Below are 72089 nucleotides of genomic sequence, written 5' to 3' on the forward strand. Positions count from 1 at the left end.
CTCCATGAAAATACCAAATTAAACCATGGCTAATTAAATAACCATGATTTTCGAATATCCTCCTTATTCTCCCTCAATTTACACGCCAATCATCCCTCCCCAAATCTCTCAAATCTTTATTTGATTTATTCTCCATATCTTCATGCAATTAATTGGAGATTTCATCTTAACTCTATATATAAAACAAAACCTAACCCTAGCCCCCACCAAAAAAATCGCCCCCTCCCTTGAAGTACACGCTCATTCCCTCTTCTCCACTCTCCCACACTTGTTCATCCATTCTACTCAAGATCCCCTCAATTTCCCAAGAGATTATTGAAAAACCAAGGTTTTATTCGCTTTCTACCGATTGTTTCGTCCAAGAAAGGTAAATTCAAACCGATATTCTTCACTCCTCTCCTCCTAAACCTTCTTTGACTCCGTCATGCATGTAGAGAGTGTAGGGAATGCGGATCTAAGGGTTTAATCGGTGGGAATGTGTAATCGTATGTGTGAATGCATTTTGATTTCAATTGGTTGATGATTTAATGAATCCTCGGTGAATGATATGTGATTTCATGAAAATATGTGTCTAAGGACCCTTTTGAGCATGCTTGTATGTTAAAACCATTAAAAGGTTGATGTTGAATAAGTGGGGGTAAACCCTAAGTCGGATTTCCTAAAAGCATGAGAAACTGTGATTTCGAACAGTAGGTTCCGACTCGTTTTTGACCAATCAAATGAACTCCGATTTGACCGATTTTTTTCCTGAGTAAACTTCATGATGTCTTCTATGTTGTGTGTAAATTTCAACCCATTTGGATAAAACATGGATTTTTGGTGAATTTTCAAAGTTGACTGCGCATTTCTGGCAGAAACTGTTTTCTCGACCAGTAGGTTACGTTTTCTATTTGACCGACCTAAAAAGGTTATTTTGACATGAAATTTAAACTGGAAGTTATTTGATGAGTCTACTGCTTTTCGTAAAGTTTTAGCCCCAACGGAAGTCGGATGCTTTTTAAATGATTTTTATAAAATGGTTGCGCAGTGCTGCCAGATTTCTACCTTTGCAAAATAACTATGTTTTGAATGGCATACATGAATTATATATGTGACGAGATGATGTGATATGCAAAGATGTTATGCTATGATGTGATTTCCATTTGTTGTTGGGAAAAGGGAAAAATTAAGGACTTGCATAATACTAAGTCCATGTTAGTGACTAATTGGGAATACCTTATCCAAAGGTGAAAATTCATGCGTAAAGCGTGATATCAAAGGAAAAGCGAAACTTGAAATCTAAAGGATCGAGGTGGGTTTCTTTTCAAACCTCTTATTTTTCCGAAAATATTACGTGGTGTTATAAGGGTGGTTTAAAGCGATTATCATGCCGTGATTTGTTTTAACATGCCTATCTGATGTGGCTGTTGCCAATATTATATAAATCGAATTCGGGTCCTCGTAGGGCCGCAAACCCTACTTGGATAAGTGTACACCTATGGTAGACTGTGTGCTAGCGTACGGGCTGGCCGGCCTAGTGACCTGGTTTGCGGCTGCATTCCTTGTCATGTATTGGCAGATATGGTTGATGACGATGGGGAAAAATGACTGCGCAGTCGCTATTTTGAACAATGGAAAATATTTTGGTGCCTCGGGCCTTTTTAAAAGCTCAAACCCCGATGGTTACCTACGTATGGCATGATAATATGTACTCTTATTAAAATGTTTTCGGGCATGAGCCACTGAGTATTTTTAAAAGTACTCAGCCCTGCATATGTTTTCTCTATGTGCAGGTTGAGCAGCGACGAGCGGTTGATGGTGTTGAGCAGGAATTAATAATAAACTATGGTCGTTTTGAAACTCCGAGTGTCGTCGTGTCTTCACACATGACGTCACTCTTCTCTTGGATGCTTCCGCTGTGATGTTTTCTTTACATACTTTTATTTAAATTAAAACTGTTTTATGTGGGATATTTGAAAACTCGTTACTTTTGAATAAATGCTAAACCCTTAGTCCTTTATTTATTAAACGTAATTACTCTTGGTCGTTTTATTTATTAAACCTAAATTTTGGTCACACTTTTATTGAAAACCCTAGCCTTGTTTGAATGTCCTTTAAAACCCCCTTTAAGTCGCGATCGCCCGCTTTTATAAATCCTAGGGGGCGGTCGTGACAGCTGACGTGAGGCGCCGGCGACGGTGAGACTCCCAGCGAAAACGCCAAGCTCCTGGAGGAAGGGAGAGAGAGATCGGCGTCGAGAACCCTTCGGAGATGAGAGGCGACACTTCCTCCATCATCCGCGAATTCGCCGGTGGAAGGCGTGAACGGAAGAGGAGGCGGAGCCGGCGATGCGGCGAGAACGCCGACGATTTGGTGGCAGCAGCAAGTCAGCGGCATGAGATCGCCGGAGGAGACGGAGCAACGCTGCTTCTCCGATTCCCAATTTAGGGATTGTGAAAGATAAAGATTGGAATGAAACCGTGCATGAAGCCAAACTGGAAAAGGGTGTGAGCCGAGAAAGGAAGAATGCAGATAGAAGTCACGTATGCATGGTGATAAAGAAGAGATATTGCCGAGTCATCACCCAGCTGGCATCTAGTCAGCACGTAGTTAGTTAGAAAGTTAGTTAGGAAATTAGTTGAAGAGTTAGTTAGTTGCTTCAACAAATATCTAGCGCTTAGTATAAATAAGCAGAGGTTGTGTAGTTTGTGATTGATTGAAGTTTAATGAAAGAATACTTCTTCTATCTCAATCCGTTTCTATACATTTTTCTTTTCATGAAATTTCACAGGGATTTTGAAATTTTGGAAAAAAATTTAAATTGGAGAAATAGAGGAAGAGAGAGAGATAGCTGGAGGAGACCCAGCGCCGCTGCTTCTCCGATTCCCAATTTAGGGATTTTGAAATTTTGGGAAAAAAATTAAATTGGAGAAATTGAGGAAGAGAGAGAGATAGCCGGCGCCGGTGGAGTTTCGGCGGAGCCGGTCGACTTCGCCGCCGGAGGAAGTGAGGGAGGAGGAAGTAGGCACCGCTGCTTCTCTATTTTTTTATTAGGGTTCATTTCTTCAATTGATAAGGAAATGTAATTTGGAAAAGAGGGAACATATTTTTAGGTCTACGAATTTTGCCAAAGTATCATTCTAGATTCGTGAACATTGAAAATATCATTTTAAGTCCGTCAATTATAAGTTAATATCATTTGAAGTATTTTGAACTTTTTTCTGACGAAAATCCCCTTAAGGCCTTCAAAGGGCAATTTTGACAATTCCTTCACCGCTGTATCTTTCCGTCACTTCCTAGAACCACCGGAAAAATGAGCACCCACCATTCTTTCCTTTCTTCTCGCAAACAAAATATAACATTCTGTGTGAATGCCTCCTTGAATCTGCAGCGATTTTAAGGGTTGCCAGTTCACGGCACAAACAATTAACATATATAAAGCGTAACCAGTGACATCTATTTGTAGAAGTGGTCGACATGTAGAAATTTTAGAAGATATTCCGAATTAGAGAGAACGAGGGGAGGAGAAGGAATGAGGGAAAATGTGAGAAAGAAAGAGACATGGATGAATTATTTGAGTAAATAGAGGAAATACCTCCCTCTCTTCTCTCATTGGTATTACAAAGTGCATAAGTATGTCAAAACACTTAAAAGGCTGATCTTATTGTGGCAGCGTCAGACCACCCATCAAACTAAATTGACATAATTGCCCCTCAAGGTATTGAGGGTGTTTTTGGCAAAAAAATCTTGAAAATATTAAAAAGTACTTAGAATGATATTAACTTGTAGTTGACGGACCTAAAATGATATTTTCAAAGTTCATGGATCTAAAATGATAATTTGGCAAAGTTCGTGGACTTAAAAAGATGTTTCCTTTTTGGAAAAGAAGGAGTACCGATGGGGAGTATGAAATTGTTGTTGTTCCCAATTAAGATTAAAAGGGTATGGGCCTTAGTGGTTTAAAAAAACATTAAATGGAACGGGCTGGTGTATAAAGATTTGTATGAGCCATTCTATTTTAAATTAGTGATTTGGCCTATAAATAGAGGCTTCTAATAGTTGGGCCAACGGAATTATTTATACGTGGGCTGGGCCGAGAATTATTTATTCTTGGTTTGGAATTAAATAGTGGACTAAGTTTGGGCCTACTAATTAATTTACTTTGAGCTAGAATTAATTATGAAGATGAGCTTGGAGCTCGAAAGTTGATGAATTAAATCCCGAATAAATTACTAAGTTCCCGAAGATGAAAAATATTGAGTTGGAGCTCAATTAATTAAGTTTCCCGAATAATTTATCAAGATTCTCGAAGATTGGAAACATTAAAGTTGGAGACGCGAAGGGCCGACCGGGTTCGCCCCGCGACGCCATGGGCGGCCTTAAGAAAAATCCGAAGAAAATGATTTTAAGAAAAAGGGGATTTTCTAAGAATCCATAATTTATTTAAAATAAGTGCCCAAATAATTGCGCAAGAGAAAATAGAATTTCTCCAAAGTTAGTAAAGTAAATAAATAAATTGTGCAGAATAGTGAAGCCCGAGTTAGGATTAAGAAAAATTCTATAAGCCGAGACTAAGACGTAGGTGCTATCCAATAGGATGCATGCATTCTTTCTCAAGGAAAATAGTTCAAGTTCTAATTAGCGTGCTACGCTATTTATTTTAAAAGGATAAATTGCTCAAGGGCAAGTGAGACCAAAGCGAGTAATTGAGTTGAGGAATAAGCACATCAGGTGGACTTTCTTTTAATATCCAGCACATTAGTGTGGATATAAAACAAATACTTGTAAAATTATGAAATATTATCTTTTCTCAAAATGGAGTTGTGATTATTTTCAAGTTGTTGTCATGCCATAAAATGTTTTCTTTTTTGAGGCCTATCTGTTAGGGCTACATGCCTGCGGGTTTTGGCGACGCCAAAACTATGTAACGAATTCGGTTCCAAATGGGACTGCAAATCCTGTTCGGAATAATGTGCACGAGAGCCGTGAGCCATCCAAGAGGAGTTGGCCGGCCATGGTGTCCGCTGAAGGTGGCCACCTTCACGGTACACGATTCTCAGATATGGTATGAATTTGAAGGACTTAGACTGCAGTCGGACTTTTAAGATCACAAAAGAATTTAGTATGCTCGGGCCTTTTGAGAAAAACCCCTATGTGATACTGTTGATGGATGACAACTATATAATGTATGTTTTGCTTTTTGGCACGTGTCCACTGAGTACTCATGTACTTAGCCCTGCATGTATTTATAAATGTGCAGGTTGAACGTCAAGAGGAAGGAGTATTGATCGGAGTCGATGTTATTAAATAATCAAGTGGATCTTCCAACGATTCGTGTCTTCATACACGAAGTTGTTTAGTAAGGACTTATTCCACTGTGCTTTTGTGAAGTGAGAGTTGTAGAATCTCACTATCGAACTCTGATTTATTTGATGAGATGTTTATTCTATTTTCAAGACCATGTAATTGAATACTTGGCTCCTATTTTATGATATCAGTCGACTTGGCCTTTGTGCAAATTCTCAAGATCTTCCCCTTTTCTTTCCCCCGCTTCTTTAAATCCTTCTTATTAGTCGCGGTTTACCCACTTTCGTAATCCTTAGAAAAATGCGGTCGTGACATTTCGGATAAGAGTTTGCAAGATATCGTCCGAAATCACTGAATTAAGCACAATTTTGCCATTTGGTGAGAAAACTGTTTTTTTTATTGATTTTAGATAGGTACTACCGGTTGTTCCTAAGGATAATCGCCAAAACATTGTTAATGCTTCTATTAATTCTTCAAATATTTGGAAAAGTTATGAAAAGTAGCAAAGTTTTGAGTTTTATGAAAAATATGAGACTTTTTGTACTGCATCAGATGAGGAAGCCTCGAAGTTGAAAGAATTTTCAAAATGGATATGATATATTTGAGATGGAGTTGTCAGAGATTGCAATGAGGGTCATGCCAATAGAAACATTTCGAGTGACCTTTTATTGAGGTTGATGGCACTTATCCAAATTACGTGAACTATGGAGAGTTAAGTTCTTATTTGCATGATCGAACTTTTTGGCTCCTACATTAGACATGGTGGACTTGGTCAAGGGCTATAAGTTAACTTTGAATCAATCAGAGTAGTTCAGATAGCATATCGAAATCTGACTCGAACTTTAGTGCTTTGTCTTGGGTTCATGGTTTTCAATTTTTAAATCAGTTAAAATGTCTGGGTACTCCCAACCATGAACTATTATTGAAAATTGGTACCAATGTAATGCTATTGAGAAATATATATCCTTATAATGGACTGTATAATTGTACCCGTTTGATTATTTCATGATTGGATTATCATATTTTGAAAGGAGAAGTTTTGAGTGCGCATAATGTGGGTCATAAAGTGTTGATACCTTGGATGTCGTTAGTATCCTCTAATGCAAGATTGTCATTCAAGCCTCAACGTCAATAATTTCTTTTGATTGTGTCATAAGCAATGACCATCAACAAAAGTCAAGGGCAATCTCTTGCTCAAGTTTGATTATTTTTTTTAAAACTTCTCACGGGAAACTTTATGTTGTACTTCCAAGAGTTACAAGTCGTGAAAGTTTGAAGATTTTGGTTTGTGTTGATGATGATGTTGGTTTTGAATGTACGGTTAATATTTTGTATAAAAATGTATTTCAAATTTGTAAAAAAATAAAGTGGAGAATATTCTGCAACGGTTGTTGTAGATTGTAGTAGATTGGATCGCACAAGCTTCTGTGAACGAACCCGCACATTATATGAGGTTACATTCTAAAAACTGAAACTTTTTTTTTCTTTTAAAAATCAAGAGGATTTTAATATTTTGCTTATTTTGTTAGACACCTTAGGAGTGGATGTGGAAGAATAAGCATTCAGGTTTCTACAATTTTCATACGTTGAGCCCTTTTTTTGGCTTGTGATAATGATGATGTTGGTTGTGATGATGATAATGGTAGTGATTCTACCATTAATATTATGTTATTTTAACATAAAATCTGCATTTTAAAAATACTGACATGTAAATGAGTCATGCATAGTAGAGTGTAAAACTAGTTGTAATAATATTGAAAGAGTTTATTTCGGGGGAATTTCCAACAAGAATTGCTATTAATTTTAATGTTTTTCTATTTTGTTACATTAATTTTTTTAGGTGTACATACAACACATTATACATTCATATTTCTCCATTTATACAATGGTGTTTCTTCCTTTAATATTTTTTTATTAGGTGTACATACAACACATTATACATTCATATTTCTCCATTTATACAATGGTGTTTCTTCCTTTAATATTTTTTTATATATTAGTTAATAGAGAGGTGATCAATTGCTAACTAGTTAACAATCTAAAATTAAGATCAATTTTTAACAATTAGATTAAGAGATCTAGTGATTGATATAATTCCAAGTGGATTATATTTTATATTTAAATAATTATCAAATAAAATTAAAGAGTATTAATGTTAATTCTCTCTTATTAAAATTATCCTAAAACTTTAAATTTACGTAACTCTCTCAATTTAAATTATTTTTCACAAAAAATATATCAAATTAAAGGTAATTTTATAAGGATTCTAACGAGATCTCAATTATATATGTTTCGACGACGTTCGGATGATGAAATTTGATGATTTTTATTTCAGTTTTCGTATACGTTGATAAGTAATTTTTTTATTAACAAATACATAAAAAATTCGCAATATAATGCATATAAAATCTCAATATAATGCATGTGAAATCTCAATAAAACTGTGTTGATATTTTATCTACTATTTATTGAGATTCGTAAGATTTAATCTCATCAACTCATTTTAAAATCCAAGGGTGAAGATTTGATCTTGATTTTAAATTATGATTGTATAAGCAATATAAGAGGACCCTTACTAATATTACTATCAATAAAAATAAGAGGTACGTGCAATGCATGTACAATCAATGAATTTATAATATTATATACTCCATAAGGTATAGATATTGTCCGAATTTTGAATAATCTATCTTTTTAAATTAAAATAAGCAATAATGTTATATGTAATTCCCAACTTTGTAAGAATGTTAGTAATCTATACTAATCTAAAGTGCCAGTTTGATGAAATGACATTTTTATCCTTTTTGGCGGGAAATTGTAAAGCTATTTTGTTTGTCATTTTGGTCATTTTGAGAAATGACAACCATTGGATAGAAAAAAGGCAGCCCTATAGAGCAATAGTGGCTTCTCAAATAGTCCAACCAAATGCAAACTTCTTGAAGAAGATTTGAAACACTTTTAAACACCAAACCTTGAAATCAAAGATTAAATCTTTAGAAAATAAAACAAAGAAAAAAGTGGAAAAATAAAATATGCTCACCATACCTATCGGAAAAATGACGTACGGCGGGGGAGGGGTGTCGGCAGTGGCGGCGGCCGACGGTGCGAGGTGCGGAGGAGGCCGAGGCCGCCGCCTGTGCATGCACAATGGCGGCGTCGACAAAGCCGAGGAGAGAAAGAAGGAGTGGGAGAGGAAGGAGGTGATGGAGTGGAAGCTGGGCGGCGGGGGTAGATCGGAGGCAGAGGCGGATCCGCGGCGGTGGCGGATCTGCAGCGGCAGCGGCGGTACGGTGAAGGGGGAGAGAAACCGACCGAGAGAGAGAGAGTGCAGACTGCTGCTGTCCGGATACGTCCGGACTGTCGGGAGGAGGACGGCGCAGCAGCTGCCTATGCATACACAGTGGCGGAGGCGGCAGACCGGGAGAGAGAGGGAGGGGGCGGCGGCGCGAGGATGGAGAGAAGAGGGAAGATAGAAAGAGAGGGAGAAGGGAGGGAGAGAGAGACGAGAGAGGGAAGGGAACGCTGCCGGAGACGGCGGCGGGACGGCGGAGACAAGGCAGGGGGGAAGGGAGAGTCATTTTTTTTTGTGAACGAGGGAGGAAGAAGAAGACCTAGGGTATTTGAATGTGGGTTTCTTTATTTGGACTCATGATTCAATTATTTGGGCTATGCAAATATAAATTCGAGCCCAACTACTTCTAAATAAATTGGGGCTGCAGTGCATGGTGAATGTGAGGCCCGATTTCGAATTTAATTATTTCTGGGCTTAAATCAAAATGGTTAAGTTAGATAAAATGATTTGTTATGATCCACGTTGCTATATTTTTGTAGAATAATCTATCAATCATAATCTAAAGTGCCAGTTGAATGAAAAGACTTAATTTGCCCTTTTTGGCGGGAAATTGTGAAGCTATTTTGTTTGCCCTTTTGGTCATTTTGAGTTAGTAGGCTATTAGTACTTCTTATAAAACTATGTAATCAATTTATAGTATCTTTCTTGATTAAATACTGTTTTTAATTTGCATTTTTTATTTATTGGACTTTGTATAATATATATTTTTAAATACTTTTTTTAATAAATAATTAAGTCTATATATATAGTTAGAATTGAGTTGACTTTGATTTACTTATATTTCTATCTTTTAGACTTTCCAAAATTTTGAAATATGTATACATTAAATTTAAATTTGGGTAAACCAAATTAATTATAAAAAGTGAAGTTAAATTAATGTTATTATTAAACAATGAACAATATTGCATCACAAGAACATTTTTATTAATACGAACACATGCTATGTGTTAGTTTCGTGATGTTAGATCGTATACGTGATGTTACTTCTACTCAAGAGGGAATATAAAATTTTGAAGTCTTTTTTACTAAGTAATTAAATTCATAGTATATAGTTAGAATTGAGTTAACTTTGATTACTCATATTTCTCCTTTTAGATTTTTCAAAATATTGGAATATGTAACTATATTATCACATATTGAAATAAAATTTGGCTAAACCAAATAATAATTAATAAAATACCAAATAATAATGATAAAAAAGTGAAACTAAATTAATATCAATATCAAACCAAGAACAATATTGCATCACACTTAACATTTTTATTAATACGAACGCATACTATACGCTATTTTCTTTATATTAGATCGTAAATTTGGTGTTACTTCAACTCAAGAGGGACGATAAAATTTTCAAGTATTTTTTAATTTTTCTTAGTTTATTTTTTCATGTTTAGATATATTTTCCTATATTGAATTTAAATTTGGCAAAAACGAATATATTAATTGTGAAAAAACATTTATTTTTGTATTTGTTTGCTCATGTTGGCCTATTTCTTAAAAGTCAATTTTTTAGTCATTGACAATTATGTGTTGCAATTTCAAGAGTAACGAGTCCATGAATGATTAAAGGTTTTAGTCTATACTGAGGGGTAATTACACCATACATACAAAATGTTTCACTAATGTTTAAACTTGTAAAAAAGTTTTAAACTAGCATATATCAGACAAAAAGTTTGATTATTGTTTTTAAATTTCAATATTTTGAGTTATTCAGTTGGATTAGTATGAAATATAAATTATACTTTTATAGTATTCCCTCTGTTCTAACTAAGTTGAGTCAAAACTTTTGGGCACGACGGTTAAGAAATTGTGTTAAAAAGTAGAAAGAAAAATAAAGTAAGAAAGATAAAGAGAAAGTAAAGTAGATGATGGAATTAAATAAAAGTGACTGGATGTTTTTTTAGTCAAAAAAAGGAAACGACTCAACTTAGTAGGGACATCCCAAAAAGAAAACTTAGTTGGGACGGAGGGAGTAGCATATTGTGATTGAGACGAGTTAGTGAAATGTGAAGTTCACTTACTAAAATAAAAGAGTAAAATGAGATCATTATATATGGATGAAGCGAAAAGGAAATAAAATTATAATTCTTCGCTGACAAAGGAAGTATGTATATATTGTGCAGCCCTTACCACAAATTTTTTCTGAGTCGTAGTGGTCTCAAGATTTTAGTTTGTGGAGATGAAGATGATAATAGAAGCGATGCTACTGTTAATGTTGTTTACAAAGAAGTTTTTCAAAACTTATGAACTATTGGTTAGTTTGTTGTTGTTTTCTAATTTTTCTCTTTAATCTCTACTCAAATAATAGGTTTTTTTATTTGTGTATCATATTCTAACTAACTCATACTCTTTGATCATTAGTCATACATCTCTTATTTGTCATTTATTTTACTCCACTTATATCATAAATTAAAATTGTATAAAATTGATTGCCGAATATGAAATATTTCATTTATAGTTGATGAGTAAATTCTTCATTTATTATAAATGTTTTATTTATAATCACATTTATGTTTTTGTAAACTTTATATTATTTTTAATTCTTAGTTTCTATATTTCATTAAATTTATATTCATTATTTAAAAATTATATGCCCCGTGCATAGCACGGGTGTAAATACTAGTAGATTATGAATGAGTACTATATTCAAAGTATTGTGTATTTAATACGCGTACTTAATTAAAATTGTGTTTAATACTCGTAATTATTTCCAAATTAATGGCAGTGTAAAAGCTAGCTGATGATAGAGGTCTGTTATTTTTGTGGCTGAGGCTGACTTATGAACCACCACCTAACTACTACTCAAATTTAATTCCTCAACTACTTGAAAAGGATGCCACTTAAGCTACACACGGGGCATGAAAAATTTTACATATATACATTTATTTAGGATTAGCAAATTTCACACTTTTCATTAATCAGAATTTTGTGAGTTCATTTTGTTAAAATTGAGTTTATGTTCTTTATCTTAATGTTAATGCTTAGCATCTTCAATATTTATTTTTCCTACTTTTAATGTATGAATGTAAATTATTTCTAGTAAATTTTTTTCTAATTTAATTTTTATGCTTTTTGAATGTATGAATATAATTCAAATTTATAATAAAAATGTATGCCACGTTAGTATGTAAAAATATCAACTAATTGGATAATTTTAGCTTTCGTGTAAAGGGTATAATAGTCTTTTTCCTTGTTATCCTGGTCTAGGCTAAATCAAGATGATTTATCGTGGTTTGAGTTATCATATCTTTCTTACCAAACAAAACCTAAAGAGTCGATTTGCATATAATGGGACTAGTACAAAATGTTATTCTTTTCTATATTTATGCAAGTAGAATTCAGATCTCAAAAGCATTTCATAATTTCACATGTAATGAAGTATTTTAAATTAGCACATGAGTGCCATAATGATTTGAACTTATGTACATTTCATTCATATCATATGTATGCATACCTAGTTTCCTTCATGAACAAAACTAATTAGAAATCTCACATAGCTCCATTTAATGCTTGGGACACAGAAAAGGTACTCCTTCCCCATCTCCATCTTGATGTGTGCTCTTCATAACTCTCTCTCTAAACACAACATGTATATATACAATGATAAACTTAACCCTGTGGTTCAGAATCACAATTGTGATTACTAAAAATGAGTAGTTTTAAAGGAGAAGCTTCCTTGAGAATTATGAACATGCTTCTCTTGGCGCTAACTTCCTGTCTCATCCGTTTCGACTCGCAAACAAAAGTTCTATTCTACACATACAAAAAGACTGCCACATTCCACGTTTTGGATGCTTTATAGTAAGATCATTTTCTCTTTTCTCATTATATGCATAATAATTTGATGTTCTTGTTTTATTTTGCGTAGTGTTTTGGTGTGGATAGATGTTGCTGCAGCTGTCTACAATTTGCTCCAGCTTATCACAAGTTATAAGGTGCAAAGATTTGCCACAAACATATATGTGTCTTGGGGAATTTTCTTATTAGACCAGGTAAGTAGTTAATTATTATCAATTGATTTTGAGCTGTTTTAGAAGGGTTCTTTTATGCATTCGTCTCGTCCCATTATAAGTGACTCATATCTCAAAAAGAATCCTTCTATAATAGCTTGAGATGTGCAACCTCTGCTGAAAATATTTTATGCGTCCACCACTGCATACCTCATTAGAGATCAATACTGACGAGTTTAGACTTAGGATTTCAAATCTTAATAAATTTGAGTTATTGGATATATGATCATGTCAGAAATAAGGATACATTAATTCATACGTTTCGATATCGTTGCTTTACAAGCTATATTTTGAAGACCGAAAGTTGTTTTTTCTTATTTTTGTTCGACGAAATGGTAAAGTTCTAACACGAGAAAATATTGATTTTCTTTTCCTATTTTAATTTTTTTGAAAAAAGAGAATGACAGTGAAAAAATGACAAGTATCCTCTTCCCTCTTCTGATTTTCTCAACTGTACATTATTCATAACATACATGATGCGTCAACCAGAGCCATACGTTTCTAGGTACAGTTGGAAGGTTTAGGGAAATAAATGCTACACATTACTTACAATTAATTAATTTTCTTTTAGTTAAATAAACGCAACTTGGTGTATTAAATTGTTGTTTAAGTTAGGAGATATTGACGGCTAAAAAGCACCCAACAAACCTTTATCACAACCAACTGCAACTACAATCATTTCATGTTCACAATAATGGAGATGCATTAATTTTATAAAAATTGTTTTAAGTGAATTAATGAAAAACAAAATTAAATAAAGAGACGAAGAAAGAATAAAGTAATAGACGTGAGATTTGTTATTTTTTGTCAGAAAAAGGAAATGACGTACGACTTAACTATAGAAGGACGGGGGAGTATTTAATGAGTGTAATATGCAGGCTGCAGCATACACAGTGTTTGGCGCGACGGCAGCGGCAGTCCAAGGGTCGACAATTGCGATAACCGGCGAGAAGAGCTTCCAATGGATGAAGCTGTGCAACAGGTTCACCAGATTCTGTTTTCAAATAGGAGGAGCATTGATATGTGGATATGCAGCAGCACTTTTAATGGCCATAACTGCTTCCATCTCGGCTTACTCGCTTTTTCGATTTTATTCACCCAAACGCTTCCTTGTGCTCAAGCCCTAATGATCCATGTTAATTATCTTCTCACAAAGAACAAATTATTACCATTGCACCTTTGGTTCAGCTTTCTAAAACTTGTTTCTGTTTAATTCCCTTGTGCTAAACAAACCTCCAACTATAAAACCAATGTATCATTATGTTGTACGTTACGATCTACGGCTTACGAATAATATGTCGCCAAGACAAAATTTACTGTAATATACTATTTCGATAGTCTTTCATTCTTATCTTTGACTTTATACTATTTTCACTCAGGATCAACTAGTATTATCTTCGTGGTCTACATTTGCTAATTATTTGACATAACCCATTGATTGACATGTTGGAAATATAATATGTGAGTCTCAACAATATTGGAAATGATCAGTTTAGAGTTTCAAGGAATATAACATTAATGTTGTTATAGTTCTAATTGTTTATTTTTTAGGTACATTACTTCTCTAGTCCTATAAATAGGGATGTACTATGTATCACAAAGAACAATTCAAGCCTAATACAATGTGGTCGATAAAGATTTTAGAGTCTTTTATTTTCCGTATTTTACTTTTATTCTACAAAGCAAAGGAATTTCTAAATACTCCATCCGTCCATAAAAAATAGCTCCAATTGTAGACGTCACGAGTTTTAATGAGAAATAGATAAAATAAAATAGAGGAAGAGAAAAAATGGGTAAAGTATGAGAGAGAAGACAAAAAATGATAAAAGTATGGGAGAGAAACTTTCCATTTTAAGAAATGATACTAGTTTAGGCGGACATTCCAAAATGGCAAAATGAAACTATTTTCCTGTGGAGGGAGTACACACATTGGGCCTAAACTATGATCCAGTGCAACACATGGTGATGAAGCCCACTTCTGAAGAGCCCAAATCAGAAATTTCTGTTGCCATGATTTCTAACATGATATGCAGTCGTCCACCATCCAGAGAAAGAGGAAAATCAGTTTTGCCGAATCTCAACAAATAAGCAAATTTTGACAAAGCTTATATATGTATATCCACCCTCACCCCAACACGTTCATACATCACTTTTTTCTACAGCAAAACAAGAAACTGAGAGATAGGAGCAAAAATGGTAATCAAATCTTCAACACTATCTGTCGGCAGGTGAGCATTTCGAAATTTAAGAAAATAGAGAAAGAGAAGAGAGGTTAGGGACTTAGCTTAGTTGTCCAAGAGTGGAACGACTCAGGGAGAAGAAGTCAAGCTTCACTTATTCTATGGACTCATTTTTGGGCCGGGTTCAACTAAGTCTTGGGCCTATAAGAGTCATTAGGTATTGGGCTTGAAAATACTAGTTATGAGTTGGGCTGAAGTTTTAATTAAGTTTGGGTCAGCAGTTTGAATAATAAACTTGTTTGGGCTGGAAGGAATTAAATGGAAAGGGAGAAGAAATGTTTTGGGCCGAAAATGCTTCATTAAGAGTCAAGCTTCACTTATTCTATGCACTAATTTTTGGGCCGGGTTCAACTAAGTCTTGGGCCCATTAGAGTCATTAGGTATTGGTTGGATTGCTTGTATTAAAATGTTGGGCCAAGATAATTAACGTGAGTGTTGGGGCCGACGAAGATAGGGAGCTCGGGCGGCCGCGGAAAACAATCAATAGAGGGATGAAGATGACACTCTAAAGTCTCGGAAAATTTCAGAATTTTCTAACTCAGATCGAAGGGTAAGATTTAACATCACGTATGATGCATGCATTGTTTTAATAAAATTATTTTCCTATGTCTAATTTTTGCATGTTATGTTCTTTCAATAATGATGATTTCTTTTGCACGCTATTTGAGAATGGAATGGAAAGACAAAGTTGAGGATTTAAGCAGACGTGGTGAACTTTCTTTTTAAATAATGACTATGTCGTGGGTAATTTTGATGTAAAAATGATGTGGAATATTTTTATCATGCCATGTTTTTGCGTTTCTATGGGACCTATCTGAAGTGGCTTTGTCATGCACGTTTAATCGAATTTGGGTCTAACTAGGGAGTGAGTCCCTATACAGGCTAGTGTACACCCCGTAGATCGAGCGTCGTCTCTTCGAGTTGGCTGGTCTATTGACTTGGAATGTGGCCACATTCCCTGTCATGTATATCAGATATGGTATGGTAATTTTTATAAAATATTTTCGGCATGAGCCCACTGAGTGTATCAAGTACTCAACCCTACTTATGCTCAACAATCTCCATCGTCAATTGCAAAATCTTCATCGCCAGAGTTGATTTCTTTATCATAATTATCGATTTCACGATCTGCTACATCAATTTTCATCGCAGGAGCTGATTTCTCCATTGTCAATTGTCGATTTCATGGTATGCTAATTCGTTATTTTATCGCAAAAGTTGATTTTTATATCTCATGAACTGAATTACGAGACGATCGAAGATGATGAACTTTAAGACAAAATTGGTTCACTTTAATTTTATTAGAGTTCACTCGTAGAAATGCATATGAAGCATATTTTAGGGTTAGTATATTATGAAACATGTTTTGAGTGCTTAAGCATGTAAATACAATATACTTTCACTCTAAATACAATATAATACTTCACTATAAAACTCATACGACACTCTTTGTTAGACAGCTGCAAGACTGCCCCCTCCCCCCAACTTCACAAGGCAAGCCGAGAATGACCCGCTACTACACCACCACCTTCGACACCGAGCAAATGGTGTGGTTAATCACGCTCTGGTCAAGAAGCTATGACTCATCGTCCAAAGACGGTTTTCGATCTCCTTAGAAATCAATAATAAAGAGGTACGAGCCTATATAACAGATCCTATTTAAGTAAGGTCGTAATACTCATACGACACTTTAACACAATATACTTCACTAAAAATTCTATACAATTCACTATAAACACAATACGTTTCACTATAAACACAATATACACCTTCCGTTATGATTTGTTCAATTTCTCTATAAATTTCGACGGTGGAAGGTGCTCTGCCTCCTTAATCCACTGCTCTACCCTTCCTTCATGCCATTCTACTACTCGGATAATCTTTCTTTAATTTATTGAGCGTAGATATTATTACATATATCTAATCCCCCTTTTGGTTGAGCATGTCTTCGACTATATTCTTCCCTGCTTGGAACTGTGATCGATTTATTTTTATCCTTGTAAGATCTAGAAATCTCTAAGTGACTTACATGGATTGATGCATTTTATCTTGCAAGAATGTTTTGACCTAGACCCTGCTTTGGTTTGTCGTCGTATTTCATATGCAAGTTGTTTAGTTTAGGGTATTTTATTTTTATTTAATTTGAATGTTGATCACGTTCTTAGTTTATGATTGAGTTCTGTATCAAGTTTATGGTTTTAGTCATGGAATTTTCATTCCCCTATTTTTGTTATTGCACATTTATCATAAAACACGTCAAAAATACTAAAATGTACTGTATAAACTAAACAATTGCATTACGTATTTTGCATGTATAACATGCAAAATGAACCAAATCTATGCTTTAAAAGCATACAAAATTCGTGTTTATCATCGTTGCACCATGTGGAAAGAAAGAAGAAAAATAAGGCCAAAGAAAGAAAAGTTCAAATTTTTGCTATAAGTTAGAGGCAAGAGATATTCAAATGATGGGAGCAAAGATAACCAAGTTGGTTTTATTAACAATCCCGAAGACAATGGGGATGACTCCTAGTCTCCCACTGAGCATGAAGGAACGACGAGCTAATAGCGTTAAAATTAGTTATTGTTAGGAAGGAACCAATAGTCTGGCATTCTTAAAAACATGCATCTCAGTGTAAATTAGCAACACCTAAGTGGAACAATATATACAGATTATGTGATTTTCATTGCAAACAGATTATGCTGACTGTGTTGTTTGTCCTGCAAAACACACGTCTTGTTGGATGCGTGACAAGCCATTACCAGAATATGCAAACCATTCACTTTAAAAGAATAATTTTACCAACTGAAATTTCCGATGGTAATTCCTATTTTTCCTTCGGTAAATCGTGTTACCATCAGTAACTTTTTTAGCTGCGGCTTATGGACATTCCGTCGGTAATTATCGAGAGATTGCCATCATTTGGTAATTTTGTTTGTAATCCAACTTTTTTCGTGTGTGGTTGGTTTCACTGAAAATCACGATAATAACATGAATCGTCACAAGTGATCGGTGTAATTAGAATATATTTATGGCAAACAAGAATATCGTTTCCATGAAGATTAATGGTCTAATCTTGATTATTGCAATTTGAATCTTTTGTAGTACATAAATTACTACCAAATAATGATGGATGATTATTACTCCCTCCGGTCCCATTTCACTTTTTTGCCTGGTTCCATTAAAAGCCTCATTTCACTTTTACTATTTTTGGCAAATGAACCCCACATTCCACTATCTCACTCCACACACATTTTATTATGAAATCAATATATAAAAATAGGGTTCACATTACTAACTTTTTTTTACCACTTTAATGGTACACAGTCAAACTATTATTAAAATCCGCATTGGTAAAAAATGAGACCTCTATTATGGACCCGACGGAGTACTATCTAATAAAATGGAAACAAATATTAACGTGAACTATGAACACTATGATTGAGTTAAATAAAGAATATAATTCTATGATATATATTAAATTCATTGACTCTTAAATAAATTCAATTATTAATTAAACATTTATTTATGACCCAAGTTTTATTAGGGCGGTCACATATACCATTTAGGGTGGACTACATAAATGTTACCTGATTTTTCACTTTCGCATATAAGTGGTACCTGATATTTATTTTATATCGTTTTTGGTACCTCATAACAAAAATAACCCTAGGTACTAAACATGTGATATTTTGATTATGAAGGATATGTTTGGAAATTTCAATTAAATAATATACCAAACATGTGATTTTTTTTCTACCTTTCTTATTTCTTTTTTTATTTTTTAGTTTCTTCTTTTTTTTTCTTCTTTTTCATCTTTCTTTTTAGTATTTTATCTTCCTTTCTTCTTTCTTTTTAGTGTTTTATACATACATCTAATTGCATTCATAATACTCCATCCGTCCCGGATTAGGAGTCACTTATTGTTATGACTCGGGTTTTAAGAAAGAGTTGAAGTGTGTAATAAATGAAGTGAGATGGTGAAGTGTGTAATAAATGAAGTGACATGATAGAGTGTGTAGTAAATGAAGTGTGTTGGTTGAAGGTGGGTCCCTTTTGACCTTTTGAATTTAATTAAATGTTTGATTTTTATTTTGGTTTATTTTAATGTAGATAATGGCATTTTTATGTAATTTTGATGAAGAATGAGGTAAAATTGTATGACCAAATATGGAAAATTCTAAATGTTACTCTTAAACTGGGACGGACTTTTATGGCAAAAAGTGACTCTTAATCTGGGACGGAGGGAGTATAAATCAAGAACAAAACACCTAATTAAATTAATTATTTAAAGTAACTAAATCAATTGAATATTTTTTATTAAATTATTTTGTACTCATTTAAGGTTGAAACACCTAACTAAAAATATTCCAACTCTTTATATTATTATGAATACAATTTACAATTTTAAATTTTTATTAAGACTATAAAAGTTTTTATTGCCAACACAAGTAGGGATGTCAATCGGGCCAACCCGTTCGGGTTCGGGCCAGCCCGTTCGGGTTGTCGGGCCATTCGGGTACGGGCTATTCGGGTTATGATTTTTTCGGGTTATAAAAGTTCGACCCTAACCCTAACCCTTCGGGTTTCGGGCTCACCCACCGGGTTATTCGGGCCAACGAGTATTTTTAATTCTTTTAATATTTTCAAAAAAATAATACATATTTTAAATTTTCTTTAATTATATACGTATTTTTAATTAATCATTCAACAATGAAATACATATTTTTAATTTTCTTTAATATTTTTAAAAAAGATTAAGTTATTTAAATTTAAATAACTTATTCATTATATAATTATTTACAAAATATCTATCAATAGTATGTTTATGTTTTTGTATTTAAAACATAAATCAACACTTTGTTTCAAAATTCAAACATAAATCAATTCGTAGAAAATTAAATAAAATTTTCATAACGTGAGAGGTGCATCGTAGATGTAACAAAAATATTTTGAATTGTTAAAGAGTGAATTATCAAGATGCTAGCTAATTGGAGTAACTCTAAGTTTTCTTGAATTATGATTGGTCAAATTTAATTTATTCCAGCTGTAAATAAGTCGAATAATAATTTAGCTTTGTTTTAAGAATCATCAAAGTACGCATAATTCAATGACGAAGCGGCGTCAAAACACTTTGCACTATTATATTGGAAATATACTAAAAGAAAGCTTTTATATACAAGTATTTATGAATCCATGAACCACATAATGATTTTTTTCGTGATCTTATATAGTCGGTTGACGTATTTAGATTTTGCATGGTTTTAGAGGGTTGTCTTGGATGATTTTGATTATATTTCTATATTTTGGTATGTTTACATGTTTGTTGAGAAATGATAGAAAATGGATTAGAAAATGTACACAAAATATGTGGATGTACAGCAGCCTTGTTTGAGTCAATGTTTCTCGCGATTTTGAAGACTGATAAACCTCTAGTACATATCATTCTCTTCGTCTTCGAAAGAGCTTCGCGTGGATATATTGCACGCCTCAATCGGAGCTTTGTAGAGAAAGTTATGACCGTTACAAAAACTGCTCGCTGTGCAGAAGCATTCAACCCGACGGGCCGACCCGTAACCCGAACGGGTCAGCCCGCCTAACCCAACAACCCGAACGGGTCAGCCCGAATGGCCCGATTTTAAATTCGGGCTACGAAATTACAACCCTAACCCTGTATTTTTATCGGGTTATTCGGGCCGACCCGCGGGTTCGAGTTACATTGACATCCCTAAACACAAGTGTAATGATGGCTTAGGCAACTTCGAAAACTCAATTGAAATTTGATTCCCTATTTTATTTTAATGAAATCATTAGTGGATTTCGTTTTCTTATCCATAAAAATTTGTTTCTTCAAATCCCAATGAATAGAAAACGGAACACACACACACACACACAGAGTGTTCTACCTAAAGATCATGGAGCTTTGGACTATATATCACATTATCAGTGTCAACTTTTGTCGTATATAGCCAGCCCAATTAATTGAATTTCCCGATTGTACTGATATTTTATACAGTAACGAGCAATGAATAGACTATTGAAATATAATTTTATAAATACAATCCAATGTCACGACATTCTTTCAACAATCGGCCACTTAATTAATATATTTTCCAATATTAAGTTCATCCACAATGGGGCGTCCTAAGGCGTGCCATATGGCGTGTCACGTCATCAGTTTTATCCTCCTATCCCCACCTGCAGTGAGGCGCCCTATGGCGCGCTCTATGCAATCTTTTTAATTGAATATTTAAATAACTACAAAAATTGGGGAAAAACTTCATTTCATTTATAAAGATTAATACATTACAATACGAATTAAAAAAATATGCAAACTCAGTGACGGCGGGTACGGGCACACACTTCTTCAATCATGTCGTTCATGAGCTGAGCATGGTCTTATTAGTTGCGCATTGAGGCCTGTCTAGATAGAACCTCATTGAAGCCCGGCGGTAATCCTCTAGCGGAGGGCTCGGTCGCCGTGCTGGATGAGCTAGATGCACCGTCATCATCGTTCCACTCGGTGATGCTCCCACCTTCTTGCTCGACTATCATGTTGTGCATGATTATGCAACCAGACGTTGGTGAGCTGCCGCGTGGTCACGTCGAACAGACATCCGACGTCGAATAGGCCTGTGGAGCCGCCGCCGCCGCCTCGCGCTGCATTTCGGCTAAGCATTCCACCATGGCCTATTCAACGGCTGCATCTAAGGCTTCCGAGGTCGAACTACCTGACTCCAAGGAACTAGAACTAGTGGTGTCGTCGTCGTGATTCATTTTGGTATGCGAGAGAGGTAGAGATGTGAGAGATGAGCGAAATGAGAGAGGTGAGATATTCGTATGAACAAGTGAATGAGAAACGAGGTTTAAATAGACAAAATTCAGAAAAAAAAAATAAAAAACGCGGGTCATCGTCCGCCTAGCCCACAATGGGGCGCCCGACGGCGCGGACGATGCATCGGGTGTGGGGCGCAGACGATGGCGGGCACCCACAATGGAGGCATCGTCCACGCCCGAGGACGATGGCCGCCATCGGGCGTGCCATTAGGCGCCCCATTGTGGGTGCCCTAAAACAAATCACTTTTTAAGATAGGATTCCTAGAAATCAGTTCCCCACAAGCACTTTAAATGTTATTCCTCAAGTCCGCTATTATATATATATATATATATATATATATATATATATATAGAGTAGTGATCAATGCATAACTAATCTTAAGTGTATAACTAGAGAACAAATCTCAGCCACACATCTTAATGGAACAAATATTATTTATTTTAATTATAGAAAATATGCTGAGGGTAATTTTGGAAATTGCTTTCTTAATTTAAATCTGCGATCAAAACATGCAAATCTGCGATCAAATTACTCCATAATCTGCGATCTTTTCTTTCCTTCCAAACTTGCGATCCGATTTTTTTCCAAATTTCGTTCCAAATCTTATTACTTCATTCAAATCGCGATTGAATTCAATTCGACGCGATTCAATTCGTTATTCAATCCGTTCATCGCGATTCAAATCAATCATCGTGATTCAAATCAATGGATTCAATTATGAGGTCGGACGAAGATTATTTCGATTCCGATTCATCATCTTCGGGCGAGGAAGCTGAGACTTCTAAAGGTAATCATTATTCGTTCAATTCTATAACAATTACTTCACTCTTGTTCAATTCTATAACAATTCCTACTATTTATTAATATACAATATTTTCGTGTATTGTGATTATGAAAACCGTAGTTTTTGTGATTAGATTTATAGTTGTTTCACTGATGTTAAGTGATTATGAAAATCGTATGGTCTTTGTATTATGTTTACATGGTTAGATTTACAGTTGTTTTGCAAATAAGAGTGAAGTGAAATCAGAATAAGAGTGATGTGTTTTGTGAACAAGAGTGATGTGTTTTGTGAACAAGAGTGATGTGTTTTGTGAACAAGAGTGATGCCCTCAGAATAAGAGTGATGTGTTCTGGTCTCGATATCTAGTTTTAAAGGTTTGCAACTACATTTTCCGATTTTAAATCATTTTCTCTTCCATGTCACTGCTGCAAGTTAAAGCTGTTCTTCATCTTTGGTCTGCAGAAAAACAGAGATGAATTGTTCGCCAGAGTCGAAGAGCTTAAGCAGCAGGTCCTTGGCTCGGACGATTAATACTGAAGGTGGATAAAAGACTCTAAACATTTCTCTGCAGTTTAGTTTGTAGCTCTACATGTATATATGGATTCACAATTTCCTCAATAAAAGGCAGGTTTCATCTTTATTCTGCCTCTTCCCTTTTTTCTGTATGCTAAAGAAGATTGTGTTGTTTTGTCGGGTCATGATGTTCTTTATTGTTCCAAAAAGCAGTTTCAAAATTCTTTTGTGCCCTTTTTGTGTTTAAAATATATTTTTTCGATCGAGATACTACTTTTGAGTGAATTTTATCTCAATGCGAATTTTTAGAGTACTAATGCTCAAGTGCCAGTAAGTTCATCACTCTTGTTCACAGAACGCATCACTCTTATTCTATTTTACTTCACTCTTGTTCACAAAACACATCACTCTTACTTTGATTTTACTTCACTCTTTTTCACAAAACACATCACTCTTACTCTGAATTTACTTCACTCTTGTTCACAAAACACATCACTCTTACTTTGATTTTACTTCACTCTTGTTCATTGAACACCTCACTCTTACTCTGATTTTACTTCACTCTTGTTCACAAACGCATCACTCTTACTGTCATTTTACTTTAGTCTTGTTCACAAACGCATTACTCTTACTGTCATTTTACTTCACTCTTGTTCACAAAACACATCACTCTTACTTTGATTTTACTTCACTCTTGTTCACAAAACACATCACTCTTACTCTGATTTTACTTCACTCTTGTTCACAAAACACATCACTCTTACTTTGATTTTACTTCACTCTTGTTCATTGAACACTTCACTCTTACTCTGATTTTACTTCACTCTTGTTCACAAACGCATCACTCTTACTGTCATTTTACTTTAGTCTTGTTCACAAACGCATCACTCTTACTGTCATTTTACTTCACTCTAGTTCACAAAACACACCACTCTTACTCTGATTTTACTTCACTCGTGTTCACAAAACACATCACTCTTATTCTGATTTTGTTACACTCTTGTTCACAAAACACATCACTCTTATTCTGATTTTACTTCACTCTTCTTCACGAAAGACTTCACTCTTATTCTGATTTTACTTCACTCTTCTTCACGAAACACATCATTTAGTGGTTTACAAAACACAACAGTGAATTAAATAGTAAACAAGATATTAATGTAAAATAAGTACTTGTTAATTCACTAATCAAGTTTTCTACAATAGTTCATGAACGCTTGAAGTTTACAATCATTTTTTCCACATCTATGTTATTGGTTTTCCCATATTCTTCATAATGCTTTGATGTTACTGACAACATATTCAGTGACTGATGGTTTTTTTCCGACAATAATAATGCGCTGCAATACTTTGCTCTCAGTCTTTGGAGTATTCCTTTACTTCTTGTAGTTAATCCACACTTCCAATCTTGTTCGCGCTCACCATGATAACATTCCAAATGTCGCATCAAAAAAACTTCGCAATCTTCTACATTTGATGTTGTTCTCCAAGGCATTTTGAGCCTTATTATACTCACATCCTTTATTGATTTGGTTTGGTTGTGATGCCCCATTTTTGTCAAATAATGACAAAAATATAATTTCTGCAATATATCATCATGAATATCAGATGTAGTTCACTATAAAGAGAACTATAATTCATTGTAATCACAAAAATACTGCACTGTATATCGTGTATACTTACCACATTTTCAGGTATGCCACCATATTTGACTGTTATGTCCACATCGTCAGCATTCTTTGAATTGTCAATCAGCACTATACTGTTAGTACTAAATCTGAAGCATATGGTATAGTAATGTTCCGCAGCACAAATTGGAAAGAACACCTACATAGATAATAATAATAATTTCAGAATAAAAACAACTAGAGAATATAATAAAGAATCAATTGTGTTCAGTATTTACCAAATCTACGTCGGCCCATTTGAAATGCGGAATTTGTTCAACCTCAGTTTGTAAATTGTCACAGAATCTATCAATTATGGTCATGAGGTCGACCCCATCAGGCCGGTGAACAACTGTATACAGCTGAAAAACGAGACAAGTTAAATCTGGATTGAAATAATTCACTTTGTTTTACTTCACCCTTGTTCACAAAACACATCACTCTTACTCTGAATTTACTTCACTCTTGTTCACAAAACACATCACTCTTACTCTGGATTTACTTCACTCTTGTTCACAAAACACATCACTCTTACTTTGATTTTACTTCACTCTTGTTCACAAAACACTTCACTCGTAAATCTAACCATGTAAACATAATACAAAGGCCATACGGTTTTCATAATCACTTAAAATCAGTGAAACGACTATAAATCTTACCACAGAAACTGCGGTTTTCATAATCACAATACTGTTCAAAATTTATTCTATTCTTACCGTTGGGTATGTTGTGAAAAAGAGGCGCCTCGATGAAGATAGGGACCTGTATTCTTCCATGTTATTTAAATAAGAAGCCCATGCACTTATCACACCCACTTCTATTAGCGTATGTGGCAACAGTGAACAGAATTCTCTTTTTGTTACCATTATGACATCATCATCATACACTATGGTGTCCCTGTTCAAACATGTGTGTCTGTTAGCACATCTTTTGTATGTTTTTTTTCTAAATCAGAACTATAATATAAATCTTACTCATTTAATTCATTTGTTGTCATAATCCACAAAAAGACTTGTGACTCTTTCAAGGTAAACTTGGTTTTAGCCTTAACCACTCTTTCATGGAATGGAGATTTCAATGCAGCTGATATTTTCTTCTCAGCTTTTGAACGTATCTCCATTTGTTCAATCCTAGCAGTTTCATGTCAGGGCAAGAATGATATGAAAACATCACTATATAAGACATATAGTTCACTTGATGTTTGTTAAAAGTGTTGGTGAATGGATGAGATATATCATTGTTTAACACTTACAATGTCTGGATTGTAAACTACTATTTCGGTTGAAGGATTTTTGCCAGATACATTTAACTCTGATTGAACACAATCATCATCAGCATATATCTCCATGCATGCTTCTATTGCAGATGCAATTTGGGCATCCACAATGTCGTCCTATTTTCATAATAAGAAATGAAAACACATCACTATCAACACGATTTTTACTTCACACTTGTTTACAAAACACATCACTCTTATTGAGATTTCACTTCACTCTTGTTCACAAAACACTTCACTCTTGTTCACAAAACACATCACTCTTTTTCAGAAATCACTTCACTCTTGTTCATAACACATATCATTCTTACTTCGATTTTACTTCACTCTTGTTCACAAAACAAATCAATATTATTCTTATTTCACTTCACTCTTGTTAACAAATCACATCACTCTTATTGAGAAAACACTTCACTCTTGTTCACAAAACACATCACTCTTTTCAGAAAACACTTCACTCTTGTTCACAAAACACATCACTCTTATTCTGAATTCACTTCACTCTTGTTAACAAACACATCACTATACACATGCAACACAGAAACCTCACTTAACAATGGAACACATCACTCGAAGCACTTTTTTATACCTTCATCTGTGTGTTTTGTGATGTTGCTTTAGCTACATCTTCATAAAATTCATTTGTCTCCTGCAAATAGTGAAATGCGATATAACAAAAAAATAAAAAGTTAAAAAAGTAAATAAATATTATGCATTAGTACAGAACATAATACAAATTGTTTTTAGTTCACTCTGAATCAAATGTCAAGTATTAAAGTACAACAGACCACAATCAAATTGTTTAAAATATCCATGGTTTCTGTTCCAAATCTTGAACTTACTGGTTTCTTTCCCAAGTTAATATCAGGGAAAATTGTTGTGCCTTCATTCACTAATTTGCATTTTTCATCATGGATTTCCATCAGTTTTTCCACAAGCTGAATCCATTCTGGATCATCTTCTTGATCCTCTTCCATAGCTTGTGTCATGTTTTCAATTGGCTTAGACACAGCTTGGTCCCCTTGATCAACCTCCACACCAACCATCTTTAGTGCATTTATAGCTGCAACTTTGAAGCAATTGATGTCATTGGTATTTGCTGGAGCAACCTTTATATACCTCATCATTTTACTAATTGCATCTGCAGCCTCCCTAATTGAACTTTTAATTTCATCAGACGAAGGAACTTGATCAGTTGAAGGGGGGGCATCATCAGTTGAAGGGGGGGCTTCAACACGTAAAGTTGCTTCATCAGTTGAAGGGACAGAGGTAGTGACAGTTATTGAATCCTTATTGGCATATAAAGATTCAATGGAGACAGGATCAATGATACTTTCTATGCTTCCTCTTCCAATGGTGCCTCCATTATCAAATTCCATCTGTCCTCTCTCCTTAAGAATGAATTCTGTCCAGTTACGGACAGTTGGGAATCTTCTAACCACCAGTCTTGTTCTGTAGACAACCCTATCTACATAGCATGCCTGCAAAAACAGATCAATAATAAAATGCATTACAAGGACTTCACTCTTATTCTGATTTTACTTCACTCTTGTTTACAAAACACTTCACTCTTATTCTCATTTTACTTCACTCTTGTTCACAAAACACTTCACTCTTATTCTCATTTTACTTCACTCTTGTTCACAAAACACATCACTTTTTTTCACAAAACACTTCACTCTTGTTCTGATTTTACTTCACTCTTGTTCACAAAACACTTCACTCTTATTCACATTTTACTTCACTCTTGTTTACAAAACACATCACTCTTATTCTGATTTTACTTCACTCTTGTTTACATACCACTTCACTCTTATTCTCATTTTACTTCACTCTTGTTCACAAAACACTTCACTCTTATTCTCATTTTACTTCACTCTTGTTCACAAAACACATCACTCTTGTTCACAAAACACTTCACTCTTGTTCTGATTTTACTTCACTCTTGTTCACAAAACACTTCACTCTTATTCACATTTTACTTCACTCGCAAAACACATCACTCTTATTCTGATTTCACTCATGTATAAAAAACACATCACTCTAACCATGCATTTACTACTTAACCGTGAAAAACATCACTCTAAATATGATTTTACTTCACTCTAAGCATGTTTTTACTTCACTATAAAGGAGTGGTTAAAATAGAAAACTCACCAAGAGGAAAGTGATTGGTCCAGTGAATGGGGTGGATTTGTTCTTGAGTTTCCAGCTATCATGTGCTGTGATTAGCGTATCCAACACGTAGCTGCACCAATTGTACTGCCTCACATTTGAAATGTTGCCAATATCGTCCAAGATACGGCCAAGACATTTTCCGTTGGCAGTTGGTGAGATCAGAACATTGTCCAACAGAATAAGAAATATTTTCTTAAACCACTCACCACCTTCTAGATCACTATCAAGCTGCTCTTGCAAATCAGTTGGGGTTATTGCTTTGTTCTTCTTAGCATTGACAATGGTCTTCATCACATCATTCATTTCATGCTTCTTTTCTCTTTTAATCATCAACTCTCCTCTTGGCAGTCCCAACGTAGCATACACATCCTCCTCAGTGATGTGTAATGGTTGATCATCAACAAGTTTTATTCTGGAGCAGTTGTCATGTTTAAAATTTTCAAGTAGTGAAAATGCCATGTCAGCAGGAATACATCGTATCTTCAAATGCACAAGCTGTCCGAAACCCATCTCTTCCAGAGCAGCTTTTTGTTTGGAGTTCATTTTCTCAATGGCATCAACCAAAACTTTCACCCCTATCTTAATGACCAATTTTTTTTTTTTTTTTTTTAAATTAACTTTAATGACCAATTTAGGTCTTCTGATTTTACAAGTAATAGCTTTGTCACTCTTTGCTTTAGCATGTTTCTTTCTGGCAGGCATTTCTGGTTTGTCGATGCATTGTGACCTCCCACGCTTTGAGGCTAAATACATACAAGATTTTTGATCAAATTCGTGAATACACACTTAATATAGCTCAAAATTATACATTAATAACTATGCCCAATACATAAATAATTACATAACCCACTCTCTGGTTTCTGCATATCATTTTTCTTTTTTGACCTTATTTCGGCAGAAGTTGTTGTTCGAAGAACATCCTGTTGATTTATTGTGCTTATTTCAGTTGTACGTGCAGCACTTTGTTGCAGTCTATCTTCACGCATCTTAGACCTTTTTTCGGCTGCAGCAACTTCATGGATATGAGGAAAAAAATCAATATAGCAAAAAATCAGACACATCACACTTGTTCACAAAACACATCACTCTTATTCTGATTTCACTTCACTTTTGTTCATAAAACACTTCACTCTTGTTCACAAAACACTTCACTCTTGTTCAGAAAACGCATCATTCTTGTTTACAAAAGGCATCACTCTTGTTCAGAAAAGACTACACTCTTGTTCAGGAAAAACTTCACTATTGTTCAGAAAACACATCACTCTTGTTACAAAAACACTTCATTCTTGTTCACAAAAATACTTCACTCTTGTTCAGAAAACACTTCACTCTTGTTCACAAAAACACTTCACTCTTATTCTGATTTCAGTTCACTCTTGTTCACAAAACACTTCATTCTTGTTCAGAAAACACTTCACTCTTGTTCACAAAAACACATCACTATTATTCTGATTTCAGTTCACTCTTGTTCACAAAACACATCACTCTTGTTCAGAAAACACTTCACTCTTGTTCAGGAAACACTTCACTCTTTTTTACAGAACAACTATAAATCTAACCATGTAAACGTAATACAAAGGCCATATGGTTTTCATAATCACTAAACATCAGTGAAACAACTATAAATCTTACTACAGAAACTACGGTTTTCATAATCACTTAACATCAGTGAAACAACTATAAATCTAAACACAGAAACTACGGTTTTCATATTCACAGCAAACGAAGATATTGTATATTAAAATTAATAAATAGTAGGAATGACTCACGGTTCGAGCCTGAGTGAAGTGAAACGGAACTTCCGGTTGTTTTTTTCTTTGTTCGTTCGAAAGCTACAAAGAATACAAATCTAAATCAGATCTAAAATAAAACCTAGAAATGATTGTTAATCAGTAGGAAACTTACTTTTCGAAAAATCCTTTTGATTTGTATCCATTTGTTTGACAAAGTAGATGATGCTGACGAGTTGAATTCGGTTTAATCGGCGACGGCGACGGCGACGGCTTGAATGCGGTTGAGTCGGCGATTCGGATTGAACAGAGGAGAACGAGAGAGACGAACTGAATCGGCGCGAATTTCTGAATGACTAACACAATTTTGGATTTAATTCGATGGTGTAATGACAATAATACCCCTGACTTGTTATTATGGAGTAAATTTGTGATTGAGGGAGCTAATATATCATCGAATTCGAAAATTACTATTAGCCATTGATTTTTTTGATCTTGTGGCTATTATTTGTTCTCTAGTTATTTGGTTAAGGGGTGTTTGCCATAGATCATGACTCTATATATATATATATATATATATATATATATATATATATATATATATATATGTTTGTTTCGTTTGACAATAAATTTTTCATTTTATTTTTACCATATTTGATAGGTGGACTCCTCATTTCACTAGCTTATTACACTCATATTTTATTATAAAATTAATAGAGTAATATATAAAAGTAGGACTAACATTCTTGTAACTTTTATCCACTTTTCTTTACAAAGTCAAATAATTTCTTAAACTCGAACCGGTCAAATATAGGACATTTATCCATGAACGGATGGAATATCTTCTATTCCCTCCGTCCTGCTTTAGGAGTCCCGGTTGAGTCGGGCACATGTTTTAAGAATGTGTTTGAGTGTGTAATAAATAAATGTTGTAGTTGATATTGGGACCCACTTTTGGCACATGTCTTAAAAAAGTAGTACTTATTTGAGTGTGTAATAAATAAATGTTGTAGTGGATATTGAGACCCACTTTTAACACTTTCTAAATTGAATTGTAAGCATTTTTTATTAGTTACCCCAATCGGGACTCCTAAAGCGGGACGCACGATTTTGATCAACCGGGACTCTTAAAGCGGGGCGGAGGGGGTAATAGGTTTGTGTCATATAATCACTAATACTAAGCTATTGAAGTATTACGGTTGACAAAAAAATTACCCCCTCAGTACCAAAAATAATGGAAATATTTTGGAAAAAATAAGAAATTGTATTAAATAGAATAAATAAAGAAAAAATACATATGATAAAATGCAAAACTTACATGGTTTTCTTCTTCCTGCTCTTATCCAACTGGGATTACTAACACAACGTGGGAACTTGATTAATTTAACTTGTCCATATCCAGAAATGACATAGTATAAGAATGTCACGGATCCAAATTGATGTCTGAAGTGGAAAAGTCCATAAAACAAGTTCAAATTTACTACTAAACATGGCACATATGAGATCAAACAAATTCCCTGACCTAATTAAACTTAAATAACCAATAAAACTGAATTTTTAATAAAGCAAACAAGTCATAGAGAAACCACAACCACAGCACTAAACAAAAAGTATAACACATCACCAACTTTTGTCATTAAAAAAGTTTACTTTTTCCGAAACGCCACACACAGACAATCTTAAACGCATGATAATATAAATACAACATCATTGACAATGTAGTGGTTGCTGTCTCCACGTAGGATAAGAACTAATCTGCTTTATTTTCTAGGCTAAATTGAAAAAGGCAAAATCTGCTTTTCCAACTCAGTAATAAAATCAAGACAAAAATTAATTTCTTTTTTTTAAAAAAGTAAATAAACGTAAAGTGTCAACTTTTCAGATCATATGAGGTCTCTCTCTTTTCCTCCTTATCTTTCTTTATTCCAACATAAAATCTTGTCATTGTTGAGCTGTTTCCTCCTTGATTGTCACTCACATTTTGCATTTCTTTTTTTTAATCTGTCTGCATTATCCATTTGCACATTTAAAAACAATTGCTCTTATTTCTAAGTAGCATCAACTTTCACCCCATGTTAATTAATAAAGATGCAAGTGTTATCATAGTGTGATTGGTAAAAGTGTTTTGAGATTAAATATAGATACATGTTCTCGCGTCTGTCAAAATCTGACACGTTTTATTATTTTGTGTTGTCTATTATTTAAAGATATATTTACCTCATTATACGCATATTCTATTACTCCCTGCGTGTCACAAAAGATGTCACACTTATGGGATGGTATAAGATTTTAGGTTGTTTTATTTTGTGTTAGGTGGAAAGAGAAAATATAATATTTATATTATTGTGAGAATTTTTTTTAAAAATGGAAGTGTGACATTTTTTGTGGGAACAAACTAAAAAAAATGAGATATCTTTTATGGGATAGAGGGAGTATAAAATTACTATACTCAAATGGGATCATACTACATTAACTTTTTTTTCTTAATTTCCTATATAAAGTTAAACAATTTCTTAAAATTTATGCCGAGTCAAAATTTGTTTTTAATTGGCGGTAGAGGGAGTACATATAATATAATGGATTGATGGCTAGCTAAAACTTGAATTTCACATGGCTTTCTTTGCATATGTTGTTATGGTCGCACGTGCAACAACATCTATTCAAATGATTTTAAAAAATGCGAATACAGATCAAAAGTACATACATCAATATTGAGGATGCCTAATTAAATTCGAAATATCTCCAAGAAAGAAAGTAGAACCAGAACCCCCATGTGCCTAATGATGCAACTTCACAACTAACACATCACTACTAACAATTTTTGTATCTTTTCTCAAAAGCAATACATTCCAATAAATAGGCACCACTGCCAAATGAATTAATACCACGTGAGAAAGCACCAAACCATGTAGATGTTACTATACAAGGAAGACATAACATAAGTGATTAGTGAACTAAACTAGCAAAACAAACCAAATGCAAAATGAAGCATTTGTTAGGACATACTGCCGAAAAAAGATTCGATTTTTGGTAGTACTAAAAATTCATTTAAACAGAAAAAAACAATAATGCCATCAAATTTGTCCCAAAATTCATCCTTTGTTACCAATTGGTAAAACACTCAAATTTCATCTCCAATTTTATTGACATTTTCTTGCAATTGTTCATCCAAAGCCCTCTTCTCTTGCTCCTGCTCCTCCTCCTCCTCTTCTACACGGCCCACTGTTTTGCGCCCTAATTTCTTCAACCCACTTTTCTCCCCCCTAACTTTGAGCGCTTCCAGCAATTCCGCGACGGCCTTGCTCTTGTTGCGGCGGTTCTTGATTAGCACCTCGCTGATGTCCGCTGGCGTCATCTCAGCCGCCTCGATCACCGCCGCGAATTCCTCTCCTTTTCCAGATCATATCCTAAGTAATTCTTCAAAAGAATATTGAGCGCCGGCAAGGAGCAGTAGCTCATGTGGATGTGCATGTCCATCCTCCCGCTCCTCAGCAATGCCGGATCCAGCTTCTCGATGTGATTCGTCGTGAACACGAAGATCCTCTCACTGCCGCAGCACGACCACAGCCCGTCCGTGAAATTCAGCAGACCGGAGAGCGTGATCGTGTTAGGGCTGTCGTCCCCGCCTGGGGACGCGGCCACATCGTAGCTATTGGTGTTATAAATATTATTTTTATTATTGTTATTGTTGTTGTGCTTCCTGGCAGCGGCCTTGTTCCTGTTAGTGAGATTGATGGAGCAGTCGATGTCCTCGATCACGATAATCGACTTGGAAGTCGTCTTCATGAGGAGCTTCCGGAGCTCGGAGTTTGTGTTGACCTCCGTTAGCTCGAGGTCGTAGATGTCGTAGCCGAGGAAATTGGCCATTGCCGCGATCATGCTGGATTTCCCCGTGCCGGGTGGGCCGTAGAGGAGGTAGCCCGCCCAGTTTTCTGGTAAAAGGCCTCCCCGTTAGCGAAGTCCAACAGATCTGCCATGATTTGGGCTTTGTTAGCGGGGTCCATTGCCAGCGTGTCGAAGGTGCTGGGGTGCTTGAACGGTACGGACTCCCAGGGGTGAGCCGCCGCGGGAGTTGGTGTAGAGGAGGCGGTGTAGAGGAGGCGGTCCTGGCTCCTGCGGCGGAGCTCGTTGGCATTTTCCATGACGAAATCGAGGTAGGAGGACAGGACGAGGTGCTTGTGCTTCTTCCGGACGCGGAGGGTGAAGCCGCGTTTCTCCTCCGGGAGGGGCCGCCAGGAGAAGGTCTGGGAGTGGCGCTGGGTGACCACGTGCTCCCACTCCACGGTGGCCCCCTTGAAGGAGTCGGTGAGGCGGTCGTTGTTCGAGAGGCCGAAGGTGATGGAGGAGGAGTTGAGGCCGCGCGTGAGGCTCAGGCGGGTGCCGGAGATGGAGGCGGAGGAGCTGAGGTAGAGCTGGACGGCGTTGTAGAGCTCGTTGGTGTTGACGCCGTCGATCTCGGTGATGTCGTAGTAGCAGTAGGAGGAGAAGTAGCTGAAGAGGCGGTGGAAGAGCTTCAGGGAGGCGAACCGGAGCTCCGGCGGGAACACGGTGTGGAGGAGGCTCTGCCCGAAGGCCCACACACCCATTATGGATGCCATGGTTGTCCACATCTCCTTCATTTTTTCTATGGTTTTTAGAGAGAGGATGTATTCATTTGAATTTGATTGTGATTTGATTTGGCTTCCTTCAAATGAGAAATAAGTAGTTGTATATGTGTGTGATGCTAATCTAATCTTGCTCTAATATAGGGATCGATTTATCTGGGTGGTCGGGTTGGCCAATATAGGACAGAAATACTACTTATATAAAAATACACTTTATTTAAGAGTCTTTTCTGCAGAAGAGAATATAAATGTTCATTATTTATTTGTTAGAAGCGAGTATTTGATTTTTCTTATATTTACTCCATCCCTCCATTATTTAAAGTTCATCCGTCCACTATTTAAAGAGTCATTTTAACTTGGTACAATTTTTAAAAATTATTTGACTTTAAGAAGAAAAGTAAAGGGAAGAAGTAAGTGGAACGTGGGACTCAGTATTATTTTTATATTGGATTGTAAGTGTAAAAAGTTGGTGAAATATGGGGTCTATATGCTAAAAGTGAAATAAAATAAATGATTCTATAAATTATGGACAATCCAAAATGGCAAAAAATGGTTCTTTAAATGGTGGACAGAGGGTGTAATGTGATGGGGTGCGTACTAAACAAGCCCAACAGCAATGACGGCCCATCAGCCCAAAGCCCAAGGAAGAGTATGAGTTCGGCATTACCAAAGAGTTCGGCCTCAGCCTACAGCTCGGTAAAAGCCAACCTATCAAGCTCTGCTCTCAGATCGGCAACCAAAGCAGGAGTATGAGTTCGGCATTACCAAAGAGTTCGGCCTCAGCCTACAGCTCGGTAAAAGCCATCCAATCAAGCTCTGCTCTCAGGTCGGCATCAAGCTCTACTCTCAGATCGGCAACCAAAGCAGTTCGGTCTCAGTATTCGACCGAACAAGGAGTTAGTGGACCCATACAGGATGTCCAACACACCCACTACCACGTGGTGTCAACTCAGGCCACGATCGTAGGCCATGACCTACGCTACATCCACGATCTTAGGCCATGACCTACACGACATCCACGACTTAGGGTGGTGATGCAAGCCACGATCTTAGTTCAAGATATAAATAGAACTTAGATCTGATATGAGAAGGTTAAGCTCTCTAGAGATAAAATACCATATAGCAAATAGCAAGTTTGTATTTGTAAGCTGTAGAAAACAGATCAAGCAATACAATCTTGCCCTCCCTTCTTCCCGTGGACGTAGATTTACTTCAGTAAATCGAACCACGTAAATTCCTTGTGTCTGCATTTTCATTCTCTACCAGCATTTGCTAACATCAAAAATTCGCGGATCCATCACTGGCGCCGTCTGTGGGAAACGAAGAACAAAATTTGTGATAAAGCGAATTTTTGATCCATTTTTTCCACCCAAAAAATGCATACCAGATCGCAGAGTACCCGTATTCCTGCTCGTGAGAACCAGGAGGAAGCCAATCCATCCCATAGGTCTGGAAAACAGCCTAGGGATAAATCCACCACCAGTTCTCATGGCGAAGGAACAGGCCGCTCCAAAAATCGTCCCACTGAGTCTTCCCAGCAGCCTGATTTGAATGAGGCTGTCAAGCTGTTCTTGGCTGAGAAGCAGGATGAGTTCTTAGCCTTCCTGCAAAAGAGCCAAGAGCCGAAGACGAAAGCGGAGGATTCTCCTTCCTCATCCAGACATGAAAGTCACTACCGCAGTAGTGCCGTGTCTTCCAGGAAGAAGAATCCTCAACCCCGACATATTCCTGCTCTTCCTCGGTACCGGAATCACAGGAGAACTCAATCTCCTCCATACCGACGAGATATCGGATTCGCCGTGTACGGAGCACTGAAGACTCCGTTCTCGGACGACATCACCCGAACTCCCCTACCACAGAACTACCGAACTCCGTCGATGACTTACGACGGGCTCGTGGACCCTCACGATTTCTTGGGGCGCTATCAGTATAACATGGCGAACCAGGGTCTCAACGAGGTCCACATGTGCAAGCTGTTTCCCGAGCTGCTCATCGGGAACGCGAGAAGGTGGTTCGATAGCCTCCCCCAGGGCAGCATCAGATCTTACCGAGATCTAATGGATGCCTTCCACAGGAGGTTCTTTCAGAAAGCGGAAGCCCGAATCACTTCGGCTCAGCTGCTTTCCATTCGTCAAGGTCGCGACGAAAAAATCAGCGACTTTATGACAAGATTCCACAAGGAATGCTTGCAAGTAGACGATCTCAACGATCTGCTTGTCATCTCGGCATTCCAAAATGGAATCCTGCCCGGAGCGCTCTACAGGAAGCTCGTCGAGTGCGGTCCGCAGACAGCTCAGGAAATGTGGGACATTGCGGACCAGTACTCCCGGGCCGATGAGGCAGACCGTCGCAAACGGTCGTTAGACAGCTCATCGTCCCGAGGAGACAGGAGGAAGCCCGATCATAGCGATCAGGGACATCCTCGCCGAACTCCTTTTGGCGATCAGGGACATCCTCGCCGAACTCCTTTTGAAAGGATTCAAAGGACTCCGGTGCAAGACAGATTGGGACCCCGTCTCAATCCCGAGAAGCCGCCCGCTCAGTTCGTACCGCTGAACAAGCCAAGAGCGGAAATTTTCGAACTGCACTCTGACCTGTTCGAAAAGCCAAAGCGGATGACGAAATCAGCCGCGCGCCGACCCCAGGATAACTACTGCTCCTACCATCAAGACCACGGTCACGATACCGAGGAGTGCAGAAACTTGGCTGCAGGTATCGATGTTCTTGTGAGGGCAGGGACATTGAAAAAATACCAAAGCAAGCAGTCAAAGAAGAATAAGAAGCAGAGAGGTGCGAACTGCGCCCCTCAGGATCCGAAAAAGCAGCCGGATCCCGAGGACGATGACGAGCCGCAATATGATGGAGTAATCCTGACTATTGACGCTCTCCCTGCCGGGAAGACCAAGTCGTCCCTGAAGTCAGAGCGCAGAGGCTCCAATCGAGAGGAGCCAACGCATAAAAGGCTGAAGCAGGACGAAGTGATTACGTTCTCGGATGCTGATCCCGTCCCGGCCATCTCTCCTCACCAAGACGCCATTGTCATCCAAGCCGGAGTGGCAAACAAACTGATCCACAGGGTGTTTGTGGATACAGGAGCGTCAGTCAGCATTCTTTTTAAAGAGTGCTTCGACAAACTAGAAGTGGACCCAGCTCGGCTCAGCCCGGCTCCGCTTCCCCTGAAGAGCTTCGCCCAGGAGGACACCCGCCCTGAAGGTATTATCAGCCTTCCGATCACGGTGGGGAAAGCGCCTACTAGCTCCAGTACGATGATTGAGTTTTTCGTGGTGAAAGCTCGGTCCCCGTACAACGTCATCCTGGGAAGAGACTGGCTCAACACAGTTCGGGCCATTTGCTCCACTTATCACCTCACCATCAAGATCCCTACTAAAGGAGGGATAGCGGTCATCCGAGGTGACCAAAAGAGAGCAAAGGAATGTCTGCAAATTGCGCTTAGAAGTGCCGAGCAGTCATATCGGCACCACCAAGCATAGCAATCACAGCAGCCGGAGTCAGAGGCGATGACCGAAGTCATACATGAGCCGAACTCGATGACAGTTCAGCTGTACGAAGACGATCCATCCAGAACGGTTAAGATCGGCTTCGCGGGAACGCCTCTACTTCGGGAAAAAACCATCCAGCTCCTCAAGGAGTACAAAGACGTCTTTGCATGGTCTCCGTTGGACATGACCGGAGTGCCCCCCGAGGTAATCACTCATCGTTTAAATATTGATCCTTCGGTCCGGCCGATAAAACAGAAGCAAAGACTCTTTGCGGCAGAACGAAGTCAAGTCATCCATGACGAAGTCCGTCAATTATTGAAGGCGGATGTGTTATTCGAAGTGAAGTACCCTTCGTGGGTGGCCAATCCTGTCATGATCAAGAAAAAGGAAGGAGGATGGCGGATGTGCATAGATTTCACCGATCTAAATAAGCACTGTCCCAAAGATTGCTATCCCCTTCCGAACATAGATAAAAAAGTAGAAGCTCTGATAGGCTTTGAAATTTTTTGTTTTCTTGATCTATACAAAGGATACCATCAGGTTTTAATGGATGAGATTGACGCTTCAAAGACAGCCTTCATTACTGATTTCGGCATTTTCGCTTATAAAAAGATGCCATTCGGTTTAAAGAATGCCGGAGCCACTTATCAAAGGATGGTAGACAAGCTTTTTCGGCACCTGATTGGAAAGGAGGTCGAAGTGTATGTTGACGATATAGTCGTCAAGAGCAAAAGCACCTCGGAGTACGAGCACAACCTCAAGTCCACTCTCAACGTGCTCAAGAAAGCCAACCTCAAACTTAATCCCCAAAAGTGTACCTTTTTGGTAGATTCGGGAAAGTTTCTGGGTTGTTGGGTTTCAAAAGACGGACTCAAGGCAAACCCCTCAAAAGTTCAAGTCGTTCAGAACATGGCAATGCCGAAGTCCATACATGACGTGCAAAGGCTAACCGGATGTCTAGCCGCACTGAGTCGATTCCTTTCCCAAGCAGCCGAAAAGCAACTGCCGTTCTTCAAGGTGTTGAAAAAGGCACCAAAGTTCGAGTGGGGAGCCGAGCAGAAAAAGGCCTTTGACGAGCTCAAAAGTTATCTAGCCGAGCTTCCTATTCTCTCTGCTCCAGCCGAAGCCGAAGTACTATTCTTATACTTAGCGGCATCGGATCAAACCATCAGCGCGGTGCTTGTACGAGAAGAAGGCCTAAAGCAGTTTCCCATCTACTTTACAAGCCGAGCATTAAGAGGTCCAGAAACAAGGTATCAACCTCTGGAAAAAATTGCTCTGGCGTTAGTAAATGCAGCAAGGAGACTGCGGCCATACTTCTATGCTCACAAGGTATGCGTCTTAACCGATCTACCTCTTCGGCAAGTTTTGACCAAGCCAGAAGCATCAGGCAGAATCGCCAAGTGGGCTATAGAGTTGGGAGAGCACACAATTGAATATCTACCTCGGAAAGCCATCAAGGGACAAGCCTTGGCAGATTTTCTTGCAGAAGCGAAGTTCGATCAAGCAATTCCTGTTATTGCCGAACAGAAGAATTCTGCCAATGCCGAACTAGCACAGCCCTTGGAATCCGAAGTAGAGCCGCCGGACTGCTGGAGCGGATTCGTAGATGGAGCTTCAAACAAGATGGGAAGTGGAGCTGGTATTTTACTTGTCGCTCCCGACGGACACGAGGTAACCTACTCACTTCGTTTCCTATTCCCCACTACTAATAATGAAGCCGAGTACGAAGCCCTCCTGGCCGGACTCCTGTTAGCGCAAAGTCTGCTCGTCAAATCTCTCAAAGTCCATTGTGATTCACAAGTCATAGTAAATCACATGTTGGGTACAAGTGAAGCTCGTGACGAGAGAATGAAGAAGTATTTGGACAAAGCGCGAAGCATCAGCCGAAGTTTCTCCTATTTTCGGATAATCCGCATTCCTAGAGCGGAAAATAGCCGAGCAGATACCTTAAGTAAGTTGGCCTCAGATCCGAGCTCAAAGGCGGAAGAATTAATGCATCGAAGCATTGATGAAGCCGAGGTACATTCAGTATCCAGCTCGCCGAACTGGATGACGCCGATCTTGCAGTATCTGGATCAAGGACAATTGCCCGAGGATAAGAGAGAAGCTCGGAAGATCACGTGCCGAGCACTTCGGTACGAACTTCATGAAGGAGTCCTCTTTAGAAAGTCTTACCTCCAGCCGTTATTGCGGTGCGTAGGACCAGAAGAGACGGACTACATCCTCAGAGAAGTTCATGAAGGATCGTGCGGTAGCCACATCGGAGCCAGAGCTTTAGCTAAAAAAGTTCTGAGATGGGGATATTATTGGCCAACCATGGTACAAGAGGCAGTGCAGCTCGTCAAGAAGTGTACGAAGTGCCAAATTCATGCAAATGTCCCAAGGATGCCGCAGACCGATCTATACACTATGCAAAGCCCTTGGCCTTTCATGCAATGGGGCATAGACATAGTGGGACCACTTCCTCAAGCTCCTCGGCAAATGAAATTCCTTATCGTTGCCGTGGACTACTTCACGAAGTGGGTGGAGGCTGAACCATTAGCTACGATAACGAGCTCAAAGGCATTGGACTTCGTCTGGAAGAACATAGTGTGCCGATTTGGCATACCCCACATCCTCATCTCGGATAATGGGACTCAGTTCACCGACAAGACGTTCAAGAATTGGTGCCAAGAGCTGAACATTCAACAGCGGTTCACTTCGGTCTCCCATCCCCAAGCAAACGGACAAACGGAAGTAACGAACCGGATTCTGGTGAAAGGGTTAAAAGCTCGGTTAGAACAAGCCAAAGGACAATGGGTAGAAAATCTCCCTCAAGTCCTATGGTCCTACCGAACTACACCCAAAACCTCCAACGGTGAAACTCCGTATAGTCTGGTGTACGGCACTGAAGCCGTAATTCCGGTGGAGATCGGCGTACCCAGTCCCCGAACTCTAAATTTCTCCTCAGAAATGAATGACGACGGACTGAGAGCAGAACTAGATCTCGCCGAAGAAAGAAGAGAATTGGCGTGCATAAAAGCAGCCAAGTATAAGGAGCAAGTAGCCCGGTATTATAACCAAAGGGTGAAAAAGCTTCAATTTCAAGTGGGAGATCTCGTCTTGAGAAACAACGAAGTAAGCCGAGCAGAAAAGCTGGGCAAACTCGAACCCACATGGGAGGGTCCATATCGGGTGTCCGAAGTCCTCGGCAAAGGGTCTTATAAATTGACTCACATGTCAGGAGAACAAGTACCCCGAACATGGCACGTCTCCAACCTCAAGAAGTACCACTTGTAAGAGACAAGGTCCGGTCAGTCTGTCTTGTGTCTAGTTCGGTCATAGGGGTACATGTTTTTATTTGTTTGTTTTTTTACCTTTTACTTGTCGTTTTTTAAAAGGGGTTTAAAGTTTTTTTCCTTCGTCTTTTTCATTTTTTCTCTATGTGTTTTGTCTCTATGTGCTTGTCGTCTCTTACAAATGGTACCGAGGTATATCGTTCTTTAAAGACTGATCCCCTTTTTAGATCGATTATTAAAGACTATTGTGAGTCCAAGCTTCTAAGGAGGATATAAGACCACAATTCAGCTTAACAAGCAGTCCGTCTGAAACGAACTGCAATAAGCCAACGATTGTGAGTCCAAGCTTCCAAGGAGGATACAAGACCGCAATTCAGCTTAATAAGCACTTCGTCTGAAACGAACTGCAATAAGGGAAAGTCCGATCCACGCGATAAACCTCGCCGAATTAGGACGACCAAGTTCGGTCAAAGAAGTTTACCTCATAAGACCGGGGACGACCACGTCTAGTCAAAGAGGTTTACTGCATAAGACCACTTCGGTTAACTGGGAAAGTCCGATCCACGCGATAAAACTCGCCGAATTAGGACAAGGGAAAGTTCGATCCCGGCGACAAAAATCGCCAAATTAGAACACAAACCAAGTCCGGTCAAAGATGTTTGTTTCATCAGACCAAAGACGAGTCCGGTCAAAGATGTTTATTTCATCAGACCAAAGACGAGTCCGGTCAAAGAAGTTTACTTCATAAGACCAAGGACCAAGTCCGGTCAAAGAAGTTTACTTCATAAGACCGAGGACAAGTACGATGAAATTTTTTCGCTAAGCTGTAAATACAGTGTTAGAAGCGAAAACAAAATTTCATTTTTCAAATCTTGTTCGGCATACAACTCCGCTACCCTACAAAATGGCGTTACGCTATTACAAAGGACTATTCTAAAGGACTATTCTACTGTCCCGGGTTGCTGAAGTTAAGCCACCTATCTGCAAAATCCTCTGGAAGCCGAGTTCGGTTGTTCCGAGCAGATGAAGAATAAGCAGGTCGACGAGATGCTATCCTCGACCCAACGCCTCTTCCCCGAGCCCGAGAAGTCCTAACACCTCGGCGATGAAGAGTCTCTGCAATAAGCATCTGCTGATCTTGCTCGCTCATAGTCACAACTCCTCGGCGAATTTCAGTCCGTCCCTGTCTTGACGATTCCGGTTGCTCCTGAGCCCGTTCTCGTCTTGACGTTTCCGGCTGTTCCGGAGTTCGTTGTTGGCTGGGAGTAGGATTTTGAACAAGGGAACCAGAGGTTTGATCTGGAGTGCGAGCATCTGTTGGCGCGATATGCCGAAGGAATCTTTCTATGGAGGGGCGCCGAGAAAGAACAATGTTGTACCGAGAAGCCCAACGCCGCAGTGATGTCACAACTTGTTGGCAAGCCGGGCTCTCCAGCACATTGTTCATACGGAGTACATGATATTCCTCCCACAGTTCGTCAACTCGACTCTGAACATCTGATATGGTCATTCCCCCGCGCACACGGATGTAATCCTCATACGCAGTCCTCTCAGCAATGGCCGTATTCAGCTCGGCCTCCAGATCTTTCTTATCGGACTCTAAGTCCTTGATATCGGCATCCAGCTTCACTAAACGAGCCAGAAGCTCGTCATTCTTCGTCTGATCGGCTATAGCTCTTCTCTCAGCTTCGTCCAAAGCCGAAGAGTACAGCCGTTTCCAGTGAAGTATCTCCATCTCCTTGGGTACAAAGCAGCTATATTAGTTCGGCAGCTGTACCGAGCAGATAGTAAAATACAACAGGAATAAAGGCGAGTACGAAAAGCTATACGAAGACAAGTGTAGAGAATTTTTCATTCACAAGGAAAATTTTTTACACTAGGGCTTCAAGGCCATTTTACAAGGAAGAAACTAGACTAAGAGAAGGGAGACGAAATCATACTCCGCCAGCTTCGTCTCCGGCTCCTCGGTCTGGTACAGCTTCTTTCTCCTGGGCTACCTCAGCCTCAGCCTCGCCTCCTGCCGGCCTCGCCTCCGCCTCCTGATCGGCTTCCTTCTCCGGATGCCCGGCCTGATCGACTTCGGCCTCCCGCTCCAGCGGCTCGGCCTCACCCTCTCCGTGGTAAGTCGAAGCGGGTGAAACGGGTCCCACGGAGGCAAAGATAGCCTCCAGGTTCTCGTCCCGATCAGCTCGACAACTCCGGACTCGGTCTGCAGAAAGCAGGACCGAAGATGAAGCGAGCTCCTCAAGGAGCGGCAGATTCTGAAGCCGAGCTGCTATCTCTCGGCTGTACAGAGGCAGCACGACGTCGGCCCCCTGCTCGCCCTTATCGGCAATTAGCCTTACCAGACTACCGACAAAGGCCGAGAACTGGCTGCTCAAAAAGAGTTTCTCCGTGTAAACACGGAGAGCCTCCCCTTGGGCAACCACGGCAGCAGCATCGCTCCGCTTCGCCTGCTCTCGCTGGATGACGAGCTGGTTTTTGGCAAACTGAGCTTCATCCTGGGCCGAAATCCTAGCAGCTCTGGCCTTCTCAAAGTTAGCCTCAGCCTGTTCGGCCCGATGACAAGCAGCCGCCAACTTCCTCTGCATCTCGGCATAGTCATTGGACGCTTTGGAGAGTTCGACGGCGACGAGCTTGGAGAGCATATCGTTCCTCTGAAAATGAATAAAGAAAAAAGTCAACAAAGGGACCACAAAAAATACAGAAAAAAAGCAAGGCCAGAAAATCAAGAAGAGAATTCACCTCGGCGAAGTCCGTGGGCCATAAAAACGGCTCACAAATATGTTCCGAAGGAGGCGCCAAGACCACGTCTTTCTCTGGCGCTCTCGGGGGCTTCTGGGCCTTCCCCCTCCCCTTTGCCGAAGTTGACTCCGGCTTCTTCGGATCCGAAGAGGTTTTTTTGCCTTTTCGGAGTCCTCTCGGCATCAGACGCCGAGCTGGTGGTTTTCGGCCTCTCCGGCTCCTTGGACTCCGAAGATTTTCGGGTAGCCTTGTTCAGCATGAACACTGCCAAAAAGCAAGAAAGCAAGGTTAGTTTTCTTCGTTAAAGCAGTAGAACATAAAGGTAAAGAGAAATCCTCACCCTCGGCCTCTTCGTCCGAAGACGAGATGTCGAACACGACGTCGCCCTTGACGAGCTCAGACTCCGTGTATTGTTTCCTAACTATGGGAATCTTGTTGAGCTCGTCATCGAGCTCGGCCAATGGTTCTAACCGAGGGTGAGGAATCACGGACTTCGGCCCTCTCCAGGGGAAGCCCGGAGCCGCTGTCCTATTATAAAAAAAGAAGCGGTTTTGCCATTTCGGCCACTTGGTTTTGCAGAATGCCCTAAACGGCTGTAAGGGGATCAAGTAAAACCAAGATCCCTTCCTTTTAAATTGGAAAAAATTAAGGATTGCCCGCAGAGACAGATCCTTATCTAACCTACGGAGTTCGGCAGCAAAAGCCGACAAGTGCCTCCAAGAGTTCGGAGTCACCTGACCTAAAGGGAGTTGAAAAAAATCAAGAAGCTCTACAAAAGGTGGGGGAAGAGGGAAACGAAGCCCGCATTCTAAGCAGGCTTCGTAAACGGTGGCATAACCCTCCGGCGGGTCGTTAGCCCTATGATCATCGTCGGGAACCACCGCCTTCCCCCCAGGAAAAGAGTATTTTTCGTAAAGGGATATCACAGTATCCTTACTCAAGATACTGTGAAAATACTCTACGGTCTTCTCCCCGGATTCTTTCCGGCTAGAAGACCCCTTACCCCCTTTTCTACCGCTACCAGACTCAGACGAAGAAGAAGCAGACATGGTTCTTACTCTTTGAAAGTTTGAAGAAATCCTGAGGAAATTTTTGAAAGCGGAAGGAAATTTTTCACGCAAAAGATAGAGAGTGCAGAAGAAGCCAATAGCAAAGGTGTTCAAATGATGAAGAAAGGCGGTATTTATCAGATTTGGAAAAGATTTCAAATCATCGCACCGTTTCATATCCCACCTTTTCAGGATTCGACGGCCGGATTTTACTGTCGCATTTAATGCCGCATTTAATGCAGTCACGCGCAGGGCACGTCCCCTGACTTCAGCCTCCCCCGTCCCCTTTTTCAGAATGCCGAAGTGACTCGCTTCGCCGAAGTGATTCACTTCGCTTTTCGGGGGGGGTAGTGATGGGGTGCGTACTAAACAAGCCCAACAGCAATGACGGCCCATCAGCCCAAAGCCCAAGGAAGAGTATGAGTTCGGCATTACCAAAGAGTTCGGCCTCAGCCTACAGCTCGGTAAAAGCCAACCTATCAAGCTCTGCTCTCAGATCGGCAACCAAAGCAGGAGTATGAGTTCGGCATTACCAAAGAGTTCGGCCTCAGCCTACAGCTCGGTAAAAGCCATCCAATCAAGCTCTGCTCTCAGGTCGGCATCAAGCTCTACTCTCAGATCGGCAACCAAAGCAGTTCGGTCTCAGTATTCGACCGAACAAGGAGTTAGTGGACCCATACAGGATGTCCAACACACCCACTACCACGTGGTGTCAACTCAGGCCACGATCGTAGGCCATGACCTACGCTACATCCACGATCTTAGGCCATGACCTACACGACATCCACGACTTAGGGTGGTGATGCAAGCCACGATCTTAGTTCAAGATATAAATAGAACTTAGATCTGATATGAGAAGGTTAAGCTCTCTAGAGATAAAATACCATATAGCAAATAGCAAGTTTGTATTTGTAAGCTGTAGAAAACAGATCAAGCAATACAATCTTGCCCTCCCTTCTTCCCGTGGACGTAGATTTACTTCAGTAAATCGAACCACGTAAATTCCTTGTGTCTGCATTTTCATTCTCTACCAGCATTTGCTAACATCAAAAATTCGCGGATCCATCATAATGTTTATCGAGATATCTACTCCGTTTCAGTAATCCCTCCATTCTATCGTAGGGAAGGCATTTCTTCCTGAAATAGAAATTAAGAAAAAGGTGTGTAATGAATTAAATAAAAAAGATAATAAAATAGGAGAGTGGAAAAAGTAGAGATAATAAAGTAAGAGAGAAGGATAGTTAGAGTGGATAAATGTGTTACTGCCTCCGTCCCTGAAAATTTGTCCCAGTTTCCATTTTCGGCCGTCCCCCAAAATTTGTTCCATTTCACTTTTACCATTTTTTATAGTGGACCCCATATTCCACTAACTCAATCATACTCACATTTTATTATAAAACTAATATATAAAAGTAGGTCCCACAATCCACTAACTTTTTCAACTCACTTTCCATTACATTTCTTAAAACCCGTGCCGAGTCAAAGTGGGACAAATTTTTGGGGATGGATATAGTATATTTTACTAAAATAAAATAACTCTACTACCATAAAACACCTCAAATATAAAAATTACTTTACCAAACAATGTAGTACGTTTAATAGAACCCTATGTAGGCAGATGAAATGTACCCAAGTTTTATAGCAATGAAAACAATAGAGGTAAGCATGCACAAACCGAACCGGCCCGGCGGTTAACAGTCGGTTCTGGCCAGCCGTTTCATGAACCGGAACCGGAACCAGCGGTTTGAACCGTCCGGCGGGTTCGCGGTTCAGGCGGGCCGATTCAGGGTCGAGGGATTATTGAACCGTGAACCGATTCCAACGGCGGATTCCGGCTAGGGCCGGCTAGGGGCGTAGGGTTGCGGCGGTTCCGGTGACTTTTCAGGTGGCAGGTCGTAGGCTTGAAAACCGGTCAGAAACCGCTGGTTTTCGGTCAGAAACCGGCGGTTTCAGTCAGAAAATAGTGGACTGAACCGCCGGTTTAGGCGGTAAACCGCCGGTTTCGGCAGAATTTGAAATTTCAATTTTTTTTATTTCTTCCAATTTTACTCCTATAAATACCCCACTTCCCACTCATTTGTACTCACCTTATTCTTGTGGTAACAAGGATTTCATTCTCAATCTCTATTTCTCTATTCTCTCCTCATTCTCTCTGATTGCTCAAGTTGTTTACTAGTTACTAGTTACTACTTACTACTATATTTGTTGTTGTGCTCGTAATTTACCACTTATTCCATACTCCATATTCAATCCATACTACTTTCATTTATCACTATGCCTTCTTCTCGTGGTGGACCGGGACGTGGTGATCGGGGCAAGGGAATTTCCCAAGATCAAAGTACTAGTCGTCTCTCAAAATCAAGGCGACCTAGTCGTCGAGAAGTTATGGAAGAGGTTTCCCGAGTGGCGGCTGAACGCATGCAAGTAATTAATGAAAAATTATTTTTACAATTCATAATTTCATAAGATTGAGTTTTTTAATTTTTTTTGTGTTCCTAATTAAACTTCAACTTATATTATATTTATAGATAGAAGAAGATCATAGGATGACCATGCTACTCGCCGAAATGCATCAAGGTGGGGTGGGGGCGGTGGTTCCCAACAAAATGACAAGTACGATGTGTCTATATCATCGGACTCGGACAACAACGATGATAAATCTCATTCTCGTATTCCATCTAGCACCGGCGGAAATGAGGAGATGCCTCCCCCCCACCCACTAACACGGCAAAAGCTTTGAAATCTGATATTTTTGTCAAACACTACAAGAAGGTCCCGGGGTGATTCCAAGTCCTCATGATCGACACTCTCAAGAAGAGACATCGGCGTTTCATGCGTATTGCAACTATTGTGATAAAGTCTATAAATTCTCGAGTGGTGGGGGATATGGCACCCTCCGTCGCCATTTGGTGACAAAGCATCCGGTAGAATGCGGCACTACCTCTACCCAAATCCAACTAAACTTCCAACCCGGTGGCTCGGGTTCGTCAGGTACGCCTCTTTTTTAAATATGATCAATTTTTTTTTCTGATGTTATGACTAGATGGGCGACAATGAAGCATTTTCCTTTTAACGTTTATGATGACAAAAAATTTGAGGTTACTATGCAAAGTGGTTTAAACGTAGCTATCAAAAGAATAGGGCGAATGACCGTTCAACGATCTACCGTTAGGCAATGTTTAGAGAAAAAGGTTGAATTATCACGTTATTTAGTTAACTTGGGCCACAAAGTGAACATTTGATCAGATGTGTGGACTGATTGTTTTAACCGGCATTCATACATGGACATTACGGTTCACTTGGTGGATAATAGTTGGACTTTAAACAAGCGTTTAAAAGGTTTTAAAGAATTTGAAACTCCACACACTGCACCCGAAATTGCTTCTTTGATTATACAAGTTTTGAATGAGTTTCAATTATGCAACAAGATATTTTCTATTGTTTTTTATGATGCAACTGTTAACACCGCAAGTATTAGCGATTTGATTGTGGCTTTTGCTCCGGTAATTGGAGGCAAGTATTTTCATCAAAGATGCATATGTCATATTTTAAATTTATGTGTACAAGATGCGCTTGAATTATGGCAAAAACATGTTAGTCCTATTAGAACTGCAGTTAGATTAATCCATCAAAAGCCGGCAATTGGCAAAGCATGGAAGAAATATTGCCCTCAAAAGAATGTTAGATATACGAATTTTACTATGGATGTGTCTCATAGATGGAATTCGACATATGATTGTCTGAATTCTACTTTGACGCATAAAGATTCTTTATGTGATTTTTATAGAACCTATCCCGTTCATGATTTATTTCTTTCACATAGTTGTTGGGAACATAGCGTGGCTTTATTTAAATTGTTCAAATATTTCAAAAATGCTACTGTTGAATTATCGAGTGTTTATTACTGCACTGCTGTTTGTGTTTTAGAGCATTGCATCTATATATCACTTAGTTTTTAAACTGCAATGAAAAATGCTTCCTCTTCACCTGGATTAATGTGTGTTTTATATTATATGATTGAAAAATGTCTTAAGTATTTCAGTGAGATTCCAACCGTGTTTTTGATTGCAAATGTATTGGATCCAAAATGGAAATTAGCCGGTACCTCTAGGATTTTAGATTTTTATTATAACAATTTGAGTTCTATTGATCTTAGCCCCCTTCAAGCAATCCAATCCGATACCAGTGACGAATTTGGAGTAGACCTCTCATAAACATTTCAAATAACCCTCCCGGACCCACGAGAAAGATTTTCCCATCCTTGCGTCAATGGCCAAGGAGATTTTTTCTGTTCCGGCTTCCACTGTCGCCGTCGAGTCTGCTTTTAGTGTTGGCTCGCGTGTGTTGGATGAATCAAGAAGTAAGCTCTCGGTGAAATATATGGAAGCCGTGATGTTACTTGATGATTGGGCTAAAGCTGACGTCCGAGAACAAGAAAATGATTGGGATGATCGTCAGGAGGGATCACAAGATGAATTCACCGGGGATGAATCGTAGGCCAACCGTCAACCGCCGCCGGCCAAGCCAAACAGGTGTAAGGTAAGAGAACTTCGTGGGCTTTGATTCCCTAATGCAAATGAGCATTGGGGATACGTAGGCACCTCAACTTAAATTTTAAATTTAAGTTGAGCTCAAGTCCTTTTTCCTTTATTTCTTTTTTTTCCATTTGTTCCTACTTTAAAAATATGCAAATACAATTACATAATTGTATTTGTATATACTCTAGTCGATGAAGTAGATTTCTCTATACGACTAAATCCGGGAAACTTTTGACAATTCTACTATAATTGTTGATTGTTAGACTAAACTCAACATTTAAAGTTGAATTGCTAAAGGTGTCCTTAATCTAGTTATGTAGAAAGATCTCCTTCGCCGATTAAGAGTATATATTATACTTATAAGTTTTTTTTATAAGAACTTCTACGTCTTTTTTTATCATTTGTAATTAGCTTCGTTGTTTACTAGTACTCTCGTTTGTATTTAAATTTTTGTTTAAGACTTCAAGACCTCAGGTTTTTCGATTTGTAATTGTTGTAAACGTGTAATCTTAATAAAATTGCAACTTTCATCGTATTTTTTGAATTTTATTGACACACATTTCATACATAAACAAATAAAAATAATGCAAAAAAAAATTTGGACGAACCGCCGAACCGGCCAGGAACCGGCGGTTCAGGCAGCAAACCGGCGGTTTTGAACCGCCACGTAAACCGCCGGTTTTTTTAACCGGAACCGCCAGAACCCTTGGTGGGCCAGTTTCGGTTCATGCATATGATGAACCGTGAAACGCCGGTTCACGAACCGGAACCGGCAGTTCCGAACCGTTGTGCATGCCGAAATAGAGGGAAGAAGATTTTCAAGAGACTAATAAAATCAGGAGTTTGTTAGGATAATACATTCCATAAATCGGGGGTGGATGGGGTGGGGGTTGTAAGGAATGGGCCCTGAATCTGCGTTGTAAATGTTAGACTATAGTGTATTAGAGTTGTGTCCTGGTAATATCATATTGTAGAACCACTGCCACATAAGCAGCATTTTAGGCAACTTGACTTTTATTATATCATCTCCAGTGGTCGGTGGACAAGCAATAGCCCAGCCATAGCCCAGCCATGCCACATCAGCAGCACTAAATTCCTCCTGCCACATCCGTTGGACAAGCAACTGGACAAGCAATAGCCCAGCCATAGCCTTGCCACATCATCATCACTAAAAACAAATAATTAAACAATCATACAAAATACGGAATTAAATTTACAACACATACACGGGAAAATTCTCTAATAATAAAATTACATTAATTAAAAAAAAGTAAAAAAAAAATTACATTACTTAAAAAAAATCCTAATCCACGCACGGGCCCACCCCTTCCGGCGCCGCCTCACTCCTCGCCGTCGTCGCCGCTATCCGGGACCCCCAAATCTGCGGCATCTGAGCCCGCATCAGAGCCCCCCACCTGTGCCGCGCCGGGATTCAAATCCTGTCGCATTCTCACGAGCACGGCGTGAAAAAAACTCTTCTCCTCGGGGTCAGTTGCATTCTTCCATTGATCTATGACCTTGATCATCTCAGCCCGCGCTTGTTGACGCGCCAAGAAGACGAGGTCGGCTGTCGAGCTGCCAATAGGGGTGGATGCCGTCTGGACCTCCTGGGACCTCTGGCGAGGGAGTTGCGCCCGTCTTTGACCAACCGGGCGAGTGCTGCGAGTAAACGAGGGAGGGGACGGGGTCTCCTGAGCATCTTCGGGGAGGTCGTGGGAACCACCGCTGCTACCTCCGGCGTAATCATCTGAATAGTTCAGGCGCTGCTTCTTCGGCCAGCCCGCGTCGACACCTGTCCGAAACTTCTCGGAGTCCATTAGCACCTCGTAGCAGTTCCAGTAGGTGAAGTCCTTGTAAAGCCCGGGCAGGGGGAACTCTTTCTCCGCCAGCCTCCTGCAGTCGTCGTCAGTTTGGCCGCTGGACTTCATTCGGAGGGCGTTGGTGCACAAGCCCGAAAACCGGGACACCCCAGACCGGATTCAGTCACACCCCTTCCGGCACTCTTCCCCACTGCGTGGCCTCCCCTCTGGGCAAAATGCCTTATAGGTTGCTGCTATTTTAGCACACAAGTTAACGATCCTCTGATTGTTCGAGGCGAGAGGGTCATCGCAAACACACACCCACGCCTTGGACAACGCGACGTTCTCCGCGTCTGTCCACTTCCTCCGTACCTCCGTCTGCGACGACTCACCGACCACCTTCTTCCCATTCTTTTTCTTGGGCGCGCACCGACCCCGCCCCACGGGAGTGTCTGCTGCCCCGAGATCTATACCCAACTCCTCTAAGGAGAAGGACTCAATCCCCTAGAACCGCGTATTCGCTGGGGTCGAAGTGTGCGAAGCAGCAGTACCAAAATCAAAGTTGGGGCGATAGACGTCAGAGCCCCCCGGCGTCCCCTGCCCCCACGGTGTACCCTGCGTCCCCTGCATCCTCGCCATCCCCGGCGTCCCCTGTATTCCGGGTGCCCACCCCGGCATCATCGGCATCCCGGGATACATCCCCGGTCCCCCCGGCATCCCCTGCCATCCCGGCATTCCACCACCAGATGCCATCCCAGGCATCATCTGCTGCCAAGGGTACATGTTGTTGTAGTACCCGGGCATCTGATTCCATCCACCTCCCACGGGGACCGCGGGAGTTTGAGACCCGCTCGACCCTGAAGTTGGCTCGTTGTTGAGATCCATTTCGCGTTGTTGATCTTGTACAGAAATTAAGATAGAGAGAGTACTCGTTAAAACAAGTGGTGCGAATGAAAATGTCGTGCAAATCGCGTATATATGTCTTTCGAAAAAAAAAATTAGCTCTCTGGTTCCTTACCGATCGGGAGGCTGCAATAGCGGCGAGCCGATCGGTGATAGAATCGGCGTGCCCTCGCCAAAATTCTCGCCAATTTGCCTCTCGCCGACTGCAATAGTTCGGCGAGCGCCAAAATCGGCGAGCCGCTCACTCGCCGACCACTGGAGATGCTCTTAGTCTAAAATATTTGAGAAAAATTTAATAAAGTTATAATCAGTATTATCTCCGTGCTAACTAAGTTGGGTAGTAGTCTCTTTTGGGACGTACAAACAAAGTTGAGTAATTACCCTTTTTGAGAAAAAATAAAACATCCAATCGCTCTTACTTTATTTCAACATCTACTTTACTCTCTCTTTATCTCTCTTACTTTTTTCTCTTTTCTATTTTATTGTACTTTCATTCAATCTATTCAACGCGATTTCTTAATCTCTGTGCCCAAAAGTTTTGCATCAACTTAGTTGGGACAAATGGAGTATTTAAATAAAAATATATTTGTATTTCTTTTGTCCCAGTCTAAGTAAAACATTTTAATTTTAACACATGAATTTAGGTAGCTGTGTATTGAATTAAAGTATGAGATAGAATAGAGTAAGAAAGAGAAAGATAGAATAAAGTAAGACAGATAAAGTACTGTACATCCGTTTGTAGCTAAGTCGTATTTCTCTTTAGATTGTCTCATTGTAGCTAAGCATTTCATTTTTTAGCAAAAAGACAACACATTTCTTCTCTCTTACTTTACTCTTTTTTTTTATTTCTCTACTTTTTTTCCTACTATATTCTCATTTTATTTCACTCACTTAACACAATTTTCTTAAATTTTGCGCCGAAAATATACGCCTCTACTACAAAAAGTAAGAAATAGAAAGAGATAATACGTAAGAGAGAGTTGTGAGTGTCACTTACGCTGAGATGGATGAATTACTTACGTTCATAGTTGAGCAACATAGCTAAAATGGTTAGGTGGTCATCAGTTAACCTTTTATCGCGTATGATATGATCGGCTATTCAATAACTACTCTGTTTGATTATTATCAACTCCATCGGTTCCTTGTTAATTTAGTCAATTTTTTTGGAAAGTTTGTCAATTCTATTTTTGAAAAAAAAATACACTCTCTCTTACTTTTTCACTCTTCATCTCTCTTTTACTTTATTCCCTCTTACTTTATTCACCATCATTGACACACTATTCTAAATCTTCATGTCAAGAAGAAGTGTCTCAATTAACAAGGAACGGAGGGACTAGTTCCAATTTCTATATTTTTTGTAGTTTAACGGAGAACTCATATGTCGACCCAGCTAGTAAAAATAACTTGACCCTAATTAATTACTCCCTTCGTTCACCAATAATTGTTCCATTTTGTCATTTTCACTTGTCCATCAATAAATATCTCTTTTGTTTTTTACTAAGCTTTGGTAATTGACCATACATTTTATTAACTTTATCTCGCTCACATTTTATCACTTCTACCTCCACAACCCAGTCATGAGCAAATCATCCTTCAGCTCCAGCAACAGATGGAGCAGATGAGGAAGAAAATGGAGAAGGTGAGGAGGTGAAAGGTACCGGTTCACACACCTTTGCAGATGTGGCTATTCCGGACCCACCTATTAGCACGAGAGTTGATGCCAACACGTTTGAAATGAAGACTGGGCTAATTCAGATGGTTGAGCAACACTCATTTCCCGGGCGACCCACATAGGATCCCAATAATCATTTTTACAAGCTCAACGGAGTCCCTGCAGAAACCATTTAGTTGAGACTCTTCTTGTTTTTACTTACGAGATATTCTAAGGATCGGTATGACAGTCTTAGTGATTTCTAATAATATTGCGATCTACCCTAGTGGGAGCTATAATTAAGCTTCCCTAGAAGGAATTTGAGTGTCAAAACATAAATAAAATTTTTGGTGCTAAATTTGTTGTAAATGCCTTAGCAACATATCGTTGTCATGCCAAATAGTGTCTCTTGGGCTATCTGCAAATAATGTGTCCATAAAATCTTGTTAAAACTCAAATTTGTTTTAATCTCCCTGGATACTTTGTTTGTTTTGGTTTTAATTGTTGTTACAAGCATAAATTAAATTTATGGTTTTGAAATTTATGTGTGGAGCTTGTTATGTGACATACTAATTTATTATTTTCAACCCAAACCTTTTAAAATTGTCTTTCAATCCTTTGTTTTCTATCCTTAAATGAAACAAATTCGAGGGCCAAAATTATATACTACATCTGTCCCATAAAAATATGGGCAATATGTATGACACGGGAATTAAGACAAAATTAGTAAAGTAAGAGAGATGAGGAGAATGGTATGATAAAATAAGAGACATGAGTAGAATGATAGTTAAGTAGAGTTAGTTGATAGTGAGATCTACATTATTTAATTGATAACTTTTCCAAAAATAGAATGCACACATTTTTGTGGGACGGACGAAAATGGAAAGTGCACATATTTTTATGGGACAGAGGAAGTATAACGAAAACAAAACTTGGATGTGATACTCCTTGCTAAATATTTATAGCTGCCATGCTAGCTTCAAAAGAAGTTTGAGATGTGTTTTGTAAGTGGTGTAAGACAAACAAATTGGTGAAATATTTCATCTTGACTTCACTGCCAGAAACCACTGAAATTAAGCATATACTTGTGAAGTTCTATTAGATGGATGATCGGATTGCTTTGTTGAAAATAGCAAGATAAGTGCTGGCTTATGCTTAAGAAACAATGAGGACGTTTTCCAGATACTATTGGAATATCCAGAAGAGGTAAAATTTTGAGTGATCTTATTATTCACACTCAATCCACGTATGTTAAAGAAACAAGGGTATGAAAAATATTGAGAAGAAAAACAAAATGGTAAATGCTTTCAGTGTGGCAAGAATGGGCATTGGAAGCTAATTTGTCCTCTTCTAGAAAAGGACAATGACACAAGTATGCATCAAGCTTATGTAGTAGAATCATGTTTAACGGGCATTCAACCCATATATGGGTAGTGGATACAGGAACCCCCGTTGATCATGTTTGCTTTGATTCCGCTTCAATGTAGGAGACAAGGTAGCTATGTGAAGGGAAGATCGACATCCAACTTGGCATTGCTATAAGAGTGGTGGCGGTTGCAGTGAGAGCTGTTCAATTGAACTTTTGTAGTGATAGACTTTTGGTTATAAACAATGTTTGATTGGTACCTTCGTTTCAAGAAATTTGATTTATGTCTCTAAACTTGTTTCTGAGAAGAACCACACAATATAAAGAAAATGTAAATCGGCATAACTCAAACTAGATAGCGAAGAGCTTCTTGCTTCTATTTCATTGATTGATTCAAAACACTCAAAGTGATGTTACATATATGCCGCATGGGAAACATCTAGAACTCTACCATAATCCATCTAGTACAAGTTAAAACAAGATTGCAAAGTTAATCATAACAAACTCTGCTAATCTACTTCCTTCTTTAATCCCTTTAGCACCACGTCTCTCTAGGTACATTCGTGGTCTCGCATCTTAGCTGTGAGCGTGGGTACAGTCACGAACTGAGCTCGTGAGGTAACTGTGAGCGTGGGTACAGTCATGAGTTGAGCTCGTGAGGTGTTGGCTCGTGCGATGACAGCTTGTTGGGAGCTGTCACTTGCTTTTCCTCATGTACGACTTTCATGCGACAAGGCTTGGTTGATCAAGCCATCTCCTTCAACACACTTGATCAAGTCATCGCCCTTGAGCACTGATGACTTGATCAAGTCATCGCGCTTGATCAAGTCATCGGCTTGCTTGATCACGTTATCGTGCTTGATCACTGATGACTTGATCAAGACATTGCACTTGATCAAGACATCGGCTTGATTGATCAAGCCAATCTTCTTAACACTTCCAACATCCCCCCTCAACCTGAGTGAGGCTAGAGAAACTATACCGAGCTTGTTTCTCAGCTTCAAGAAAGGTTGCTTTCCAAGGGGCTTTCTGAATATATCAGCCACTTGATCTTGAGTGGGAACATGCCTTAGTTCAAGATCCTTGTTGAGAACCTTGTCTCTGACAAAGTGAATATCAAGCTCAATGTGTTTAGTACGAGCATGCAGAACAAGATTTTGCGGCTAGTGCAATTGCACTTAGGTTATCTACCCAGATCACAGGTTCTGAGTTGGTTGGAATCCTCAATTCACCAAGGACAGAACTAAGCCAAGTGATCTCAACTGCAGCATGAGCCAAGCTACTATATTCAACCTCAGTACTAGACCTGCCCACAACAGTTTGCTTCTTCACACACCATGAAATGAGGCTGCTACCAAAGTAAGTGCAGAAACCAGTGGTTGACCTTCTATCATCCAAGTCTGCTGCCCAGTCAGAATAAAAAAAACAGACAAAATGTCATTGGACTTGTGAATTTGAATTCCAAAATCTAGAGTTCCAGACAAATATCTCAAGATACGTTTGACATATCTCCAATGAGTATCAAGAGATGAGGCCATGTATTGGCTCACCTTGTTAACAACATAGTTGATATCTGGCCTAGTAATGGCTGCATATTGAAGAGCTCTTACAATGCTTCAGTATAGTTTAGCATCTGAAATAGGTTCACCAACATTCTTGCTGAGCTCACAACTAGAGACCATGGGGGTAGGACAACTTTTCGCACCAGTCATGTTGGCCTTCTTTAACAAATCCTTGATATATGCAGATTGACATAAATGGAGACCATGCTGAGTTTTAACAATCTCAACTCCAAGAAAGAGATTAACTTCACCAAGATTCTTAAGAGAGAAATGAGCATTTAACTGATCAATTACTCTCTCAATAGCAGCAGGACAGTTTCCAGTAACTAGCATGTCATCAACATAGATTAATAGATAGATAGACTCAGAACCTGATCTCCTGATGAACATTGAGGCATCAGCTTTAGACTGAAGGAAGCCAAGGGCAATTAGCACTGAGTGGATGGTGAAGAACCAAGCTCTGGAAGCTTGTTTGAAGCCATAGATAGTCTTATTCAACTTAGAAACCAGATGAGAACCTCCTTGCTCAAAACCAAAAGGCTGTTTCATGTAGATGTCTTCTTTCAACTCACCATTGAGGAAGGCATTATTGACATCTAAATGTGTGATATCCCGACCAAAGGTCACAGCAATTGTAAGAATTAACCTGATGATGGCCGGCTTAATCACTAGAATAAAAGTCTCAGTGAAGTCAAAGCCAGGCTGCTGTGAAAAGCCCTGAGCTACAAGTCTGGCCTTGCGCCTACCAATCTCACCAGAAAGATTTAGTTTCATCTTGAATATCCATGTGCATCCTACAAGGTTCTTCCTAGGATGTAGAGTAGTCAAGATCCAGGCTTTATTCTTGAGAAGAGCAGTGAACTCAGCATGCGTAGCTGCTTTCCAAGCTGGCAAGAGTAAGGCTTCTTGAGCTAACCTAGGAGTGTAGTGTGGAGAAAAGAGTAGAGTATATACTTTAGGCTTGAAGATTCCAGACTTGGATCTTGTAGTCATGTGATGTTTGACAGGAACTGGATCAGCAACATGATAATCAGTTGAAACATCAAGAGAGTCCTGAGTGCCAGAGACTGAGTGCGATCTAGAGAGAGAATGATGAGAGCTAGTGTGATGAGGTGAATTTGAAAAATGATGAAGTGGAGAGGGCAGAGATGAATCATCACTCTGAGAACCAACATGAGGTGATGGAGGTGGAGTACGAAAAGAGATAATGGGAGTGGCAATATCAGCTGGCAGTGAAGAGCTCACTGGTGAAGATAGAGTGTGAGAATCTGAATCACCAGAAGAGAAAATTGAGGGATAGGGGAATTTTTGCTCATCAAAAACAACATCTCTGGAAATGATCACCCTTCCATCTGGGAGAAGAACTTTATATCCTTTGTGAGAACCAGTGTATCCCAGAAATACAACATTCACTGATCTGCTATTGAGCTTGTGCTTATTGTAAGGTCTGAGAAGAGGATAACACATGCAACCAAATACTCTTAAAGCAGAATAGTCAGGCTCCTTTGAATACAATTTCTGAAACGGAGAGACATTCCCAATGATCTTGGATGGCATTCTATTTATCAGAAAAAACAGAAATGAAGGCATATAAAAGCTGAAATGAAGGCATCATCCCAGAATTTAATTGGAAGTGAAGACTGAGCCAAAAGAGTGAGACCAGTCTCTACAATGTGTCTATGCTTCCTTTCAGCTAATCCATTTTGTTGGAGAGTGTACGGGCAAGAAATCCTGTAAGATATCCCATTTTCCTTAAGAAATGACGTTAAGCTTTGAAACTCTCCACCCCAATCAGATTGAAAACTCTTGATTTACATTTGAAACAGATTTTCAGTTAATGACTTGAACAACTTGAACACACCAGAGACATCACTCTTGTTTTTCAAAAGATAAATCTAAGTGAATCTTGAAAAAGATCCACAAATGAGACATAATATCTATAGCCATTCCTTGAGGTTACTGGGGATAGACCCCAAAGATCACTGTGGATGAGCTCAAGAGGAGATGAAGCTATTGATTCAGAAGGACTGTAAGGAAGTCTATGTGCTCTAGAAATGCAACAAGAATGACACAACTGAGTATCATTCATTGAATCAAAAGAGACATTATATTTTTTGAGAACATTTTTGATAATATCTAGAGTAGGGTGTCCTAGTCTAATGTACCACAAAGCTAAAATAGGATCAACTCGATTTGAAGTAGCACTAGGTGCTAGAATGGTGGAGCTGACACTGTGTATGGCTGGACTGCCTTGATTGAATGGAGTGGACAGGGAAGTGGTGGAGCTAGAGCTACTCTTGATTGGTGAATGGTCTACTAGGAAATGGTACAACCCCTTGTCAAAAGTTCCCTTGAGCACGATTTTCCAGGTTCCCAGATCCTTGACAAAACAAAAGTTAGGATGAAACTCAAAGAAGACAAAGTTATCCCTAGTAAACTTTGACACACTGAGGAGATTCTTGGTTATGCTAGGAACATGCAATAGGTTCTTTAAAGTAAGCTTCCTATTGAAACTAGTGGAGTGGGGTTCTTTAAAGTAAGCTTCCTATTGAAACTAGTGGAGTGAGGTTTCAAAACAGATTCACCAATATTAGAAATAGCAACAGAAGATCCATTTCCAAGCAAGAGCCCATTACCTCCTGTGTATTCTGAACTGATGTTGAGGTTGCTCAATACCCAGAGACATGGTGATGTTAGGGTTTTGTATACTAGAAATCACCTTTCGAGTGATTGGATACTGTAAAACATATTATTTTTGTCATTTTTTGTTATGTTTTACATTTAATGGTTGTTTATTGCATATTTAAATGTATAAGAACGTAACAAAGTCTAAGTCTTTGTTCTAGTAGACCGGTTGTGGGCGTCGTCCACTTTAAGGTAACACGGTCAGTTCTGAACAAAGAAAAAGAAGAATTTCACAACCCAGATAGGCCTAGACTACCTATCGTGAAAGGTTGCAATGTCAGTCCGATTATTTCTAAGCCTTATTGAAATAAGATAACGTTGGTGTGGTATAGCACTGATTGGATCTAACAGCAAGACGAGTCTTTATGCTATCTACTGAAAGACGAGGTCTTGATAATAATTTTTTAATCAATGTACGTTAGCATTGAGCATACGATATTGAGTATCTACTACTTTGACTTACCAAAGGTGCGGGTTTTTCGTAACCCAACGATCCAGGTATATTGGGTAGTGGTGATCATTATCTAGCGGTGCTAGGATTGCTATTACGTTGAATCGTGCGCGAGGAGAGTCTCACTTGATAACATCCACAAGAGGAGCTCGAAACAAGGTTTTATTATTCGGAACCTAGCTAGTTGGAGTTTGATTACTCTATGAATAATAAACAAGAGTTTCTTGTTAAGTCCACTCTTGGAGATTAAATATGTTGATTAATTAAGTCCATAGCAGACATTAATTAATTAATGGATGTTTCTATCTTAAGCGCGTGAAATGAATTGAACGAAAATAAAGGAAACCCGGAATACTTGTAATTTCGGATTTGGAAAGGTAGCGCAATATTACTTCTGTAGTGGCTGCTTGTAATATTCCAATATAAGCTTATTTTAAATTGTGGGTTCAATTTAATTAGTAAAAAGCTAATTGGGTGATGCCTGATCCAATTCTTCCTTAGATCCTTGACTTAGCCCAATTTGTGACTTAATATAAATAGGAGAATAAAGGAGACAGAAAACACTTTTTTCTACATAAAAATTTCGTCCCCCTCTAGAGAGAGAGAGTTCGAAATTTGTGCCTCCTCCGTGAGCAGTTTCTGTCTTCCATTATTCAAGTCCTAGTACATTGGTGAGATTTGCCCACACTAATATCAGCGTATAGTCCTGGACACCAGTCAGAAGATCCGAGGTCTTGTATTGAAGATCTTCACGTGGAGACGGAGCAAGGCATCATCGATTCGTGATTGAATCAACGAGGTAAATTGGCTAATTCCGTAGTAAGCATGTTTTAGGGATTTTATATGCTAAAGCATGTTTTAATTCAAGTTATGAGCATGATACATGTGATAATTGCGCGAATAGAATTTGTCTGAATAATCTGCTAAATAGATCAAATTCATGTGATAGGATAAATGTTGCACGCTTCCGCTGCCAAACCCTTCAACTGGTATCAGAGCCAGTCTTTGGCTCTGATTATTTGGATTTAAATTTCGTGAAATTCATGTATGCATGTCCAATTTGATTGCGAAGAATGTTCTTGTGTTTTTGTTTAAATTTTTATGCATGTTGAACTCAAGAACTGTCGAATCAAAGAACATGAATTGCTCGAACGTACCACGTGCGATTGAGGTAGGGATGTCGATTGAGTGGGAGCCGAGAGATCTCGGTCATAAGACGACGCGCACACGAGCATGGGCTCGTGCACGTCACCGGCCAAGACCGCAAACCTAGGCGGAACCCGCGTCGAGATCGAAACGACGGATGGAGTGGCACGGCAGTTCGACCGAGAACATGCCGAGGTGCCGAGACGCCAGGCCGAACCCTAGGAGGAAGGTCCGGCGCCACCCAACGGAACACCTGGCCGAGAGCGTCGCGCCTGTTGGCTTGTCGCTGGTTGGGGCAGTGGGAAGAGCTGGAGTGAGATGGACCGAGATGGGCGGTCCGAGCTGGCCGAGAGCAGCCACGCCACCATGCGCACTGCTGGCCGAGAGCTCGAGCCACCCGACGGAACACGGAGCCAAGACGAGCGCTCGCCGCTGGCCGAGAGGAGTCGCGCCTCTGAGCGCGCTCCTGGCCGAGATGCTGGCGCGCCACCTGCGTGCCGGTGGCCGAGACGGTGCATGCATCGTGGTCCGACGAAGAACTCGTCGGATTTTCGTCTTTCATCGTTCGTGCGAACCTCGTACGATGAGATAACGATGAAGGATTATTTTAATGATTATTTAATTATTTTATTAAAAGATATCATTAAAATATTATTATTTAATGGAAATAAAATCTTCATGGAAGATTTGCCTAGATTTTAGGAATATTTTTACTATTATCTATATCTATGGAAATAAATAATATTATTTGGATTCCTAGATGATATGGATGAGAATAATTTAATAGTTTCCTAATATTAATCTAGATTTAAGGAATATTTTTATTATTTTCTATATCTATGGAAATAAATAATATTATTTTAATTCGTAGATGATATGGATAAGAATAATTTAATAGTTTCCTAATATTTATATATCTAAGATCCTAATAAGGATAGATATGTATGAATATTGAATACATTAAATAATAAAATATCTCTTCCTAATCTTGAACAAGAAAATAATTTGAATTTATTTTTCATATCTTATTAAGGATTAAATAATTTGTTTATTTTAGATATACCTTATAGTAGACATAAATAATTAAATTCTAGAACAACAATTTCCTAAAGGAAGATAACAACATTAATCTAAAGATTTAAATATCCAGCAAATTAAATACCAACATAATTTAATCAAGTCTTTCTCTGCCCTAAGGCTAAGGATAATTAAAGAAAAAACCATAACCCAAATATCTAAGCTATAATTACGAGATTCAAAAGTTCACACAGGATTTATGAGATATCTTGATCTTGTTAGCAGCACATGAACATTGTTATGGGAGTGTGTTGTAGAAATGAGACTCTGTAATGCTAAAGAGATGGTCTTGCTTAGGCAACATTAGGCGGCCATGCCACTCTGTGGTCTCTGGACTATTCGTCGGTGTTGTGACCAGTAAAATTGTAAGATTTTAATGCGTATTGACTTCCTCTGGAGGGTACAAAATTTTAATTTTACAGTTGTAAGATTTTGAAAAGTTTTATTGTTAATCTAATCAAACTTCTTACATAAGTTTACGACAAATGGTAAATATTCTGTTTTGCAGTGCAAACCAAATCGTCAATATGTCGTTCAATCCCCTTTCTGCAATTCTCAAAGAAAACAAACTCGAGGGCCAAAATTACATAGAATGGAAACAAAATTTAGACATCGTTCTTACAGCTGAAGAGTACAACTTTGTGCTCACAACCCCGCGACCTCCAGTGCCAGCGGCTAACGCTGCGGTAGGACACAGAGATGCACAAGACGGTAGCATAAGGCGAATGAGATGGCTAAGTGCTACATGTTGGCATCTATGTCATCAGTACTCAAGCATCAGCATTCTGCCATGGAACTACCGCCGAGATTATGCAGAATCTCAAGAATCTTTTTGGTACTAAGAATCGAAGGGCTAAGTCTCAAGCCTTTCGCAGTATCATGTCGAAGATAATGAAGGAAGGCTCGTCTGTGAGGGACCATGTCCTCGAGATGATGGGCCACCTCAACCAGATTGAGGTGTTGGGAGGGACGATCGATCCCGAGTCCCAGGTAACAATCATCCTTCAAAGTCTTCCCCCTAGCTTCCAGCAGTTCAAGCTCAACTTTGAGATGAACAAAAGGAATTACACCATGGCAGAACTATTGACTGAACTTCAGTCAGCAGAGGACCTTATGGTCTAGGCTAAGGCTGCCATGATGACATCGGCATCTCGTTCCTCTGGCTTCAAGCCTAGCATAGGAAAAAGGAAGGCACCGAACTCAGAATCGGGCAAAGTGGCTAAGGGAAAGAAGAAGAAAAGGGCAAATAAGAAGCCCTCGGGGAAGTGTTTCAAGTGTGGTGAGAAGGAGCATTGGAAGCCAGACTGTCCTAAAAGGGGCAAGGCTACAGGTATGCACCAAGCTCTAGTAGTCGACTCTTGTTTGGCTTCGACATCTACTTCCACTTGGGTTATTGACACATGAGCTACTGATCATATTTGTTTTGATCCTGACTTAATGCAGGTGACAAGACGGCTACATGATCGTGAGATCGAAGGCCAGCTGGGCGACGCTACCAAAGTGGCGGCTGTTGCAGTGGGAGACATTTATTTGCGTTTTAGTAGTGATAGATTTTTTATTTTGAAGAATGTTTTGTTGATACCTTCTTTTAGAAAAAATTTAATTTCAGTTTCTAAATTAGTTTTTGATGGATATTCGATTTCTTTTAATAACAATTGTGTTATTAAGAAACATGGTTCTTATATCTGTCGTGGTATCATGGAAAACAATCTGTACACAATCACTTCTACACAGTTTAATAATCGCAAATCAGAACTCAATACAACATCGAAAATTTCAAAGAAACGAAAGGAACCTTCAAGTTCAGTGAACGAAACGTACTTATGGCACCTTAGACTTGGTCATGCCAATGAAAGGAGGATCCATTCTCTTATTCAACGAGATCTTATTAAAGGTCTAGAGGAGGAAACTTTTCATAAGTGTGAGTCATGCTTAGAAGGCAAGATGACCAAGAGGCCTTTTAAGGCTAAGGGCAATAGGGCCAAGGAAGTACTTGAGCTCGTTCATTCCGATGTACGTGGACCAATGTCTACAGAGGCAAGGGGTAGTTTTCGATACTTCATCACTTTTATTGATGACTTCTCGAAAATTGGATATGTCTATTTGATGCGTCACAAGTCAGAGTCTTTTGACAAGTTTAAAGACTTTAAGACTCTTGTGGAGAAGTATCATGGAAGGAATATCAAAAGCCTACGATATGATCGTGGAGGCGAATACCTCAGTGCCGAATTTTTGGACTACTTATCGGAGTCGGGAATTGAATCTCAACTGACTGCGCCAGGCACGCCCCAGCAGAACGGCGTGGCTGAAAGAAGGAACATGACCTTGTTAAACATGGTTCGATCGATGATGAGTTATGCACGTCTGCCTATTTCGTTTTGGGGACATGCCTTGCTTTCTGCAAGCCATATTTTAGACAATTTACCATCGAAATCCGTACCTACTACTCCTTATGAGTTGTGTACTGGGCGTAAGCCCAATCTAGCACATCTCAAGATTTGGGGTTGCCCGGCTCATGTATTGGAAAAGGATCCAACTAAGCTAGGATCAAGGACGGAGGTATGTTTGTTTATAGGATACCCCAAAGGCACGAAAGGTTTTGAATTCTTTAGTCTCCGAGACATGAAAGTCATTGTGAGTACTCACGCGACATTCTTAGAGGAAGACTATGTAATGAATCATAAACCCAACAGTGAAGTGACTTTCGATGAACTGACTTCTGTCACAAGTTCCATTAACCAAGAACAAGTACCTAGTGTACAATCAATTCCCGAAACTTCAACTTCTACTCTAAATATTGTAGTGCCGCGCCGCAGTGGGAGGGTCTCGCATGAGCCCGACAGATACATTGGTTTTGGGGAATCTATGGATCACTCCTCGGACAGCAATGTATTAGATCCCTGGAACTTTGCGGAGGCGCTGTCAGATGTCGATCATTGCGAATGGGTAAAAGCAATGGATTCAGAACTACAATCTATGATAGACAAAGACGTCTACGATTTGTCCGTCCTGCCCGAAGGCTGTACTGCTATTGGGAGCAAGTGGATATATAAACGTAAACATGGACCCGATGGATGAGTTAAAGTCTTTAAGGTAAGACTAGTGGCCAAGGGGTATACCCAAAAGGAAGGCGTCGATTATGACGAGACCTTCTCCCCAGTGGCCATGCTCAAATCGATCCGGATACTATTGTCTATTGCAGCTTATATGGATTGGGATGTATAGCAGATGGACGTTAAGACTGTGTTTCTAAAAGGCAGTCTTGAGGAGACAATCTACATGGAACAACCCGAAGGATATTCCATAAAGGGCAAAGAACACATGGTTTGGAAGCTTAAGAAGGCCATTTATGGCCTCAAGCAAGCATCTAGATCGTGGAACCAATGTTTCGATCAAACTGTTCGCAAGTTTGGATTCAAAAAGTGCCCAAGTGAAAGCTGTGTGTATAAGAAAGTTGATAAGGGGAATGTGGTGTTCTTAGTTTTATATGTAGATGACATTCTTCTAATTGGAAACAATAAAAAGATGTTGTCATTAGTACGAACTTGGTTGTCGAACTAGTTCGAGATGAAGGATATGGGAGATGCGGGACACATCCTCGGGATCAAGGTTCTTCGAAATCGAGAAAAGAAGATGTTGTGCTTATCTCAAGAACCTTACATCGACATAGTGCTTAGTCGTTTTAGCATGCAGGACGTCAAGAAAGGTTCCTTACCTTTTAGACATGGCATCCATTTATCTCAAGAGATGTGCCCTAAAACGCCATCTGAGATACAGGAAATGAGAAGGATTCCATATGCTTCGGCAGTTGGAAGTCTCATGTATGCTATGCTTTGTACTAGACCTGATATTTGCTTTGTTGTTGGCATGGTGGCAAGATATCAGTCGAATCCGGGCCAAGGACATTGGACTGCCGTAAAGAACATACTCAAGTACCTTAAACGGACTAAGGACTATGCTCTAGTTTACAATCCAGTCGAGCTCTGTCCTTTGGGATATACTGACTCAGACTTTCAAGCTGATCAGGACTCGAGAAAATCTACTTCAGGATATGTGTTCACCTTAGGAGGTGGAGCCGTTATTTGGAAGAGTGTGAAGCAGAAATACATCGCGGATTCGACCATGGAAGCCGAGTATGTGGCCGCTTCGGAGGCTGCAAAAGAGGCAGTATGGTTCAAGAACTTCCTTATAGATTTAGGTGTGGTTTCGAATCTGCCCAAGAGCATCACCATTTATTGTGACAATTATGGTGCTGTGGCAAACTCGAAAGAACCAAGAGCTCACAAAGCGAGCAAACACATAGAGCGGAAGTATCATATCATTAGAGATATAGTGCAGAGAGGAGAAATACAAGTGGTCAAGATTGCGTCAGAGAACAACCTAGCAGATCCTTTTACAAAGGCTTTGGCGGTGAAACCGTTCGAATGCCACGTTGAAGGGATGAGAGTTCGACTCATTCAAGACCTCAACTCGCTTTCAGTATAAGTGGGAGAAATTTAGACGTGTGCACTATTATTTTGTATACTCGAAAGCTGTTTTGAGTATAAGTGGGAGATTGTTAGGGTTTTGTATACTAGAAATCACCTTTCGAGTGATTGGATACTATAAAACTCTACTTGTTATTTTCCAATGAATAAAACAGATTATTTTTGTCATAATGTTGTTATGTTTTAAATTTAATGGTTGTTTATTGCATATTTAAATGTATAAGAGCGTAACAAAGTCTAAGTCTTTGTTCTAGTAGACCGGTTGTGGGCGTCGTTCACTTTAAGGTAACACGGTCAGTTCTGAACAAAGAAAAAGAAGAATTTCACAACCCAGATAGGCCTAGACTACCTATCGTGAAAGGTTGCAATGTCAGTCCGATTATTTCTAAGCCTTATTGAAATAAGATGACGTTGGTGTGATATAGCACTGAATGGATCTAACAGCAAGACGAGTCTTTATGCTATCTACTGAAAGACGAGGTCTTGATAATAATTTCTTAATCAATGTACGTTAGCATTGAGCATACGATATTGAGTATATACTACTTTGACTTACCAAAGGTGCGGGTTTTTCATAACCCAACGATCCAGGTATATTGGGTAGTGGTGATCATTATCTAGCGGTGCTAGGATTGCTATTACGTTAAATCGTGCGCGAGGAGAGTCTCGTTTGATAACATCCACAAGAGGAGCTCGAAACAAGGTTTTATTATTCGGAAGCTAGCTAGTTGGAGTTTGATTACTCTATGAATAATAAATAAGAGTTTCTTGCTAAGTCCACTCTTGGAGATTAAATATATTGATTAATTAAGTCCATAGCAGACATTAATTAATTAATGGATGTTTCTATCTTAAGCGCGGGAAATAAATTGAACGCAAATAAAGGAAACCCGGAATACTTGTAATTTCGGATTTGGAAAGGCAGTGCAATATTACTTCTGTAGTGGCTGCTTGTAATATTCCAATATAAGCTTATATTAAATTGTGGGTTCAATTTAATTAGTAAAAAGCTAATTGGGTGAGGCCTGATCCAATTCTTCCTTAGATCCTTGACTGGGCCCAATTTGTGACTTAATATAAATAGGAGAATAAAGGAGATAGAAAACACTTTTTTCTACATAAAAATTTCGTCCCCCTCTAGAGAGAGAGTTCAAAATTTGTGCCTCCTCCGTGAGCAGTTTTTGTCTTCTATTATTCGAGTCCTAGTACGTTGGTGAGATTTGCCCACACAAATATCAGTGTATAGTCCGGGACACCAGTCAGAATATTTGAGGTCTTGTATTGAAGATCTTCACGTGGAGACGAAGCAAGCCATCATCGATTCTTGATTGTATCAACGAGATAAATTGGCTAATTCCGTAGTAAGCATGTTTTAGGGATTTTATATGCTAAAGCATATTTTAATTCAAGTTATGAGCATGATACATGTGATAATTGCGTGAATAGAATTTGTCTGAATAATCTGCTAAATAGATCAAATTCATGTGATCGGATAAATGTTGCACGCTTCCGCTGCCAAACCCTTCAGGTGAGTGGCTCCAGAGTCTGGGTACCAGCTGGTTGAAGCATTTGAATCACAGCCAAACTCAGATGGTGCCCCTGAGCCCAGATATGGAGAAGGCCTAGTTGCAGCAGTGTGCACCAGATGTGCTGATGGGTTGAAGAATCCATGTTGCTGATTTTGAGCATTTCCTCTGAATTTAGGTTGATGTGACTGTGGAGGAGCATAATTGTGCTCAAATCTGTGCCAGCACTTTGCTGCAGTGTGCCCAGGTTTGTCACAAAGTTGACACACCACCTTGCTGTTTCCTCTGCCATAGCCTCTTCCACCTCTTCCTCATCTCTGATTTCTTGCTCCTCCTCTGCCACTTCCAGAATCAAACCTAGTGTTGTATGAAGTGAAGTCTTTCCTTTGATTTGACTGTTACATCAGATTCAGAAGAGGTTGTGACCCCTCTGTGCTGGAGGAATGACACCTCATAGTCTCCATTCTTGACTCGAAAGTGAGTAGAAAGACAGTAGCATCTCCTAAACTCCATGAGTCTGACCTTGAGCTGATTGCACACACAGCTGGATCATATTCTTGTCCTAGGCCTCCAAGAATGTGCATCACTTGCTCATCTTCAGATACTCTGCAGCCTACTGATCCAAGAAGGTCAAAGTAGTTTCTCATCTTTCCAATGTACTCACACATGGTCAGGGAGTCTTTCTTTAGATTTTGCATTTGTTGACGATATTGCATTATTTTGGCAGTAGATCTGCTTGCAAAGTTGGTCTCAAGGGCACTCCAGATATCCCTTGCAGACCTCAGGCCAACCACCAAGCCTAGAGCCCCTTCAGAGAGTGAAGAAAGCAGTCATGCTGCAACCCTCCTATCTTGCCTCTGCCATGAAACAAATTCTTCATTTATGATAGATCCCCCTTCTCCTTTTGCAATAACAATTGTTTGGGGTGGAGATTTCTTTTCACCATTCAGAAATCCTTCAAGCCCATATCCATAGGCAGTGACATCCACTTGTTGTTGCCACATTCGGAAATTCGCATCAGTCAGCTTCACCGATATGGGGGGCTGCTGCTGTGCATAGAGAGACTGATTGTTTTGACTCTGTGGAGCTTGCCATTTGTGGAAAGAAAACAAAAACGTAGAGAAAGGGGGTATAGAGAAAAGATCAAGTGGATCATGCTCTGATACCATGAAAAGAACCACACAATATAAAGAAAGTGTAAATCGGCATAACTCAAACTAGATAGCGAAGAGCTTCTTGCTTCTATTTCATTGATTGATTCAAAAGACTCAAAGTGTTGTTACATATATGCCGCATGGGAAACATCTAGAACTCTACCATAATCCATCTAGTACAAGTTAAAACAAGATTACAAAGTTAATCATAACAAACTCTGCTAATCTACTTCCTTCTTTAATCCCTTTAGCACCACGTCTCTCCAGGTACATTCGTGGTCCCGCATCTTAGCTGTGAGTGTGGGTACAGTCACGCACTGAGCTCGTGAGGTAGCTGTGAGCGTGGGTACAGTCACGAGCTGAGCTCGTGAGGTATTGGCTCGTGCGATGACAACTTGTTGGGAGCTGTCACTTGCTTTTCCTCGTGTACGACTTTCATGCGACAAGGCTTGGTTGATCAAGCCATCTCCTTCAACACGCTTGATCAAGTCATCGCGCTTGAGCACTGATGACTTGATCAAGTCATCGCGCTTGATCAAGTTATCGCGCTTGATCACTGATGACTTGATCAAGACATTGCAATTGATCAAGTCATCGGCTTGATTGATCAAGCCAATCTTTTTAACACTTCCAACAGTTTCTAATGGATATAATTTCATTTAATGATGCTTTCATTATTGATAAATGCAGTTTGCATATCTATAGGGGTATTCGGAACATAAATTTTACGGCACAGTATACACAATACTGATGGAAATTTTTTATTACTAAAACTAACTTCAAGTATGGCTAAAGGTAAACGTAATAAATCGAATTACAAAGATCTTGTACTTAATTTAATTTACATAGCAAGAAGTACATATTTCAACGTGATCCATTAATTGATATACCACACCCCTGACGTCATCACTCGTCCAAGATAGGAAGTGACTTCAGATCGAGCAACAGTTCAGATAGACTCTCCACATCTAATTAGGTTGAGAATGACCGTTACTTACTTCCACAGGATATGTACTAAACGATCTAACAAATCATAGATCATAATTTTCGTTATATAACATAACTAATCATTCAACAGATGAGCTATCAGACTTGTTAAATCATTTTCTAACCAATAGTCGAGTTATATGATTAAATAATTAGAAGATTTCATGGTTGATATATTGGTGAAGTGATGAAGTAGCTACCTATTGTAAAAATCATGGATTAAACATGCCCGGTCAATGGATTTTGACCAAATAATAAATGTGACGAGACATTTAATTTTGTGAAATTAAATGACATAGCGTCGATCTACATTTTACGTAGATAAATGTAGTATATTCACTTTCTCAAATCCGATTTCCGGTGAGTGAGAAATAGTGGATTTAAGTTGGGCATAATTAGCTTTTAATTAAAGCTTGGAGTTGGAGCTTAGGGAATAATTAACTAGTGTTAATTATCCCACATTGGAGGATTAACACATCTTTTAATGTGTATAAATTAAATGACTTTATGTTACTTAATAATTATAGTGGACCAAGATGGGTGAAAGAGCCCACACGCGCGCACACGCGCGCGCCGCCGCCGCCGCCCGCCCGAGCCCGTGCCCGTGCCCGTGCACGTGCTCGTGCTCTCGCTCGCGGGCCGCGGGCCTCGGGCCCGATCCCGATCCCGATCTCGATCTCGATCGATCTCGATCTTGGACTTGGACTTGGACTTGGACTTGGACTTGGACTTGAACTTGGACTTGGACCAGCCACACGCCTGTAACCGACGTCGGTTACGAATTGCCATGATGAGCCTTCAATGGCTGGTTGACCCTGCATGGTGGCTTGGCCTATAAATAGGCTAGCCATACCACTGCATTAGGACACACATACAAGCATTCTGCATCATAAGCTCTCTCCCTCTCTCTGCATTGTTTTCTGTCGAAGCTCTACCCTCTCCTCCATCCCGTTCGTCGGAGCTCTAATGATTGCGGTGCTGCATCAATAGAGACGTAGCCGTTTTACCTTTGGGGACGACACGCCAAACCGAAGAGCACTACCGGGGCGTATCTCGTCTTGCGGGAAGAGGCCTCCTCGACTCGGCTAATCATACTGGTTTAGTAGTTTCGATTCTACGTTGTAATTTTTAAGTTCAGTTCCTCCTTTTCCTTTCTTTTGGGTTGTATTACGCCCGGTTCTGTTATCTCTTGTAATCCAGAAACTAACAATCGCAAGACGAGATAACTTGCCTTTGAAGGGATTTGGACCTTTTAAACTGAACTTAATAATTTCGAAACTTAAACACCTTTGCTGGAGATGTCGACGGAATCTAACACCACTGCTGCCGCCACCACCGCCACCATTCCTTCCACCATGGCGACCACTGGACCGGTCAACACGTCATCGATTCCAACGATGATGCCCACTCCCGGGTGCTATCGCTCTTCATCAACAACCCCTTGGGAGTTCGCTAACCCCCTTGGGCTCACTGGTGGATCCACCTCGAGTGGATCGGTTGGTTCCACTTTTAGTGGTTCCTTCGGATCCTTTAATGGATCGAGTGCTGGGGTCTTCGGGCCTCACACGAATGCTGGGGCCTTCGGGTCTCATGCGAGTGCTAGTCCCTTCGGGGATAGTACGTTCATGGCGGGCTCTATGCCTAACGTGAATGGTGGGGGCTCTATGCCCAACCACGTTGTTGGCTCCTTCGGGGGCAACAGA

General features: G+C 39.4%; 1 protein-coding gene, 1 non-coding gene and 1 pseudogene across 2 annotated transcripts; 1 reads left to right on the forward strand and 2 right to left on the reverse strand.

The window, feature by feature from the left end:
• Positions 1 to 12165: 12165 nt before the first annotated feature.
• On the forward strand, positions 12166 to 13970 carry LOC121753046 (CASP-like protein 2C1). Its single transcript, XM_042148194.1, has 3 exons — positions 12166 to 12439; positions 12507 to 12630; positions 13527 to 13970. The coding sequence occupies exons 1-3, from the start codon at positions 12288 to 12290 to the stop codon at positions 13773 to 13775; spliced, it is 525 nt and encodes a 174-aa protein (XP_042004128.1). The 5' UTR covers positions 12166 to 12287; the 3' UTR covers positions 13776 to 13970.
• Positions 13971 to 16334: 2364 nt separating this feature from the next.
• LOC121753433 lies at positions 16335 to 16561 on the reverse strand. Its single transcript, XR_006040411.1, has one exon. It is a non-coding gene; the product is annotated as a small nucleolar RNA U3 (small nucleolar RNA).
• Positions 16562 to 32878: 16317 nt separating this feature from the next.
• On the reverse strand, positions 32879 to 34655 carry LOC121753020 (annotated as a pseudogene).
• Between the last annotated feature and the right edge of the window lie 37434 nt (positions 34656 to 72089).

The sequence above is a fragment of the Salvia splendens genome, chromosome 10 (assembly GCF_004379255.2).
Source record: "Salvia splendens isolate huo1 chromosome 10, SspV2, whole genome shotgun sequence".
Taxonomy (NCBI): Eukaryota; Viridiplantae; Streptophyta; class Magnoliopsida; order Lamiales; family Lamiaceae; genus Salvia; species Salvia splendens.

Excerpts from the sequence above, each read along its gene's own strand:
- LOC121753046 (XM_042148194.1), top strand. The coding sequence starts at position 12,288 with ATGAGTAGTTTTAAAGGAGAAGCTTCCTTGAGAATTATGAACATGCTT. Across the intron at positions 12,440-12,506 it reads CACGTTTTGGATGCTTTATA|TGTTTTGGTGTGGATAGATG; the intron begins GTAAGATCATTT and ends TATTTTGCGTAG. Across the intron at positions 12,631-13,526 it reads GAATTTTCTTATTAGACCAG|GCTGCAGCATACACAGTGTT; the intron begins GTAAGTAGTTAA and ends TGTAATATGCAG.